This window comes from Hibiscus syriacus, unplaced genomic scaffold, assembly GCF_006381635.1.
Source record: "Hibiscus syriacus cultivar Baekdansim isolate YM2019G1 unplaced genomic scaffold, ASM638163v2 tig00110462_pilon, whole genome shotgun sequence".
Taxonomy (NCBI): Eukaryota; Viridiplantae; Streptophyta; class Magnoliopsida; order Malvales; family Malvaceae; genus Hibiscus; species Hibiscus syriacus.
This window is the reverse complement of record NW_024062747.1, coordinates 1,075,770-1,147,858: the sequence shown is the minus strand read 5'-3', so window position 1 is coordinate 1,147,858 and position 72,089 is coordinate 1,075,770. Positions and strand designations below refer to the sequence as shown.

The following is a 72,089-nucleotide window of genomic DNA, read 5'->3' as shown; positions in this document are numbered from 1 at the left end:
ATGATATGTATGTCTTTCCAAAAGATGCTCCGATAGCTCCTTACTGATCGTACTTATCCTTACTAGAACCTACGCATGAAAATCATGCGCTAAGTATAACTTAGTGATGCAATAATACTAAAGGTGAGAATAATTAAATAAAATATCAAAATATATAAAATCATTAAAATAAAACAGACTGAAATTCTTCAGAACATTCAAACCAGATATCTCATGTTGAACTTTATCATAAACCTGAAAATAATCATCTGATAATTTTCACAAGATCATAAATAATTAGATCAGACAGAATAATCAGTTCATAAATTCTTTGTAGTCAGACACTTTTCAGAACTTTCTTATTTCATTTTTATAGCCCAAAGTATATTTTAAGAGAATATAAGATACGTGAGTCAGACAAGTGTGCGCAATAAATATCTCAGATCATCAGAGTCGGAACAGATAAGCACACACAGTGCTATAACATCGGAAAAAACAATATGCACACCAAGTGCATTCAGACCATAATATATATACTAGTGTACACTTTGGTACACCACAGTATATCAAAATCAGAACATATAATCACTCCACCTAATGGCATATCAATTGTACCTATGACTCTCCATATAACATACAGTGGGCTTTTTAGTCATTTCGTAATCATTTGATAAAAAAATCATATCATAATCAGAAATATATTTAATTCACATTCGTAAAGTATGACATGGGCAGTTCATACCCAAAATCATTCATAAAACTTATTAACAATATTACGGATATACTTCCATAGTCAAAACATAATTCATATATTTGAAATAACTAATGTGAGGTTGACTTATTGCAAGTCATCCTCGATCAAATAATTAAATAAATAAAATGCACTCACCTTTGCCTCACTACAGAACTTGTATACGATAATACTAGTCACAAGCTTTGTCATTTCCTTTCAGATTGTTCGGATTGCTAGTTTTATTGTAATATGACAATACCAAATTATAACACAAAATATTTAAACTACATATTAGTATCATTCTAACATAAACTCATTTTTTTGACATTTGAAAATCTATAGAATAAAATCGATAACTAAATCGATATCAACCTAACTCATAACTCTTTTATAACTTCAAACCACATATTTTGAATTCTTTCTAAAATCAACTCAGTTTTTCCTTTAATTCACAATGATCCTTTGCCATTATGGTAATTGTACATTAATTACTAAAATTCCAGCACTTGAATAAAATACCCAAATAATACTTCTTCATTTAAGAACTTGTAAACAAGTCCCCAAAGTTTTTGGAACCTTTCGAATTCCACCATCTAACCATTAAAATGAATTCTTTTAGAATTCTTCTCAACATTTCCAATTTATTCAAAATGGTATCTTTCCATTTAACTTCAATTCCAAGCATCCAAAAATATACTCAACATTTAAACATTATTCTTCATCTTCTAATCCATTTCAACTTAAATTCTAAAAATTTCCATATTCAGACAACTTGTATTGTCTTTAAAGAATCAATATTCTGTACTGATATACACACTATAATTTAATTATGTTTCTTCCATTGAAAAATAGACTCGAATACGAATCTATCCATATAAATAACTCCTTCTAATTCATTCTTTACAATTTATGGTGAATTTTCAAAGTTGACTGAAAAAACCTGTTTTGTGCAGAATCTGCTGCCCGTTTTCTGACCTTTCCTCGGTTAAAAAACCATATCGTTTTTTATACACCTTTAAATTGATCACCGTTTGTTTTAAACAAAACTAGATTGATATAAGAACATATAATATAAAATTCACCTCCAAATAATTTTTATAGAATTTCTAGTGAATTTTCAAACTCACTGCCAAATTCAAAATCTAAACTGTTTTCATTAATTCCATCCTTAAATTTTTTATCAATTCTTACAACCAATTCTTTAAAATCACTTAACTCTTCATAATCTCTAAAACACAAGAACTAAAAATCCTCTTCATCAACTCAAGATGAATTTAAACATAAATCATAACAATATTTATGTCAAATGAAAGAGAATTTCATGTAGGTTATTTATCCTTAATAACCTAACATAAAATTCTAATAAAAATAGACCAAAAATAAAACTAGAGTTCTTACCTTTTTGAACTTGAAGTTTCGGTCTCTCTGGAGAAGAAGAAGCTGAGATGTTCTTCTATTTACTAAACATTATCCCTTAATACACTTGTCACTACATAATATAAATGAATTTAAAATTCATTTAATCCACTTTACCATTTTGCCCTTAATCAAACTTAATAATTTCATCCATGCCACTTATGGCATCATCACTTACATCATCAAATTCAGAAAATATCTTAATTCTAATTTTTCATGTTTGTCCTTGCAATTTTTGAAATTTGCAATTTAGTCACCTATTTCCAAAATTTTGGCTTAACATGGAAAATCGACCTTAATTCCATTGATCCATGTTAAATTTCAGTTTTCTAAAATATATAAATAATATTTACAACCTTTATCTAGCATCCTTAACATTTTTGTGAAAATTTGATTCGATCTGATTATCCGATTTAATACCGAACTTTATCGCTTTATAGCCTTTAACACAAATCTCGTACCGAAAATATGATTCCCACTAAAATCCTTGTTTTCGGCCAAACTGTTTATTTACGGGCTAAAATATATATAACTTTTAAAAAGTACAAATTTCAGTCCCTACACTTTTAAAAGTTTATACTTTAGCCACTAAACTTTCAAAACTTACATTTTAGTCACTGGTCAAATTTTGGGGTATTACATAAGATTACCGGGAATGACATTCCCAGCTAACCAAACGGGGGAATGTGGATTACATTCTCATGGGAATCTCACCCCTTAGGGGCGTTTGGATGGGGGAATTTGGGATTCCTCGGGATTGGGATTCCCCGGGAATGGAATCCACATTCCCCCGTTTGGTTTGGCCGGGAATTTCATTCCCTGTAATATTTTATTGTTAATAGTAGATTTTTTGGGGTATATTATCGGGAATATCATTATCTCCTTTTCCTTAGGTATTGTAACATTACCGGCTTTTTGAACTAAAATGCCCTTAAATTTTTATTTTTTTTCAAAAATATCCTTCTTCTGTCATTGAATAATAAAAATTATACGAAGGTTAAATTATAAATTTATCCTTAAATTATTTTAGATTTCTAAAAAAAAAATCTATAATTAAAATTTTATATGAAGTTCAGGGGTTAAAATAAAATTTTACCCTTTTATTAAACCTTTTTTATATTTTTAATTTTTTAAAAAAAATATATAAATATTATGAATTTATTTTTTAAAGAAAATATATAAATATTTTACAACTTGTAATATTATACAAATATATAATAAGGACAATTTGGTCAAATATAACCTCAGTGACCAAAAATGCCTTATAATATACGAATTTAACAACTTTTTTTGGATTTGCCAAAATCACCAACAAATTCGCAACGCGAATTCCAATTTCGCAACCCAATTTCCAATTTCGCAACGCGAATATGTAAATCGCATTGCGATTTTCCAAATTCGCAACGCGATAGTCAAATTCTCAACGCGAAAGTCAAATTCGCAACGCGAATTTAATTTCGCAACAGGTTTTAGTTTCGCAACACAAATGTTTTGGGTATATAACAACGCAGAAGCAACAACTTATAACATAAATCCCTAAATCGCAACTCATTCCATCTCCATCTATCACTCTCTCCGGCGACATCTATTCCTATATCCAACGACATCCTTTCCCATCTCTATTTTTTTACATAATTTTATTTATATATAATTTTTTAATGATTTCTCTCCTAAATTATCAACTTTCAACTTAATAAAGGTATGTTTTTCTCTAAGTTAGTGATGATATCTAGTTTATAGCTCGTTTGTTTAGTAAATTAATTTACAATTTTTAGAATGAAATCATCTAATGTTGATCATGTTTGGATAGATTTGTGTTTTGGAGGGTCATGGGAGAATGTTCATGGTGTTTTACAATATGTGCCTTTACCCATGAATCTTCAACTAAAACTGTCATTAAAAAAGTTAACTTATAAAACTATAATGTTACGTGTTGCAAAGAAATTGAATTTAGAGCCTCTAAGTGGATTTAGGCTATATTATCTAAGAAAAGGTAAAGTTTATTTGTTAACCGACAATGAAGATGTTGAACGATTCATTGCTTATATTAGTGTTTCGCAAGAAGATGATGTTACATTATATGTTATTGAACCTAGAAGTAGTGAAGTTGGGTCAGTAGCGGGTAGTAATCAACTAAGTTCTTCAACCCAAAATTTAATGGTTCCACCACAATTTCATCACCAAGCAAATTTTGTTTCACCACATTTCCAATACCAAACACAATATCAAACACAATCTCAAAACCCACAACCTTTTCCTAATCCAAATCCCAATCAACTTTCAGCACCAAATTACGATTTTCGAATTGACCAGTTAGACGATTATGAGCCAACAGAAAAAATTGTGAGTACTAGTCAGTATTCTAAATTTGATCTTGGTCAATACCCGGACTTTGATCTTGATCAATACTCGGATTTTGATGATGTGATGGAAGAAGAAACAGACCTTGCATGTAATGATTTTGATATTGGTCAAAATCTGAATTTTAATGATGAAACAGCCGCTGCCGAGGAAGATGTTGTTGATGATAATGAGGAGGAAGTTACGGTTGTGAATGAACATGTTGAACATCCATTCTGTAATTCATATAACCCTGAAGAAGAAAAAGAAGAATAATAAGTCCCCGAAGAAAGGAAAAAGAAGAAAATGCCATGAGAGTATAATTGGAATATGCTAGAATTACTTCAGATACCGGAAAATGAGTTGGTAAAGATATCAGTTGATTGTTACACAAAAGTTATTTGTATCAAGAAAGATGATTGTTTTGATATAAAGGAAGACTTGAAGATAGCTTTGTATACGAAATGTGTGGAAGATGGCTATCAACTAAGAGTTAACAAATCAAGCAAAAATCGTTTCGAAACAAGGTGTATGATTGACAAAAACTGTATGTGGCGTATGATTGCTAAGAGGATAAAAGATTGCGAAATGTTTCAAGTTAGGAATTTTATTGATAAACATACATGTTCAAGAACCCAAGTTTCTCCTCACCATAGACAGGCAAACAAAAAGGTGTTGGGTGGTTTTCTGGCTGAGTTAATGTTTTTTAATGGAATGGTATATCGGGTACATGAAATTATAACTGACATGAATGCTCGGTTCAAGATTAGTATCTCATATTCTCAAGCTTAGAGAGCCAAATGTTATGCCTTGGAATTGTTGAGGGGGTTGCCAGAAGCATCGTTTGCCCAACTGCCAGCTTATTGTCACAATTTAAAGCTGAAAAATCCTGGGTCGGTAACTCATATCAAAACATATAGACATGGATGCTTTGAGTTGCTGTTTATCGCCATTGGTGATGCGGTTAGTAAATAATTATAATTTTGTTGACTCATTTTTGTTAGTTGCATGCATTTCACATTTAAATGATTTTATTTCTTGTGTATATAATTTTGTAGATTCGTTTGTTTATTACTTGCATGCGCCTAGTTATTATAGTTGATGGAGCACATTTGAAAGGTCGATACCTTAGAGTAAACTTATTAGCAGTAGCCATGGATGCTAACAATGGGATACTGCCAATAGCTTACGGGGTTGGCAAATCTGAAACCTCTGATTCATGGACATGGTTTATGGGGCATCTTAGGGATTGCATAGGTCCTATTAACAATCTGAAAATCATATTTGATAGGGTAAACTCAATTGACAATGTTGTTAGAAGGTGTTTCCCATATGCTTTTTATGGACTTTGTGGTGTTCGTTTGTATAGAAATCTAAAATCAAGGTCTGCTGGTATAAAAAATCACAAATGGACGTACTGGAATGCTGTAAAAGCTTATCGGGAAGTGGATTTTAATAAGCATATAAATTGTTTAAGACGTGTTTTGCCTCAATGTGCTCAAACACTAGAAGATGTCGGGTTTGAAAGATGGTCAAGAGTACATCAACTTGGAGCAAGATATGGTTTCATGACATCTAATAGTGCAGAATCAATCAACGCTCTAAGTTGTCATTCTCGAAAATTACTCATTACTATGTTAATGGAGTTTTTTCGAGCCTCTATTCAAAAGTGGTACTACAAGAAAAGAAACCATGCATGTATTATTTCTTTAAATTCGTAACTTATCATATATTTTACTAAGTATTATTTATTTAAATTTACAGGAACATTAGAACGTCGTGTTACACCATGGACTGAAAAAAAGATAACGAAACGTGTTGTGAAGTCAACGTCGTGGAGAGTTGAACCATGTTCAAACACTTTGTTTGATGTATTGGATAATAATTTAAATGGGCTTGTCGATCTAAATGCAAAGACGTGTAGTTGTAAGAAATGACAAACATCTGGTTATTCGTGTGGTCATGTTATAAAAGTTGCTCTTCATCTAAACCAAGATGATTCAAGCGCATAAGCTATGGATTACTACACTACAGAAGTATATCGACAGACTTATGTCGAGATTGTCTACCCATGTCCACATCCTTCTGAGTGGGACATACCAGATGACTTACAAACAGTTTTGCCACCAGTCATGGACAACAGGCTACCTGGCCGACCAAAACATCACGATTGTATACCGTCTAAGGGTGAAGAGAAGAGGATATCGACATGTAGTCGGTGCAAGGAGAGTGGTCATACAAGGTTGACCTGTGGATCACCAGTGCCATCACAATCATCTTTTCCTCTACCAAAAAATGGATCATCATCAAAATTCAAAGCTCATATGGTGCCAAGTAAAAGGAAATCAAAATCGTAATCAAAATCAAAATCCCAATCACAACCGGTTTCACCTTTTTGGACTTATTAACTTAGGTGATTTTAAAATGTAAACGTTGTATTATGTGTATTTTATGTGTGAATGCATACATTTTCAGTTAGACATTCATTTGTAACTTGAGTTTGAACATTGATATGATCTGTTCAGTTGTTATCATGTTGGGATTTTCTCATGTTTGATTGCTTGGATAGTTGTTCACTTGCTTCTTCAAGTGTCCTTAGCTTGTATTTATAGCTTCGAATGTGTTTGATGTTGTATATACCTTGATGTTGTATGTTGCGATCAACGCGAAAGTCAAATTCACAACGCGAAATAAGCGTTGCGAATTTGACTTTCGCGTTGCGAATTTGACTATCGCAACGCTTATTTCGCATTACGAATTTGACTATCGCAATGCTTATTTTGCGTTGCGAATTTACCTTTCGCGTTGCGAATTTACCTTCAACAGGTCTTTTTTACCTTCAACATAATTCAGATTGAAAATTAAACAACAAATCAATTAAACATTGTTGTGGGTACATTATTTGAACATTGTTATGGGTATATTATTTGGAAAAATAATGTTCCGGACTTCGTTAGAAATAACCCTTTTTCATCGGATTAATTTTGTTTTTATGGGAACATTATTTGAACATTGTTATGTATAAATTTGTTGTGTATGTATGTTTTGGTTTGATTATATTGTATGTATATTTTCATTCAGATGAGATGGGTTGTGTATAACAAAACAATCTATCTCTTTCATGTGAGTACTTTATTCCAACCATATGACAAGTGTGACAACCCCATCAACTCACAACTCATCTTTGAACTCAATCAATATTGTCTTTTAGCTTGATGGGTCATAAAGCATGTTACTTGAACAATATGAATCAATTATGGAATTTTCATATTCAATTTAACACTGCATTTCAAATTCATATCATATGTAATTGGAGTTTGAATTTAAATTTCAATTTGAGTTTGAATTTCAATATAAATTTCGGCTCCACTATAAATATTAGCCCAAGCCAATATGCATGTTATCATTGATTATTCCTAATTTCCATTGTTTTTTTTCAACTTTAAACGCGAGGGAAATCCTGACCATCGTATTTTTTGGTCAACTTTAAAGCGTCAAAAACGTTTCGGGCGTATGATATGGGTGGTATACGAGAAATGCAACAAATGGCAACTAAAATCATAAGTCCGAAATGTTTCTGAGTACCACCCAAATCATAAGTCTGAAATGCTTCTGATGCTCATCAAAATCCAAAGCTCATATGGTGCCAAGCAAAAGGAAATCAAAATCCAAATCTCATATGGTGCCAAGCAAAAGGAAATCAAAATCTACAACTTGAGTTTGAACATTGATATGATATGTTCAGTTGTTATCATGTTGGGATTTTCTCGTTTTTGATTGCTTGGATAGTTGTTCTCTTGCTTCCTCAAGTGTCCTTAGCTTGTAATTTATAGCTTGGAATGTGTTTGATGTTGTATATACCTTGATGTTGTATGTTGCGATCAACGTGAAAGTCAAATTCGCAAACTGAAAATCGCGTTGCGAATTTGACTATCGCAAAGCTTATTTCGCGTTGCGAATTTGTACCTTCAACATGTCTTTTTTGCCTTCAAACATAATGCATATTGAATTTTTTAGAAACAACAAATCAACTTTTACAAATCAATTAAACAAGCAAAAAAATAATTCTTATTTACAAATCAAATTTTACAAATCAATTAATAAAAAATAAATCTTATTTCCTCATCAATTGTAACAAATCAACTTTCAATGTAAAATTCAATTAAACAAAGAAAAAAAGTATACCCCAGACTGTTGTTTATACACAAATACATTTCACGCAGCTCACTTCAAGATTAACCTGCAGAAACCAAACATTTACTCAAACAACACTTTCTACACATCTAAAACCAACAAACAACAAATTACTGAATTCTAGGTACTTAACCAAATATTTTCAAACCAATTAAAGAGTATATATGTTAACAACACTTGCTCAAACTTACCAATTGTTTATGTACAACTTTCAGTACGCGGATGCAGGTAGGCAGCGTCTCGAATATATCGATCTGGCCATATAATGTCGAAACCACAAGCATACTGCAGCTCTATCTCTATCTGTGGGAGGTAGATATTGTATACTTCCTGTCGTTAAATGTTCCAAGCACAAGCATACGAGAGGACCACAATCCTCTCTGGCTCCCTGCGTTTGTTGTGGCGCAGTCTCGTCTCTGATCATTGTAATTTTGAACTTCTTTGGCTTTTTGTTTCCAGATTTTGTCCAATAATCAATCGCATTCAAGAATTTAGCCAAATGATCGCTCCATCTCTTTGTAATAATATCTCTCAAATAAGACAATAGTATGTAATTCAACATGCTGTCATATACCACTATCTTCAGGGATGGGAGCTGAAGCTCGACGAGAAGCCAATGACGCTTTTCCAAAACAAGGATAAACACCTGCAATCATAAATAATTGCGCACATCAAATAAAATTTATGAAAACCTTTAAAATATTCAAAAAATAAATACTAACCTTATCGACCTCCCACCACGCAGGATAAAGTTTAGCTTTTCCATTAGCCAACTTATATGAAGCATCTCTCTGATCCTTCAAGTGAGCTGCGTGAAAAGACGTCGGTATAATAATCCATCGAATACCTCTTTTCTTCAATTTCCTTATTATTAGAAGACGTGACACCCATGCATCAATATGTTGTTTTATAAAAAAATATATTAGTTAATTTATTAATAATTAAAAAAAAAATCAAAATGCAATATAAGAAGAATATAATATTTAACCCCCTTCGAGGTAGTCATTATCTTCAACCCCTAATAAAATACCCCACCAAAACCGATCAAGAAACAAATGAATAGCATCGTCGATTTGGCATGGGTTAGAATAACACCCCTTGCTCCGCTCATGTAGATAAAAATCAACTACGGTCTTAGCCCAAATGATATTATCCGTAATTGTGTCTGGTAGCGTTTCCATCTCCTGCTGAGGAATGGTACTGGCTGGTAACTCATACGAAAGCCAACACGCATCCATCATATTGGACACGGGAGGTGGTTTATCAATATGTCGACATATGACGCAAAATGAATCGGGCTCTTGAATGACGGGCGGGACCACTTGAACGATGACAGTGGCCTCTTGAACTGTAGGAGGGGCTTCTTCGATGATGATAGTGGCCTCTTGAACGATAGGAGACACCTCTTGAATGATGATAGGTGCATCAGGCTTATTCTTACGGAGTCTTGGCACTAGTGGGGTGAACGGAGACGTAATGGCACGTGCACGACGTCTGATGCGTAGAGTATTTTTAGTATAGTATTAAATAAATTTACCTCATTGCGTAGAGTATTAACCTCATTCTGCAACAATGAAACAATCTCGCGTAGTATATATAAATAAGTAAATAAATAAATAATGCCGAAAAAAAGTTATTTGCATTTTTAGTATAGTATTAAACAAATTTACCTCATTGCGTAAAGTATTAACCTCATTCTGCAACAATGAAACAATCTCGCGTAGAGCGGCAACCTCATCACGTAAGGTAGATATCTCACCGCGTAGCGCACCATTGTCATCGCATAAAAAATCCACCTCACCACGTAAAGATCGAACCTCATCACGTCATATACCATTATCTTCACGTAAAGTACCGACCTCATGACGCAAAGCACCGACCTCATCACGTAATTCCCCTAACTCATCCTGTGGAGGTGGAGAATAAGGAGATGGAGATAGACGAAGCCTCTTTGTCGGTCGCCTATCATGAGGTGATGGTGGAGAAGAGGCTCGATGATGTGATGGAATAGGTGATGGTGGAGGTGGAGATGAGGCTCGACCAGGTGATGGCTCCGGGTGTCGAGCTATAGAATCGGCCCGATGGGGTGATGGCTCATCATCTGTCCCATCAAAAAACCGCTTACTAGCTTGCCACCAATCAGTGGCAAGCTCAGCATCTGAGGGTGTCAGCCTCTATAATGGGTAGTTGGCCTCTTAACAATATAAAAGCTCAAACAAAGTTAAACGTGTACTAGTAATAACTTGTTTATATATGGTAGTATTTGTGTGTTAACTTACATCATTAATCGTCGTATATGGGAGTAAGTCTTCCCAATCCAACATGCGTTTCCTCTTCCAGGTAATAGCCCTAGGAATATCATTTGATCTTTTTATCGCATATGTCCGCATGCTGGGGAAAGCCTCAAATATCCAAATCTACAAACAATATAATACACAAACATTAATAATTGTTAAATAATTAATTATAATTTTGGAAACATTATATAGAAATTCTTACCTTAAAGGCCCAAGTAAAGCCTGTCAAAGTGTATTTAGAACCATCGCCCCGCAAACTTTTTCGGTCCTCGAAGGCAAACGACAACTTCTTATAGGTAGCTTTCCATATATATGAACCCCACGTAAACATGTTCCATGCATTTAGGTCATCTACCAATAATATTAGGTCCTCAGAGATTGGTTGTCTGCCCTCTTTGCCTAAAAAGCCGGCATACAAAAGTAGTAAATGGCATACTCGGACAACATCAAGGTAATACATCCAAGTAAAACCATCTTTATCAAATAATCTCTTCAAGTCGTCGACATGTATACTCGGCTTCGACTTTGCCAGCTCAGGAAAAACCCGATATAACCATGATGGGCGGGCGATATGACTAGTGTACCGACCTACATCATTGTGTACGAAGCATAGACCGGTGATTAAGCAAAACTTCTCCAGCCCAAAACAAGTATACGCCGGTGCCGGAGGAAAATGAAACCATATCTCTTCATCACCACGTTGTACCCCCTCGGGTAGATCATTAGTCATGGACTGAAGAAACAAATGTGTCAACATAGCATCTCCACCCGGATGTTGTACTTTCAGCCATGGCCCGAAGCAAGTATCCTCAAATAATTTTCTTTGTAGAGGTATAAGCGTCGACGCAATTTTAGTGGCTATGCTTAATTTATTCCTTAAGGTCAATTGAGCCGAAATTTTTTTCTACAAAAACAATAAACATACCAAGTTAGATATACCAGAAACTACAAATTATACACTACAAACAGACATAATATTAAACAGTGAAAACAAAGCCAAATATGTTTCAAACTAGCACGGTATTCACCCAAGTCATTATTCCATCATAGTTCACAAAATGCATCAGATAACATTCCAGAAGTAAACACTTATATAAACATTTAAAAAGACAACATATAGGTTTAGTGCAGGTTCAATGACAACATAAAGAGTAGTAGTTTATTCTTCAAACTTAAATTAGCAACACTGTGAAGTTAGTATTTGTCTTTGTTTTTTGGTTGAAGTAATACAATTCATTCAAGTTTCAATTTGGCGAATAAAAGAAGTTTCTGAAACTTAAATTCGCAACGCGAAAATGAAAATCGCAACGCGATTTTAGTTTCGTGTTGTGAATTTGGTGTTGCGATTTAGGGTTTCTTCAACAAAAAGACAAAACAAAGACAAATACTAATTTCACAGGATTAAAGACTAAACAGTTTAGCAGTATTGGCAGCAACCGAATGAATTTAGCAATCTCAGTGAAATGGTTAATCTAATAATAATACAAAAATTTTAAAATAAAAATAAGAGATTAAAAAAACTAACGCTCGGTGGTTGATTTTCCATTTCTGACCGTGAATGGTTGTGAGGGTTGATCTGAGAGATGGAGATAGACGGATTTTGTCGGAGATAGGGACGGATTTTGTCGGAGATGGGGACGGATGTCGTTGTAGAGAGTGAGAGATGGAGATGAGACTGAGTTGTGCTTTAGGGTTTTAGCCTTTTAGGTTAGAGATGATTTGCGACAATACTGTTTACATTTGTATTACGAAATTAATATTGTGTTTCGCGTAAAAACATTTGACTTTCGCGTTGAGAATTTGACTATCGCGTTGCGAAATTGGAAACTGAGTTGCGAAATTGGAATTCGCGTTGCGAATTTGTTGGTCATTTTGGCAAATCCAACAAAAGTTGGTTAAATTCGTATATTATAAGGCATTTTTGGTCACTGAGGTTATTTTCTCTTCCAATAATCTTTATTCCTTTAACCAAACACGGTAATCTTACATTCCTGCTAAATCAACCAAACACAAAATACAACATTCCCAGTAATCCTATTTCCTGGTAATCTTTTATTCCCACTGGTAATCTTTTATTCCCACTGGTAATCTTACATTCCGTGAACCAAACACACCCTTAAAGTGTCTATATAAGTTAAAAAATATGTTTAGATTCAAACAAACCCTCTACACTTAAATGAATGCAAAAGCGTAAACATCAATGAAAATTTTATAACCACCAAAAGAAGCGACAAGAACAAAAAAGAAAAACAAAGTAACAAGAAAGAACTTAGAGTAAAATACTCAATTTATAAACCAATCAAATTATTTATTTTTTATTTTCACAAATATTTTATCGATTTAAATATTTAAAAATATTTCTACGTAAATTTCATTACCATTTAATTTAATTCAATTTTATTTTATAATAACATAACACCATTCTAATCTTATTCATTTATCAAATTCTTTAATAATAATTAATTATACTGTTCAAATTTATAAATTTGAAAGGGTGTTGTAGTCACATCTTCAACCTCGGAAGGATTAGGAGCTATTGTGGCTCTGGTTTTAGTAGTAAAGCCTAGCAAATTTCTGTTTTAGTATCGCGTTTGGGTTTAAATATGTATTTAATAATCAATCAAAGTTGATTTTATTGTTTAAAATAATTGTATATTTTAAAATTAAAATGAAATCCACATAATCAACTTTTAAAAAATAATTTTAAATCAAAATCCATTAAATCAATCAAATTAAATCGATTTGGTCGTTTTCCATCTAATTTTACTCGGCCCATATGTAGCCTTTGTAGTTCTACAACCCAGTGGTTTATCTCATCGCTCCTGGATATTGCCTTCAGCCCAAGATAATCGCATTGCTTGTCATGGAGCAAATGGAGACGCATACATTCAGATATGAATCGAGAAGATTGGTGGGGCGGTCATCATTCTTTGAAAATTTTAACTTCGTATTTATTTTTAATAGAAGTTGTTAGTTTTATTAAAAAATTAAATTAAATTATAATGAAAGTTACAATTATAAACTAAACATATAATAAAGACATTTTACTATAATCATTAACACAATAAAACTAGTCATTTAATATTACAAAAGGACAATATGAAGAAAACGTTAAAAACCTAACTAAATAATCTTAAACAAAAGGTAGATACAAATAGATCTAACCGCATCAACAAAGGAACAACAAAATAGGATCAAGATATTGAGATACCACCGACAGATCGCATATCAGAGTCAAACGACATTAAAAAGCTACCCATGAACGCAAATCACGTATCCAATCCAATCTGATGGTTCAAAGCAGGGAAGACCATCATTATAACAATTAAGAATCTTCTTGATCAGTCGTGGCGATGTTAAATCCAACCCTAAGAAAAAAGATAAACGAAAACAACGACTAAACAATCGAAAATGTGCAAAGTTATTAAAATTTAAAAAAATAAGAAAAACAAAGATACATTATAATAAAATAAAGAAAAATGAATACCGGCGGTTGACGACCAATATCAAAACTGATGATGTCGTCGATCACAAAAAAAAAAACTAACGATGGCCAAAGAAAAGAGAAAAAAACAGGGTAAAATTCAGAAGAACCATAAATTCTTATATATTTTAATTATCCTTTTATATTTTTTTATTAATAATATGTATTTTCTCTTAAAAAATTTATAAATTCATCCTCTTAAAATATTATAAAGTTATTTCACTAATGTATATCTATACACGTCTACTATTGTTATTATGTAAATATCAGACAAATAAGATTAGAGCAACAAATTCCCAAATAAAAAAGATTTTTTTTTATGAAGAAAACACTATTAATAAGCAATCATGTACCGTATGTATAAACCTCATCAAGTTAACCTCTCTATGTCACAAACTCCGCAAAATAATATGTACAAGGGACAGGCAATCTCCCATCAAGGCATCAACGTCCACCTTTGTAAAAAAAAATAATAATAATCACCTCTATGTATTTGTCTCCCTACTTAAATCTAATATCTTGCTTCCTATAACACTCATAAATGCCAACCTTCATGAATGCATATGTCCTTCACAATTTCCTCAACCAGATCCCCAATAATGTGCCATTCCACCTCTCTTCCCAAACCGTTAGTTTCCTCGTCCACCAAGCCAGTCCAGGGGACGGATCCTAGATCTCCGGCCACCATATTCTCGAGTGTGTAGTTGTATCTATCGTTTGGAGGATATAAATTAATGTGGACAATCTCCCACACAGATTTCAATAGTTTCCTTCCCTCCGGAGGTGTTGATATGGTGGAACCTAGAATCTTTCTCCTGAACCTCGACATGGTCACCGGTGACCCGAGTATGGTCGAAAGTGCTTCATTAGACAAATCGAGTAACAGTTTGTGATCCACTTTCTTATCATTCTCCTTCGCTGTTTTTCTATGATATTCTTCCACTTGTTCAAAGACGGATTTGCCGATAGGCTTCGCTAATGGATCCCACCTTGATAAGAAGGTTTTGTCACACAAACCATCATACAAACCGGAAGCAATGAGCAAATCTCTTACGTATCCTCGAGCATGGTCCTCTGGATTCACTGTTTCATATTCGGTAGCCTCCTGATTGACGGTTATGCGGTTTTCCTCATCGGACTCTAGTTCATTCAGTTGCCTTCTCAGCTCTGATCGATGATCGATAAATAAAAAAGATTGTCATGTAAGGATTTGAAAGCTAGGTTTGAAATAAGAACAAGTACGTTTCATGTACATTATGCAGGAAAGGGGAAGTTGCATACCATTCAAATTAGAACTGATCTCTCTGAAAGCCAGAGGCACGGTATTATCTTCTCCCAAAGTCACATCCGGTGTTGATATCGGGCTGAGATAATCGACCTCCGTCCAAAATTCATGAGGACTGCCGCAAAAGGATGCCGGACTAGGAGGTACCTCTGTAGGATTCTCCTAAGACCACAAAGAAAACAATCAGAAATGGAAAGTTGATGGAAAACATTCTCAGTTTATAAACAAGAAAGAGTTCTTACATGGCTCTTGCCAAAGTTCATAATAACTGTTGGTCCACTCAAGATATCTTTTGTAAGATCATTATCGGCACCGTATGACTCCGCCATGGATTGAATCTTCTTGCCGAATAGCCTCGGCCTAAGCGTCAAACCGTATTTAATATTGGAAACTTTTTCTTTCAAGTTGAACTTCCCTTTCTTCCTTCTTCTAATGTCTACTGATGTAGTTTCAATGCCCTCATGCTTCGTCCTGATCTGTGCACCAGTTACAACATGGCGGTCCTCTAAAAGCAGCTTCCCGAATGATGTTCCAGAGACGGGGGCGGACAAGGACCTGATGAGATTTCTAGGGGAAGGTTCACTGTTTAACGGCCAAATATCATCTCCATGCCTGAAAGATCTGGTTTGCATTTCTTGTTCATGTTTAACAATTTCCCAGTCACTCTGCTCATTCCCGGACTTTGACAAGTATTGCATTCCTTTAATCCTCTCCCTTCCATTATCAAACACAGATGATCTAGAGCTGCAAGTGGAAACTATTGGTACATCAAACTGTGTTTCTTCCTTTAGCACATTCCTTAGTCTTTCTGATAAGAATCTTCTTGTATCTCGATCGATGAACTCAGGGGAACCTGGTTCATTGAACGGAATGTCACTTCTATATGATCTGGTTGATTCCGATCGAACTAAATTCATTCTGAAATCCCTACTGCCATTTTCTCTGGCCTGATTCGCTATATACTTAGCAATTTGTCTTGGATCAGATGATGGCTTTTCACTGAAAGGGGTCTCAATTCCACTTCCTCTGACCACAAAACTCTTTTTTCCATTAAGAGCTTTACCTTGCAGTTCCGATTTTAGTCGTTCCCTTACCTCCTCGAGAAAATCCTCCATACTAGCTCTCCCTTGGAAAGTGCTAGGTGAAGAGGTCCACGATTCTCCATGATCATAAATCCCATCAGGACCAGGCTTCAAGATCACTATTCTTGTGGGAGCAGCATTCAGTTTCTCATTATAATCCATAGTCGAAGGTACACGAAAATCTTTATTTATGCTTTGTCGTCTATATTCATTTTTCCGGGATGTAAAGTCTTCTGATTTATACATCTGATGTTGCAAGCCCTTTTCTTGTACTGCAAGCCTCTTGGATTGCAAAGGCTTCCCATGCATCGCTTGTACTGAATCCACATAATGTGCCTTCCTTTCCTTGTTCTGTTTCTCTTGAGTGAATTGATGTGCAGAAATGCTTCCAACATCAACAACCTTTGTACATTCCCTAAACCTGGCCACTTGCCATGCCTCAAATTCTTTCTTAAACCTTTGCAATTCTTCCTCCTGAGGATGTTCCCGACGCCTAGGCTTTCCGAACTTTTGCTCGGTGTTCCATCTCTCAGCATCTCTGTCTCTTGTACTGTAAATAGAGTCAACTTCCATTTGCTTCAAGAAGTGTAAGTTAGAGCCCTTGACATTTTTTTCCCTTCCAGAAAGCTCGACTTGCCGGTTATCACTCTTTTTCGTAACCGATTGAACTACAGATTTTGTATCAGATGGCAACGGATCCATCCCCATCAATCTGGCAACAATACTAGGTGAATTGTGTCTGGTGTTATACTGTTTGGACATCTCCTCACTTAGCAATTTCTTCATTGAAGCCTTGGTTTGATAATAGTTCCTCCCCGACAATTCTTCCTCCACTTGGTAAGAGCTCTGAAATTTTATGTGAATTAGAGGGAGAGATACATAAGAAATATTTACATGATAATTTTATTTCAATAAATTTAATTAGACTGAATCATTAGATGACGGTCCTGCAACACAAAGAACATAGTCTCAAATGTTAAAAAAGGAATCAGAAGGTAGAAAAAAAATTACTGGCAGATCTCCTGCAGCATAGTAGATCTGAGAAGGGTCTAACTGCAGCTCCAAGCTATTTCGCGGAGCTTCCAGGACTGCATAGCAGCAAAACAACAGCATTATTGCATTGGATCATAGAATTCGAGAGCGACTTTTTCCCGACGCGTAAAGAAGATAATAACGCTTACCGTCGACATGTTTCTTCTTTGCAAGTACTTTTCTGGCCATGCTGCCTTGATGGAAGTCAAAAAGATGAAATATGCCTCCCATGCAGCCACTGGATCTACCAAATCATTTTGTTCACACAAAATCTACTTCTTATCACTCCTAAAAGTCACACTTGATTTGTGTACTGTAAATCCAAGAATGAAACAACACATTGATTATCATTCCTCATCAGATGCGGAATAATTTCACTGAACAAAAACCGTAGCAACTACGGGATGAATCGACTGCAGGCTGCAGCGTGGGCATGCATTGAAAGGTTTTCTGTTCTTCACTGAATTCTAGTCTATTTAAACCAACATAATCCCCTAAGAATTCAGTATCAAGATACCTTCAAATAAAGATATCAGACATGAATTTTGCAGAACAAATGACATATGCACAGGTAAACAAATAAAGCTATGTTCTGAAAGATAAGAGATGCAAACAGGCAGCATTATTGACCTCATGGAAAGGCAATCAATGGAAGGGTCATAAAGTGCTTCAAAGTTCAAAGTTCCAACTGGGAAAACTCTAGGCTCCTAAGCTGCATATCAAGGTTGCTAGAGTATTTCCATTCTAATCAAACTTTGCAATCAACCAAGCAAATGTACACATCCAACAACAACATTTGCTTCATGAGCTCCCTAAAACCTTATCCGAACACCTAAAGTAGAAGTAACAAGCTTCCTCGATTATGTTAGAAATTCGGTTAAAATTAACCCTTGTTAAAAGTCTCATCCATTTTTTTTCATTATGGTGATTCCACAAATACATGCAATATATAGAGGGAGGGGGGCTGGCTGAGTGAATGAATTGCAAAAGAATTCTGCAGCCATCAAAATCATAGGCAACTCTCAAATCCATGTTGAGTATATAAGAAAACTAAAAGCAAAAGGATGAAAAGGAACAAAATCAAAATGGGAGAGAGGAAGAAGTACAATTTATCTGAAATTGTGATGACAGCGCCTAGCCTAGCACAAGCATCACACCGGGAAACTTCCTTGATTCTCTGCAAAGTTTTAAATGAAATTCAGAGTTTTCAAGCCAATTAACGTCCATCTTGCAATAAAGTCTAGACCGACATCAAAGATCATGATGATCTAAGCAACAACAGCACCTAAATTCAATAAAGCCTAGACAAAATGCTCTGTCAAAAGAACAGCTTAACACCAAGTAAACCCCAGAAAGCTAAAAGTGAAACAGGGCTTTCAATTCAGCATCTGAAGCAAAACAAAGAGAAACAATAACAAGATGAAAGCATGCCCTTCGTTTTAGAGGGAAAACTGAAGAAACGAGGAGCCATTGCTGACTGTTAAGGAGGAAAAGGAGAAGAATGAAACTGTTAAGGAGGAAAAGGAGAAGAATGAAAAGACATTATCATGGAAATGGTATCGGTTTAAAGATGCATATGATGATTAACAAGAAAGCTAGACAGACTGATAATTGAATAAAAGTGGGAACTCAAAAGCTAAGATTTGAATGATGAGAGGCGCAGGGATTATTAATGATAATATATTAATTATGAATAGTTATGATGATGCATAAGAAAAGTCGTGCTCTTTTCGTTACCAATGGTGGGGAAGTCTTTAAAGTTTTAACTCAAATGAATAGATAAATTGAATTTGGTAAGAGTAAACGGTGAGCTATAAGTTTTCATGCAGGTGTGTAGGTTGAAGAAGAAGAGGGACCAGTGGACCACCCCCAATCACATCATTCATTTATTTATTCATAAAATCATAATCATTCCCACCAAAACGAAATGATATTCCATATGGCTTCACTATACCAAACCTCTCCTCTCAAGCAGATGGGTGTGTACAGGATTCAGACAAGACAGTAGGCTTACCTTATATATGTCATGTTGTTATGTTCTCCCTCCAATTGGCGCCATCTTACAAGGGTCTCACTAACTCGTTCACTGCCATTGCAATGTCCGTCAAACATAAATCTTGTCCAATTCTCGTTTTCGTGCATCTATTATGCTTAAATTTTGGAATTAAAGGCCTATGGAGTTTCAAGAAGTTTTCGAAGTATGATATTATTCGGACGGCTACAATCCCTTGACATGATCACTGATTAGCTCATGTGATCTGTTAAAGTTAAATTTGCTATCTGATAGTCATATCTATTAGTTTTATCCATATACGAATAGTCATCGCGACCCTAAGTTTGACACTAGTAAATATTAGTGTATAAGTCAACCTACATAGCTGAAGAAAGGATATTGAATTCTCTTTCTTTCCTTCAATCTTTCTCTACACGGTATATCATCTTCTTCATCTCACCGAAATCATTACCTATAATTCTTTGTTCAAATAAAAAGAGATGAACTGTCAACAAACAATATAATTACCGTTTTACCTTCAACAGAACTATACCATTTGAGTATATTAAAAGGACCAAAAGCAAAATTTGGCTTCAAGATTTTATACTATTTGTTTGGTTGTCGTATTCAATTACGTAGCTTACAGCCTGTCAGAATGAGGGAATATTGTTTATATCCATCGTCATGTGAGGAGTATACTTTAGAGCTCTCTCTTTCTGACTTTAACCATTACTTGTGATCCTATTCAATCCTTGATTTCGTATAACATATAACAAATTAAGTAATTAATCAATTCATACATTCTTTTCAAATAAGCTGTCCTTGGACAAAAGCTTCATTTATAATTTAATCAAGTTGATGACCCCAACTCATTCTCAATCAAATCCACACTATTAAGATATTAAATGTGATTTTTTAACATGAATCTTTGACATGAAGGAATGCATGGGATATGATTTTGTTTGTGTGAGGAAATGTACCTCCAACATTTATACGAAGAATACGAATTTTAAAAAGTTATATTAAAAATTTAAAGATGTAAAATTATAAAATTTCAATAGATATAAAATTAAATTATTAATAAATTATAAAAAGAATAATTTTTTTTTAAAAAAAGTCAATCACTTCCTACCGCCGGTGGATCCATCTTTGTGCAAGTGAAAAAAGCGTCCACAAAAAAGGTAGGAATAGGATAAAGGTACAAGGAAGGAAGGAAGATGATGTGCGTGGTGGAATCTTTTGTAGTGAAAAAGCAAATGCGATCCTTATCTAATCACTCTCTCTGTTACTATATAGGCTTTGATGGGGAGCAACTTGCAAGTTGGTGGACCAAAGCCATCGGCCTAACACTAAACATCAGTTTGCACATGCACTGGGACAAGTGTTTTCGGCCGGAAAAGGTTACTATTATTAATTCTTTAACTTTTCTTTTAATATTTTCGTATTCGTTTTAAGTATAGGATTCATAATTATTATTTTTAATTAAATCTATAATGTTATGATATTTTTATTATATATGTGTAGAGCACAAGGTTCTTAATCTTGAGGTCGTGGGATCGAGTCCCACTGAGGGCATTTCATAATTCGGAGGTCTTCTACGGAAGATGCTCTCAACCTGGTGTTGGAGGCAGCCTACTATCTTATCTCCCCCTTACCCCATTACATATGAGAACAAGGGACAATCATTTTAAAAATGACCATCCAGCTCAATTGGTAGAGCACAATGTTCTTAACCTTGAGGTCGTGGGATCGAGTCCCACGGAGGGCATTTCATAATTCAGAGGTCTCTTACGGAAGCTACTCTCAACCTGGTGTTGGGAGTAGCCTACTATCTTACCTCCCCTTACCCCATACATATGGGAAAAAGGGACGATCATTTTTCAGATTAATAAATAATAATAATAATACTTTGAAAATTTATTTTTAAAAAAAAATTATATAACATAAAAATGAAGTTAAGAAAAGTTGGTAAAATTGCCTAATAATATTGTGGGAAAAGAAAATTCACATAAGATCTCTAGTGAATTATTTCTTAAAGTAGGATGGTTACTACAATATCACTTGACAACGGGAATATAGTGTCTTCAATTTTTTTCAGGATTATAGACCGCGTGTGTCTATCCCATGGCTGATCATTTTTCATTTGCTTGGCATTTTCATGTGTCTTGTTTGAGAAAAACTAAAGACGCATTGCAACCCATGCATATTTCACGGACAAACTGAAGACGCATAATACTTTATGCGTATTTCCCATTTCAATGCACTATTCACCCTAGTCCAAAATATAATTCTCGAGAGACATTATGTGAGAAGTTCTTTTTTTCCAACACATTATCTCAGTCATTTTACCCAAAAAAAAAATCTTTAATTCCTCGCTTTCTACGTGTTTTAATTTTTAACCTTTTTTTTAGTTTGAAGAATACTTTTATTTATTTATAAATTTGAAGAATAATGTTCACATGCATTGCATGTGCCTGTAACATTAAGATTTATACTATATTGAATTTTTTAATTGAGTTGATATTATCAATTAATTGAATATTAATTAAATCAAAACATATATATATATATATATATATATATAACTTGTTTAAAGAATAGTTAATATTATAAGAAAAATATTATTAAGCAAACTTTTGAAAATATATTTTTACATAAAATATTTTTTTCTAATTCAAATCTTGTTGTTTCACTGACACAAGGCCACAAAAGGTACGTCCATGGTTCAGCTGCATAGGCTTCAAAGTACTCTTTGATATTAGTAGTACATTAATTTGAAAATTTTCATGTAAGATACTCGAAGTTGTCCCTCCTAACAATGACATCTCCAAAGTTTAAACACGGATTCTCTCCTTAACAGCGTAATTTTCCTGCCTCATTCTGTTCTCAAAAAAATTGAACAATTATGTTCAAGGTTTTTTTGGAAAGGAGCTGATCAAAAAGCTTCTGGAGCTCGAGTTTGCTGGCACAATATTTGTTTTCTTAAATCCGAGGGAGGCCTTGGAATAAAGCATGCATGCTCCTACTCATTAAAAATATTCTTGCAGGTGAAGGTTCACTTTGGGTAGTATGGATTAAATGCTATGTTCTTAAGGATAAGGATTTCTGGAATGTTTACATTCAACCATCACAAAGCTGGAGCTTAAGGAAACTCCTCAAACTGAGACCAGAAGCTCGTCCTATTCTGTCTGCAGGAGCTACGACAATGACAGCTGTTTGGGTTGCTATTAGAGACAAGAGAATTCGTGTTCCCTGGCAGAATATAGTTTGGTTTCCTATGCATATTCCTAACCATAGTTTAATCTCTTGGATGACAATACTTGATAGGCTTCCTACAAAGAAAAATACTCCAACGTATGGGGCTGATCACTGACTGCATTTGTGTTTTTTGTGATGATCTTTTGGAAACAAGGGACCATTTATTCCTTCTATGTCCTATGGCTGACTTCATTTGGAAATCTATTTTCTCTCTTTCCGCAAGGCCTTCAGTTTTATCCTTGTTCATGGAAAACTTTTTGTGCAAGGGCAATCACAACTTGGAAAGGAAAATCAATGCTCACTTTGATCCTGAAGATATCCTTTAACGCCACTATCTACTTGTTGTGGGATGAAAGAAACAAGAGAATGTTTCAAGGTCGATCCAAGAATGCTCAAGAACTGTTCCATGCCATCAGAGATATAGTTGGTCTGCACTTAAGTAATAGGAAATTCAATAGTAACGATAATGTTAATATTACTCTTTCTAGGAATTGAAATATAGTGTGATCTTCGATTTTTGTAGTAGGTTGATCACTATATTCAAACTCTGATTCTTTTGTATCATGTTGCTGTAGCAGGTTTTCTATTTGGGTAATAAAAAAGAAATTATCCAAAAAAAATTGTCTAAATAATATTATTTAATAAAATAATATTAAAGAATTACTTAAATAATATTTCCCATCTTTTATGGTTAAACCAAGTAGGAATTCCTCATTAGAAAAAAATAACAATTTTATGGAGTGGTTTAGTGTGAATACTACATGTATTAATTATGCGAAACCTGTTGTTTTTGTTAAAGATGCTTTAACGTTACGATACTCTAATGTTTTACTTTGAAAATCATGTTAAACGGAAAAAATATTCCCTCTCCCTCTTTCAGGTAAGAATTGTTAAAAGAACGAAAAATAATGTCTATAGCATTTAACCAATGATTTTTTTAATTACCGGATGCTTGTAAAATATAGGTTATTCAATTGCACTAATTATTTATATTTTTATTTTAATATATTTTTTTTAACATATTGAATGATTTTATTAGTCTAAGAAAATGTTATTCAATTGCCCTAATTATTTATTTATTTTATTTTAATATCTTTTTTTAACATATTGAATGAATATATTAGTCTAAGAGAATGTTATTCTATTTAAAGAATCTAAATTTAAATAGTTATATCTATATGATATTTGTAAGTCGTCAATAAAATAAGATAAAAAATCGTTTGAGTATAAAAATATGTCGATATTAAAAATTAAGAAAAAAAACATGAAGTTTGTAACAATCATTTAAGTAGATGGTTATCTCCTGGGCCACAAAACGATACATGTTTTTCTTAAACCTTTTGAATATCACTTTTAAGCTTTAATCAAGGTAACCAAGCTTGGACCCTGGTTAAGGTTCCTTCAAGGTATCAACTTGAGCATGACCTGCGCCCACATTTTTCTTAAATAAACGATGTATGCAATTTGCAGCAAGCAACTAGGAACCTTCCATGGCATATACATGTGTTGAAGCATTTCCCATTATTAATTATTTTCCCTCTGGAAAGTCAAATATCAATTCGGTCAGTCCATAGTCCAAACCAGCCAGCCAGCCAACAATTTCAGACATTGTTAAAAGAAACCCAGTTCTCGTACATGAATGTCCGGATATTGTCGGATTCTTAAAATTAAATAAATAAATAAATAAGGTAGTTGGGAGATTAAGAATCATGGAAACTTTACAGCTCCCACTGTTTTTCAATGGATGAATATTGAACGTGCATTAATTTCATACTGTTAAAGGTATCTAATAACATTTAACTGTTTTCACAGTGGATAGCTATCTAATAACTATTACACCTACCTCAAGCTTGCCAACACCAATTTTGCAACTGCTACTTCTTTTTTTACAAAGACCGTACTCCCAACCCTTTTTTTCTCTCTTTTCTTTTATCTGTTTCCAGATTCCAATGGCCATTTGGCCATTTCCATATATGGAGTTCACAATAAAATCCTTCATCAACCTCTTTACTTTCTCATCTTGATATTTCCCTCTAGTTTTTTTAACAGATCAGTCTCTTTCATCTCTGGTTGCTTCATCAATTGCACAAAGCAAATTGATACTTTTGAATGCTTATCAGCATCTTGTTCATGGTGTTTGAGACTAATGTCTCCTGTACTCAGTGAAATCCTCCTTTGTGGTTTTATGATCAACTCTACACTTGGGCGCAGGACCCATCTTGTTCAATCTTTCTCCGTTGTCTTCCTTTACTGGTTCTACGTGTTTTCATGAACTATCTATCTCTTTCTGATCGAAATCCCATAACCATCCCTTGTTTTCTTTAGTTTTTGCGTAACCATTTTTCATAAACAATCCCAAATCTAAGTTCTAATAAAATTTCTGGGTCCTAAAGCCAGTTATTGTTTCTTTTGTTTCTGTTATATTTGTTGTTATGGCTAGTTCAAGCAATGGAGCATCCTCAGCTTCAAGCACGCAGGGAAGCTTGAGTTCATCGGAGGATTTTCAGCAGAATTTAGATGAAAGGAAGCGCAAGAGAATGGAATCCAACAGGGAATCTGCCCGCAGGTCTCGGATGCGTAAACAGAAGCACCTGGATGAACTAAAGGGCCAAGTTTCTGAGCTCACAAAGAATAACAACCAGATCCTGACAAGCATCAATGTCACCTCGCAGCTTTACTTGGACGTTGAGGCTGAGAACTCCGTTCTTAGAGCTCAGATGAGTGAGCTCAGCACTAGGTTGCAATCTCTCACTGAAATCATTGATTTCATAAACTCGAGCAGTGGGATTATAAAAAGTGACAACTTTGACCAAGCTGCTTATTATCATCCTCATCGTCAGATCAATGATGATACTTCGATGAATCCATGGAATTCATTCTCTGTCAATCAATCATTCATGTCTTCTGCTGACATTGTTTTGTATTGATTAATCAGTATTTTGCTGTGTACCCTGGCTTTCTGGTTTACTGGTGTCTTTAGATGCCCATAGTTTTTTTTATTGTTTTTACTTGTATTATTAATGTTGTAATCATGGATTTAAATTGCAATTTTCAGGTATATTGCGTTTATTAGCTATTATGTATATAATAAACACTTCTGCAATCAATTAAGATGAATATTAAATTACCAAAAGAAAAATTGAAACCAAAAAGCACAATAGATTTCACAAAATCATTGGTAAAACGTTTACTGAGCTTAAACAGTTACATTGTCCACCCCCATTCTAAAGCCAATCCTGCATAACATAAATCATACAAACTCTGAGAACTACGCGCCTAAGAATCTTCTCTTCGAATTCCAGTATGTTAGAACTTGTATCAGGGTGATTTCCCTGTCTCTATAAAACGAACATTCTTTCTCACCGAGGACCAGGTGAAGCACGAGGTTTACCCTTCATTGAGTTCAAGTGTTGGGTGACAAAGATTACTCCCATCACAAGTAAAAGGTAACCCACCAGTGTGCTGAAGAAGAGGGCACCGGGTTGTCTTGCCTGGACGAAACCATATACTCCACTCGAGGTCACAAGAATGATATGAGTGAGCCCGTCATTCGAGAAGTCCTCAGTGATCAGGGCATGAGTGGGTGGAGCAGGAAGATCGATTGATGTTAATGAACTTCCTCCAGGGGAAATAATTATGCCCGTTTGATCTCCAGCAGCAAGGATCATTTGCTGATTGTCATGCACACGCAATGAGATCGGCTTGAATGTTGGAACCACTGTACCACCTTATATCATCCCTGCAGGTGAAGGAAGGTTTGACCATGTAGCATCTGTCAAGAGCTGCCATTGCCATTCAGCCCCATGTCCATGCAAGCCAGGAGAGTACGCGGTAACCTGACAGGATCAACGGTTCTAAGTTCCCAAGTCTTCAGCATAGACAAAATTTAACATGCACAATTCAGCCAAGGACTAGAAAATGAAAACAATACATGCATGACCAAGCACAGTAGTTGAGAAAATGCAACAATACCAGCCAAGGAGATGCGCAAACGTTAGACACAGAATAACAGCGTACCTCTCCTCGATTGGTTAAGAAAATAACATCACCATGGCTTCCCTTACGATGCCTATGTCCGTCACTTTTAGGGATAAGAATAGGTGTAGCCGCTTCTAAAGAAGCAACATTTGCTGTTCGACCATAACCTCTATAGAACTCTCCATGCTGGAATAAATGGAAATAGGAGTGATGACATATTGAAGCGTTAAAAAGTTGTTCTCGAACTGGTACTCCAGAGGTTGCCACAGCCCAACAAGGTCGCAATACCTCCATTGATCCACTAACAACAGTCTGCTCGGCACCATTACCTCCAACAGCCTGAGGAGAACAGAAATAACTGGTCACTTAAGCCGTAGTTAGCACATTGGTACTAATGCGGTTTTTGTTGTTAAATATGATATGCACAATAAAAACAATTTGGTACAAGGTAATATAAGAAACAAAAAGAAGTCTGCACCTGAACATGATCCAGGACTCCATCTCCATTGATATCAGCATGAAGGCCGCCTTCTTGGAGATGAAGCTGATGTAATCAATAAATATTACCCCGTCAAATCAGTAAGGAATATATAATCCTGATATATAACACGAATACTTTGTATTTAAAAACTAACAGTAGATCAATTTTGACAATTGCAACACATATCTCATGAGGGGAGAGAAAAAGCAGAACAAAAGCAATAAGATCACATGTTCAAAAACTAGCATTTCATATTAAAAGCCGGTGAAAAAAATTAATTCAGCAGATTTCACAACCATTATATCTAAAAGCATAGTGTGTTGGTCTCAGGTCACCTTGCATACAGTTCGACCAGATGCCAAATGAACAGCTTCTATCCCTTCCTTTTGATGGGCCACAACAACATTAGGAACCCACCAGAGTTGCGTGTAGTTTGTTATGGTTGGGATATAAGCCATCGGCTGCAACAAATTGTAAAGAAAATTATAAGCATTTATAAGATAAATTGCATGAATGGACTTTATACTTTGTGGATCAAGATAAAGAAACTAATCACTAAAAACATACATGATAAACATATCGTACATGGAAAAATTCAGTTTGGAATATATATGGCAAACAAAAAAGTGAAACTGACACTATAACAAAATTGAGAGGTCATACAATGAAAGCAATATCTTCCTCTCAATAAGTATATCACAGGGTCAGGTCTCCTAGTGTACAAGACTAAGTGCAGCATCAAAAAGTTGCACTTAGATGCAGCAAAGCCATAGAAAAAGTCTATGCAACAAAGGAGAATATAGAGATAAAACAACAGTGGTGCATAAGGGGTGTCATTCCCAATGATCTACAAGTTACATAGCATCACAGCTAAAATGAAACCTATCAAATAACTGAAAAACCTTCATGTCCACAGTCCTTTTAAACTTCAGAATGAATGCGTTTACAGAAGTATGCACGTCCAATTGAAAAACTTACCTTCTTAGATTTTGCTGAGCCAGCAATCTTAGCGGCTTTCCCAATCAAGTGCGAAATTTATTTGGAATCATCCTTCCCTGGAGGATGGTGTTCTTCAGGCTTGTGAAAAGGATATGTTGTCAACTTTCCAGGTACCTTTTTCAATGTTTTCCTCTTATGTCGCTTGAAATGTGATAACTCCAACGATGTATCTTCTCTCCTATCCTAGAGAAAAAAAATATAAATGCAAAATGAATCCCTTACATTCTTGAGTATGCAAAGAACAGAGCAAAGTTCATAATTAACATGTACTGCTTGCTTACCCAATGATGTGGCATAACTCCAAGGATTGATTCTCTAAATTCCCTGCATTCAAACTACAGTTCAACATGTTTTAAGAGATTTTATAATAGGGAACGATTCAACTAGATTGGATAAAAAAAATTCAAAAGGTTATCACAACGGAAATCATATAGTCACAGGAAATGCTTTAAAAGAAATAAACATACAAACACAATCATACAAATATGAAACACCCACGACTTAGATCAGTAAAAAATGACACGAATGTACAAAAATGAGAGCAAAAGTGTGCTTTTATAGCAGATGAAATGAACTCATATTTGACAATTTGATGCACAGAACAAAGATAAAGAACCAGGAAAAGAGATGCGAAGAGAGGAAAAAATCAGATGCCTATGATTTTTACTTGAATAATGATGTCATTAATAAAAAAAGATTCAGTTGCCAGTGCATTTCCCCAAAAAAATCTTAAAGTTTATAACCTCCTACAGAGAAATATAATAATCAAAATGGCCTTAAAGCATACCTCACCAGGATGACGAGTGTTCAGAGCATGCACATCAAGCTTATAGTTATGTTGTGGAATTAGCTGTGATGAATCTGAAGAATGCTCTTCAATATTCTTAACCAAAAGAAAGAAAGAAAATGATCATTATCACCATGCAGTGAAGGAGAAGATAACTGATAAAAGCACCCAACTTGCAAAGAAGGTGACAACAATTATCAAGAGGCAAATACGTTCTCCAAAAAGCTTAACATATGGCGAAATATATGCCGAACTTCAAAAAGAACTACGGAAAATAATAATGAAAACTAAAACAGATTTTCCAAAAAAAATAAAAAACATACCTCATTCTTCCTAGACCATCGAAGTCCACCTTTTCGCCCATCGAATGCATAGAAAGCAAAATGGTGTAAATTCACAGTTCCAGAGTTTTCAGAAGCCTATATAGGATATAATTTATCAGTATTGGAACCATGAAACTAGAAGTAACATCCACTTACTTATAATGTTGCAGATTTTGTACATGGAAGTGCTGAGTAATCAAGGAGCTAAAATAGAGAGAATAATGGAAACCACATCCAACTTTGACAGCTTCAAATGGTTAATGGCAAATGACAACTTCTAGGTATTTGATAGACAAGTTTTAAAAAGAGTGAAGCAGCAAAAAGAAAAAGAAACATGAGAAGGAAGCCCCCAAAAAAGTTCAAGCAGACTTAACATGCCTGGTTTATATCAAATCTCTTTGCACAAACATGGAAATGCCAACATCAATCATATTAAGCAAGCAGATGTCTAAAATTTACATCAACAAACAATGATACATCCATACCTCCTTTTCATTTGCACTTCTTCTATGCTGCTCAGCACTTCGTTCTGCCATCCCAATTTCTTCAAAAGGATCTAGATATAACTGAAAACATTAAGGAACTTTTTAATCAATCAAAGAGAAGTAACACAAAAAAAAAACACCTTACAAATCATATATCCAGGTCTCGGTATATTAAACACTGCGACGCTAAAAAGTTACTAAAAACCAATTCCTATGTAATCAAAACATGATAGTTTTCATGTTTCAGAACCCAGACTTGGTGAACAGATATGTACAACTAGATTTTCAGAGTATAATCGAAAAGGATAATGGACACTGAAACAAAAGAGCTTTAGTTAACATACATGGGGCTGCATTTCCATCCTCCCACCAACAATGACTAAACCCGAATCGCCATGCTTCAAGGTGTAATTACTTATCGAAATTGCTATCTCTCTATGGTGTGCGTTATGTGGAAAATCCTCCTGTCCAACACCACATAAACCCAAGACTATCAGAAACAACACCACTTGATACCAAGTTACAGAAAGATCAAATACAAAACCTGGAAGTACACAAACCTGCAAATTATTCTCCCATAACTTCTTGAGATTATGGTCGAAACACATGACAGACCAACCAGAAGTAACAACAATCAAAACCTGTTTCTGAGGTTGTCCAGACTAATAAATTCGATCTATAACACCGGTGGCCATAGCCACAGGACGTCTACCGCTCGCAACCCTGATCTTATCAGGCAACAAGGACACCTCTGTCAACACACGCGCTTCACTGAATCCTTCATCAACACGCCTTGCGTGTGGCTCCAATACCTAATAAATTCCAAATTCAATCAAATATACTATTAAAAATAATAAATGGTTATCCCTTATTCCCATATGAAATAGAGTAAGGGGAGATAAGATAGTAGGCTGCCCCAACACTAGGTTGAGAGTAACTTTCTAGTAGACCTCCAAATTATGAAATGCCCAACCAACCAACTGAGCTGGATGATCATTTCAATTAATAACGATTTAAGAATATTTAAATCAAAATATTTAATTTTTGAGAAGTTAAAAAAAAATATCTCTTTTTATAATAAACAGATAAAAGTATCGTTTTTTACTTTGCCTTCATAATAAATTGACTTAATTTTACAGAGAATTGAAAAACCTGCATTTTGGCATCGTGAGTAGCGACAAGGATTTCTTTCTTTCCATCACCATTCAGATCGACGACGAGAGGTGGGGGGAGACGTTCAGCTTCGTATTTGATCGGATATTCGTCGGACAAATGATACCACGCTTCTCTAAACGATAAATCCCCTTCGTGCTATACAAAACAAAGAAGTAAAATTCGAGTGAAATCACGCATGGAATTAAAAAGCCAATATGATCCTAGGGTTTATGGTTCAAGTGAAGAGGAACAAAATTGGGGAAAAACAAACCTGAAGAAAGAAGAATATGGCGAAAGCGGAAAGCATAAGAATAGCCAAATCTCGTTTTCTCATGGCAGCTCCAAGTGTTGGAATCGGTGCTCGGTTGAAGGATCAATGGCTGATCAGGGTCAGCTCAAGCAGATGTAAAGACTGGAAAGTAGAAAAACGTCGAGGCGGTGCCAGTTTCAACTGAACTTGGTAAGGCAGAGCATGGACCGGACCGAAATGGATTATAGATGGGTGATCGGACCGAAATGAAAACATGCCGGGGAAAGAAATGGGATTTAAGCCCATCAAAAGTAGAATCGATGAGGCCCAAATCATCGGTTTACGTGTCGCTGCCCTTAAAATCTCAAAAATGATTTTTAAAAAATCATTTATTTTATTTTTTCGTTCTTTTATTGTGATTTTTTAATATTTTATTGTGAAGTTGCTCTTAATAAATGATATATGAACTTTCATCTATAGGGTCATTAGGATGGTTATTGGGTTAAAGTATTTTAGAAGTTTATATCTTAGATTTAAAATTTTATTTTAATTTTTATTATAAAAATATTTTTTTATTATATTTAAAGTTTACTTTTATCTGTTTATTATAAAAAGAGATATTTTATTTTTAAGTTATCAAAAATTAAATATTTTGATTTAAATATTCTTAAATCGTTATTAATTTTAAAATAAAATAAATATCTCTCTAGAAAAAATATGGTATTTTATCTAATGGATGATTGTTACCTCTGTAGTTAAAAGGATGATTGTTATATTTAGATGTCTCAAATTCGAGCACCAGAGACTGCAATGGTGTTTGAACCTTCATTGTTCAATGGTTGAAAACCTTTTGAACAAACACAAACTTGTAATCACCCTAAATTAAAAAAAAAAATAAGTCATATTGATTTCACTGCTTTAGTATGATATGGACCCTGTCGTTTTACCGCTTTATGAAATTAGATATGGTCGTGGACGGAACCTTTCACGTCTGTTGAAATTAGATATTGGCTAGATAAGCCATTTTCAATATTCAGATGTGGTTGTCCTTGAACAACATGGTTTGTTTAATGCCGGAATGCATGCAAAGCAGAACATATGCGAGTCCACGTCTGGGTTTGGTTTTTATCCGAAAGCTCTGAAAGGGTACAGTTGCAGAGAAGAGCATTCAAGTAGCAAGACTTGAATATGCTTAATCATTGATGTGGAGAATGTCAAAAGATTCTTTAAATGAATGAAAACACTAGGCATGTAAATGAATTAACGTTCAGCGAACCGTTCATGAACCGTGCGACGGGAAGTTCGTTTATGTTTGTTTATTTATTAAATGAATAAACATGAACAAGATTTTACGTTCGTTTAATTAAATGAACGAACACGAACAAAGAGCTCGTTCGTTCATTTACGTTCGTGAACGTTCGATTATATGTTCGTTCATTTATGTTTATTTATGATGGTTCATTTATGTTCGAACAAATGACAAGTTGAATATGTTACGAAGATTATTGAAGTTGTTTGAATTTCCAGAAAATTGTTTTGTTGAACAAATTAACTTTAATAATTTATTATGTTTATATAGTTTATTTATGATTTATGTATGTTTTGTCGTATTCGAACAAATTAACTCTAAAGTTGCAAGTTATATTAATGAATTTTAAGTTGTTATTCTTGTTGTTTACTTTTTTTTACATTCATTTGTTGTGTTCGAATAAGTTTGTTTTTTGTGTTTGTGTTGGTCGTTTATGTTCATTTATTATGTTCGTTTACGTTCGTTTATGTTCGGAACGAACATGAACAAATTATATTCCTTAATGAACGAACATGAATAAAAAAAATTATTCGTTTATGTTCATTTATTTATTAAATGAACGAACATGAACATACCTCCGTTCTTGTGCGTTCGATTCATTTACATGCCTAGAAAACACAGATCTGAGGAGTCAAAAGAAGGCAGCATATACCTACCGAAAGATTAAAAGTAAAAGATCCTCCCACTTGTTGTCGTCGGATAACAAGGAATTTCAGTATTACGATAAGAGTGAAGGTTTAATATACCAATTGGTCCTAAACTTATGATTTTTTTTTATCATTTTAATAAAATTGAATCGATATAATCTCTCTTCACATATTTAGAGGAAACACAGTTTTAAACCTATGTTTTAAAATATTATTATATTCTATATTTTATGTTTAAATTTTGTCTAATATAGTTGATTGATTGAGTGGATTTCATAAATTAAAATAGTTGAATCGATGATGAAAATTCTTATGCCGTTGCTTTTCCTTTTTAATATTAATTATACATTTAACTTTTATTTCCTTTCCCGCTAATCTTCGACAAAAAATTGCCATTGAAGTAGGACCCTTTGGCCACCAGTCCACTGCTCGTATCTTTTGGCATTGTCATGACTCATGCCCTGCAAAAAGCTTATCTGTGTGATAAAACATGAAATGACATTGATATTTTCCTAGCATAGGGTTGGTAATTTTATGGGAAAATATTTATTTTTAAATTAATTAGATAATTATTATTATATATATATATATATATATATAGAGAGAGAGAGAGAGAGAGAGAGAGAGAGAATATTTTTCAATCGCATACGATAAAACTGTGTTAGATTCTTCAATTTTATTGATTAAATTAATAAAGGATTTTCAATTAATCTGACTTAGTTATTAATATTAGAGTAAATTGTATTGGTAGTCACTAAATTTTTAAGATACTTTTACTTTGGTCGTTAAACTTCTAAAATTTATATTATAGTCATTAAATTTTTATTTCGCCTTCATTATAATAATTGTCGCTAGTTGTCATTATAAAATATTGACGTGACATGTTCAAATTTTATTTTTGGAAACCTATATTTTTCAAATTGGTAGTCACCGCAAAAGCTCAATTTTTTTATGAACATACTAGTCATCGATTAATCTCAACGGTGGTAAGACTCCATTTGATCAGAAGATTAACATAGATTGTTTTCAAGTTGATCTGAAGATTAACAATGACATACCAATAACTTTTAACTTTTAGTTTCTATTAGATTGTCACCTCATTTCATCATCGTTTCTCTCTTTGTTCAATATTTTTTGTTTTCGATCAAAAATATCACCAAACTTGTACTTTATTTCCTTTGGTTCAAATTCGTTAGATAACATTATAATCTCCTAAATCCTAATCGAAACTAAAAAGCTAAAATTTTTCAATATGTTATTATCAATTGTCAGATCAGTTTTAGAACTAAACTATGTTAATCATTTGCTCAAACATATATTTTCGACTGTTGAAATTGGTCGATAATCACTTCGTTCATAAAAAAATTAAACTTTTTTGTTGGTTGTAAATTTAAAACCTTAATATTTTTAGAGGAAAAAAGAATTTAACGTATGTCATGTTAGTATTTCTTATTTGTTGCTAACGACGGTGACTATATGAAAGCAAAATTAGAAGTTTAGTGATTGTAATGTAAATTTTAAGAATTTAATGACCAAATTGAAATCATTCTGTAATTTAGCCATAGATTTGGTCTCGAATTAAGACTATCCATCCCTTTCTGGTTGTCAATGATATTTCTAGAAAAACAAATAAAAAATTTGTGAGGTCATATATAAAAGAAACGGCGTCGTATGATCAGCCGTAGAAACAATAGACCGGAGGACTTTTTGTCAAAAGAAAAACTACTTAACAAATATAAGCCATGGATTCAAAGGAGAGAGAAAGAGATAACGGTGGGGAACACAAAGAGGGGGCCAAATGCTCCCCTCATAAATCATCGCTCTCTGGCTTTCCCATTATCGAAAAACTATCTTCTATTTCTTTTCCATTCATTGTTGATTTATATTTTATTTTCTCTTTGATTTCAGAACACTCTCAAATACAAAAACAGAGGGCCCAAACTACCATATCCCCATAAACACCATATAAGCATGAGCACCTCATCCGCTTCCTCTCGCAAGGCTCGGTTCCTCCTCCCTCTCACTTCACTCCTTTGATTCCTTTTCAATTTGGGTTTTGTTTTGTTTTCATATTGATCTGATTTTTTTTTTGTTTTGTTTAGGCTCTTAGTAAGATTGCTTGTAATCGCCTGCAAAAAGAGCTGGTAGAGTGGCAGGTCAACCCTCCCTCCGGTTTCAAGCACAAAGTCACCGATAATCTTCAAAGGTTTTATATTGATTATCATATTTTCTTCTTTAGATTTAAAAAAATTGATGCTTTTTAATCTATTTTTGTCTTTAAAAAGGTGGGTAATTGAAGTCAATGGAGCTGCGGGAACTCTGTACGCCAATGAAACTTATCAGCTTCAGGTGGATTTCCCTGAACATTACCCTATGGAAGCCCCCCAGGTTTGATTTTTATTCGAAGCCCCCTTTTTCAGTATTTTTATTTTATTTTTCAATTCCTTTTAATAATTATGCTCTTATGGGTTATTATTGGCAGGTGATATTTCTTCAACCAGCACCTCTCCATCCACATATTTACAGCAATGGTCATATTTGTTTAGGTTCGAAATTTTGATATTTGGTTTTCCATTAATATGCTCTCAAGTTTTGCATGTATTTTTTTTATCTTTTATATAAATATATATGTATTGCAGTAGACGTGTCATGTTCTGATTTCACCTTTTGCTTTCAGTTTAATTTTTATCCATTTATCCATTGAAAATGATTGGGTTTTGGGGATACCCTTGCCTCGGTGCTAATTTGTTGTTACCTTCAAAAATGTTTTCCTTTACATTGCTAAAAGGATCGTTGATGCTTCTGTGAAATTGGATATTATTGTATCATGTATCTATCATCCTATCCTTTTCACCAAATATATACTATATGGAAAATAAAAAGTAGAATTCCAATTTCTAAGTATTCATTTTGTCTCAAATACTGTATAGGGAAAGAAAATGGATAGGCTTGTAAATGAACTGAACGTTCAACGAACCGTTCATGAACCGTGCGGCGGGAAGTTCGTTTATGTGCGTTTATTTATTAAATGAACGAACATGAACAAGATTTTTTGTTCGTTTAATTAAATGAGCAAACATGAACATAGGTCTCGTTCGTTCATTTACGTTCGTGAACGTTCGGTTATGTTCGTTTGGTTATGTTCGTTTATGTTCGTTCGATTATGTTCGTTTATGTTCATTCATTTATGTTTAACACAATCTTCTTAAATCAATTTTGGTGACCAATTTGTAAGTATCTTAAAAATATTAATCTGATATTTTGATGACCAACTCCATAATTAACCCAATTTTATTTGGAGATTAAATCCAATATGTTAACCTGTGAGGCACCTCGCACTTATATTCATTTTCCCCTTTTTTTCCCAAACCTTATTATTCACTGGAGAGTGGAGACGATCTCTGAAAGATTCAAAACAAGTTATATTATAGTGCAATATGAAGTTTTACATGTCTGTTTTCATCTCTTTCTCTGTTTTATTTGACTTAATAGTTGATATGTAAAGTTATTGTGGGTATCTTCACATCTAAAACTCAAGAAAACATAATACTTCTTTCTAGAAATAGATGGGAAGATAAAGGTAAAAATCGGATGTATATGAGCATCAGTAAAAAGAAAAATATATAGAATTTGCCAGAAAACAAAACAAAGGTTTCTATGCAATTTCTGAAAAAGAGTGTAATAGCGGAAAATGATTGTTCATATGTAATCATGGAACACTAAGATAAATGTTATAGCGTTAAATTAAAGTCGTGTGAATCATTTAATATCTTTAAAAGATAGATCGAAATATTTGATATCTTCAAACATTTCATCACTGCTAATAAGCTCTTACGCTATTTATCACTGTAGATTTGGTTGATTTGCATTGTCGACTATTTTTCATGAAAGAACAATGGAAGGTAGGGTCTCCAACGTTTATGTTCGTGTTCATTTATGTTCGTGTTCGTTTATGTTCGTGTTCGTTTATGTTCGTTTATTTATTAAATGAACGAACATGAACAAGTTATATTCCTTAATAAACGAACATGAACAAAAAAAATTTTGTTCGTTTATGTTCGTGTTCGTTTATGTTCGTTTATTTTTTAAATGAACGAACATGAACATACCTTCGTTCGTGTGCGTTCGGTTCGTTTACAGGCCTAAAAATGGAAAAATAACGTTAGAGACGTTGCTTTAAGGGGGATAGATTTGTTCTATAACTATAGGGAAAAGAAAGAGGGGAAAAAGTTACGATGGTTGCTTCGAGCGGTATAGATGTTCCTTCCTGTGCGCATCAACTTTGCAAGACTTCAACGGAAATTGATTTCTTTTATGGGGAGTTCTCTGTATTATGATGTTTGAGAACTATAGTCTAGCCTTTTCTTCTCCTTGTTCACGGCCATGGGTTGATTCTATTGTCTGTTACCGTAATGGGTGATCTTAGGCTATCTGTGCTGCATTCTCTTGATGCACATAGCTCCATTCACAAGGTCTTGGCTTCATTTTTTTTTGTGCTTTTTTTAATTGGACAATTTGGGGGATAGAATAGCTTGGGAAATGAGCTAAGGATAATATTTTTTATACACTTGCTATGCCTTTACCGCATAGTTGATTTTGTTAATGTAACAAATATATAAAATCCAGATGCTCTCTCTCACACAAACACGCATGCACATATAGTAATTTTGCTCAATTCCACATGTGTGCGCTATCTTTATTGCTTAACTATTGACATGGAAGGTTCAGTACATGATTGTTCCGTTTCATTTTTGTAGATATCTTATATGATTCATGGTCCCCAGCCATGACTGTTAGTTCTATCTGCATCAGCATTCTCTCCATGCTATCAAGCGCAACTGCGAAGGTTTGATTACACATTCAATTGATTTTCTGAATGCCTTCTTATTCCACCGAATCCTTATCTCATTCTTGTTCAGCATCCATTTGTCATGCATAAGGCGTACCACTGATTTTTTATTCCAGTCTAAAATTTTCCAAACCCCTATTAAAACTGTCTTGCAGCAATGTCCTGAAGACAATGATCGCTATGTAAGGAACTGTAGAAACGGTAGATCTCCGAAGCAGACCAGGTGGTGGTTCCATGATGACAAAGTTTAATGGCATTAGCATCTTCGTGCAGCAACTAAGTCTAATAATAATTATATATTAGACAAACAGATCCCACTTTTAAGGAGAATGCATTCTTCGAACCTTTGTTAACTCCTGTAAATGATTATATTCTGGTATTTCTTAAGAGAAAGATAAAAGATGAGATTTCCATTAGCAACTTGTAAGGAACAAAGCTCTCTCAATTAATGGTGTTTAACCCATGTGAAAGATGTTTGGTGCACTGTAAGCACTAAGAACATGAATGAGAAACCGTATCTTTCCGAAGAACTTTTCTGAATTTTATGTTCGAGCCCTTGTTATATGTTTTTAGGAACAAATAAATTTATCGAATCTTAATCTTATACTTTATACTCTGAACACTTTTGGGCCTGTTTGTTTTAATAATTTTCTTTGTATTTTCTCTGAAGTACTGAAAAAATAGCATCATTTGAATCAAGCCTGTAGTTTCCACCCTGTTTCTTAATGTAGTAGCCAAGCTGCTTTGAAACCCACTTCAGCTTCTCATATCTCTTGCAATTGAATCTCTTCCGGGATGAAAAATGTCTTCTCTGTTGGAATAGCCATGTCTACGATACTTGCTCCCTAGGCTTCCCTCTCAGCAATTACAATGTTACCCCATATGAGACTGAACGAAATGATCCCGGAACCGATGCAAAATTCATCCACTTGAAATTCTCTGATCTTATATCCAACTAGTCTAACTTCACCTTCACCATCAAATAACAAGGACGGTTTCGTGCTGTCGAGGTCTACTTCATGACCCGAATTTCATCGGCTCCAATGACAATAATAACCCAAAATCACCGCCGAAACGAAAAAATCCTTCGGATAGCAAGATCATCAATGAATTCAAAGGTATGACTATGGAGTGGACGTTGCACGTTAATAAGGAATATAACTATAGAAGTATTACCTCCCTGATTAGAGAAAAACTTACACTCGACGTGCAAGAAAAGAGTTAGGGAACTTGTTGAACAAAGGTATTTTCCCCGTACAGCAAAAGACGGCTCAAACAAAACCGAGAAAGCGAGAAAAGCTCAGCATCTACACCTATAACCAAGACTCGAAGACCGTTCGTGGTGGGATTCAGCTGTTTTCAGGAACCCTGCAAGGTTCGAGAATCTTGCCATGAAGTTAGAGCTGAAGCAGTTCGTAAAGGACGATCTCGACTCGTTTGCAGCACGCAAGGATTTATATGAAACATTGGCAGGGCATGGAAACGCGGTTACCTTTGGTTTGGTCTTCCGGTGACTGGTAAATCTTCTTTGGTTGCAGCCATTGCAAATTACCCGAACTAGAACCTGTATGATCTCCAATTCCAAAGTGTTTGAAACGATGCCGATGTAATATTGTCGTTATCAGCTTAATTCACCATGAAGTATGTGTTATTCTTTTGTAGGTGACATTTTGGGGAATATTGAATTTCGTTGATGGACTGTGATCGAGATGCGGGAACGAAGGGATCATCATTTCCGCGACCAATCACAAAGAGAAGTTAGACCTTGTGTTGTTTGTCCGGGGCGAATGGATAAGCATATTAATATGCAGGACGGTTTTGATGATTTTATGTTAGATGAACTTTTAAAATTTTAGAAATAAAAAACGGATTATCAATAGAAAACACAAAAACATCTAACATATATGATAATTTAAAATTTTCAGATACGACGATTACCTCTTGTCATCTCTTAATCTGTCCCTATTCATATGGAATGTTTTATTCCAATAGGATTTCAAAAACCTTGCCACGACATATATGTGATCAAAGATGATAAATTGTTCAACATCATTGAAGTTATGATGAAGATCATTGAGGTACTCTTACATTAGTGGCACAACAATCTATGATCAAAAGTGATGAATAAATCAATTTAAACTATCGAGATTATTTAATAAATTCATATAATATTATTCTTTAAATTAATTAAATGTAGTTGTTTAAATTTAAATCTTCTAAGAAAAATAATATTTTGTTTTATCATTGAAATCACTCAATAAAATTTAAAATAATTACTATTTTAAAATTAAAATGAAAAGTATTTTAAATAAAAAAATCAGAACAAAACAAAATTGAATATATCTAAAGAAAAAAAAGGCCTATCTAGTCTCACTCCCTAACCGTTAACAACCCTATTATTGAACCTGATTAACTTTAAAAATAGTTGTAAATCAAATAAAATATATATTGGTTGTAGTTAATAAGAGACAAGAGTTGTACCAATTAAAAGAGATCTTGTTTCTATGAGCATAGAAGTGTAAACGAGTCGAGTCGAGTCGAGTTTGAGATTGTTGAGCTTGATTCGACTTAAAAAGTATAAAATTGAATTTGATTCGATTTAAAAATTAACGAATTTAAAATTATCAAGCTCGATTCAAACTCGAAATGAAAAATTGAAGCTCGACTCGAAAACTCACGAGCTTAAAACTTTTCAAGCTTGACTCGAAATAAAAAACTGAAGCTCAACTCAAACTCAGAAAATTTTGAAATAAAAAATCTGAACCTTAAGTATATAAAAGCATTATATTTTATTTCTTTTAAAAAAAGAACAACATGTAAATATTATAAATTAATATTTTTTTGAGTTATTCGCGAGTGTTTCAAGTTAGGTGTCAAATAACTTGTTTTGACTTATTAAAAATTCAAATCAAATTTAAGCTTGAATTAAATTTATTTTATTCAAAAATTAACTAAACTTTAACTAAATCAAACTTAAATAACTTACAATCTAATCAAATTTGAACTCGAATTAAATCTATTTTAATCAAAGTAGTTGTCTAACATTTTTAACGTTGTCATTTAAGTATCAAATCTGTCACAACAGTTAAAAAAATCTCTTAAAAATCAATCAAACAATCACTATTTTTACAAGTGACCTAATTTTTAATTTTTGTTATATTAAAAATTATAAATTTTCAAAATAACATAATTTTTCCTATTTTTCAAAAATTATTCTAAAATTCATAAAACTCTAAGAATATCCCTAATCTCAAAATCAATCTCGTCGTCAACTACAATCATCGTCGACGATCACCTACTCACCCATCGATCGTCATCTATAGTCACCAATATGATTGGGATTTAAGGATTTGGATATTGAGATTCAAAAATTTAGGGATTGAGACTACGACAAGGGAATTATCTGGTAGTGATGAGTGGATAGACGGTCGATGGAGACGACAACTGTGGTTGCTAACCGACGGCGAAGTTGATGCTTTAGGATTAATTATGAAAATGCAAGTAAAAAATAGCAAAGATAAAATAATAAAATATTTTTTCGTGTAGTTAAAAAATAAATTAAAGGAATACTATTTTATGATTTCATATTTTTTTAATTGAGTTGTCGTATCATTGCATGTGTATGTTGTTAATTGAATGTGTATGTTGTTAATGATTAAGAAAAACTATAAACATATAAAATATTGTAATTTTCGAGATTATTCAATAAAAATTAAAAAAAGAATAATTATTATTTTTAAATCTACCTATAAGTAAACCAAATTTACAAATAATTTAAAAGTTTACATAATTCTAAAATTTATTCTTTGTATTATAGTCTTAAAACAATGTTTCATCACCTTTTAATAATCCTATTTTTTTATTAAAAAAACTTTTGTAGTTTTTGATGTTCAAATCTATTACCTCTAGGAATAATAATAATATCTTTAACTATTAAAATAACTCAGTTCATGCAATAATCCTCAAAATCAAATCATATGTAATATTTAATTGGAAAAAATAAATTATGCATAATTTAAAATCATATTGATTAAAAAATAACGTTTTATACACAGAATGTAATTAATATGAACTCCAATTTAAACTAAAGCTTGTACATAATTCATTTAATTAATATGAACTTCAGGTTAAAATAATTTCAATTTTATTTTCCTTAAAATATTATATTTTGAACCATCTAACAAATATAACACCCGAGTGTCGTGGTTAATCAAAAGTTATTTTAAATAGGGATAATGTCACGTTTGGTATATTTACCTTGATAATATATCAACTGTGGTATTTATATATTTTTTATCAGGTATTAACTTTAATATTTCATTTCAAGTTAAAAAATATTCATCCATAAGATAAAAATTATTTATTAACTAATAATTAATGCATTAAGATATATAATAAACATGCGTAGCATTACATATTGACGTAATAAAATTATATATAAAAGGACTAAAATATTAAAAATAATAAAAATTAAAATGATTATTTAGCATTATGCCCTTATAGTATTTGCACCCCTGAAAATGCAAGTTTATACACTATTTTATAATCTTTTATTACAGATAAAATTTAAACTTTTAAGACTTATTATTTTATATGCAGTAATAAAATAAAATGTTATTTTTATTTAATAGTATGCCACACCCTGAAATGCCCTTATAGCATTATGTGGGTGCGTTTGATTCACGAAATGTAAGATTACCGGCGGAAATAAGATTACTGAGAATGTTGCATTATTGTGTTTGGTTCGTTTAACAGGATATAAGATTATAGTGTTTGGTTAAAGGAATAAAATATTATTGGAATGTATATTTTACCAAAGTGTCCTTATTATATATTTGTTTTTTTAACAAGTTGAATTCTACTATAATTTTACTATACTTAATTTATATATTTTCTTTAAAAATATTAAATTCATAAAATATATATATATATATTACAAAATTGAAAAGATAAATAAGTTTAATAAAAGGGTAAAATTTTATTTTAACCCCTAAACTTCATATAAAATTTTAATTATGATTTTTTTTGTAAATCTAAAATAATTTAAAGATAAATTTGTAATTTAACATTTGTAGAATTGTTTTTATTCAACGACAGAAGAAACATATTTTTGAAAGAAAAAAATTTAAGGGTATTTTAGTCCATAACGTCGGGAATGTAACAATACCTAAGGGAATGGAGATAATCATATTCCCGGTAATATAGCCCCAAAATATCACTGTTAGGAATAACTTATTATCGGGGATTGAGAATGTTTGTCAACCAAACGGGAGAATGACATTTCATTTCCCACAATAATCCAATATGACCTGAACCAAACGCCCCTTATAGTATGCTCATGAAAACACCAAATTTCGTCCACTAAAATTATATTATATAATATATTGTTTTCATTTACAATTTATATTATATATATATATATATATATATATATTTGGGTTTAATTACATGTGACAGGTCCCAAGACCATTTACAAGATCCATTACACGTGGCCCAGTAGTGACCCGGTTTGGATTAGAGTTTCCCACCTCAGCATCCCATCTTTCCCTAAGCAAGTTTCCTCGAGCGCCGCATCATCACCCCAGCTTCTTCACGCCTCCCACGCGACCGATTTTTATGGCAACAACCACCAAATCAACAAGACAAAAGCAAGTTAGTCCCATGGCACAGTACGGGGGGGAGGATGGACACAAGAAATATTCAGTTCGATACGAGAGAAAAAAGGGGAGAATAGGATACAATAGGGAAGAAGAATACCACTGTATTTTCGACAAATAAAAAATCAATAAAGCATTTTTTTCCAATCTCTTTCTTCTGGTACAATTTTGGTTTGCATATTTTTTATAATAGTGAAGATCAACATGTAAAAGCAATAGCTTAGTGAGGGAGAGAAGAACAGAACGTGAAACAAAGAGAAGGGAATGAGTCTTCCCGTTTGGCCGACGACGGCAATCAGTGGATGGCGGTGACGGATGTCGACAATGAGCGGCGGACCAAGACCAACATCGATCATCGTGGTAGCTCCAGCCCCAGCTTCCGAAAATCGGACCAGTGTAGAGAAAGCTCTCTCTCTTTCTCACACGATTTGAGAAAGAGAAGGAATGGACCAATTTTTCTTAATTTTGGTTCTCACACTCAACTGAACGTGCCAAACCATTCCAGGGTGTAACCCACTTAATTTGAAGAAGTCTGCGAAAATCATTCTCTCGGTCCTCTAATTTTTTCCATTAATTTGATTTGGTCAATTTTACCATTTTCGTTTATTTAACTTAATTATTCAATTTTATTTTAGACTGGTATTTTTCTATATTTATCTTAATTTATATTATTTAAAAATTTTAATTTATGTTTAGCCTTTAATCTAACATTTTTCCTTTTATTTATTCTCAGGTTTCTTTCGAGCAATATATAAACTTCTCACTTCTCAATCATATTTAATTGGTTTTCGATTTTATTTAGAGGCTACTTATTTATTTATCGTATTATCTTTAATATTTGTTTAAGTTGTTGTATTGCTTCATCTTTTAATTCTTTTATCATTGTTTATTATTATATTATCTTTACTTAATATCTTACCTAATTTCTTTGTTTGTTTGCTATTTTTAGGCCCCATATGATATTTCCAACCAATTCAGAGAACAAAATCTCAAAGATAAGACAAATGAATAGGAAAACCATTATTTTGGTTTCCTGTTGCGTGAGATTAAATAAAATCTCAAGTGGTTGTAAACTTTTGGTAAAATCTCGCCATGGTCCCTCAATTATTATGAGTTTCTTCTTTTTTTCATTTCATTTATCTTACTACTTTTAAAATTTTAAATTATTTTATTTTCTCTTTGATTTATTTAATGTTTTATTATTTATTATTTTTACTTTTAGGGATTTTTTTAATCAACCACATGTAAATAATTCGAATAGAATGCTTTTAAATTTTAATTTAAATTATAGTTTTCGTAAATAAAGACAACCGACAAATTAATTGGTACCGAAAGAGCGGTTCAAGGGTGCTAATCCTTCCTTGACCGTAACTGACTCCCGAACCTGACACATTTCTGGTAAAAACGCAGATCAGGTAAGATGGTGTCCGACCCACCTAAATTCACTTTAAAATGGTCGGTGGGTCGGTGGCGACTCCTAATCCAATTCATTTAATCCAAGTCGAAGCCCAATTTCGGATCCAACCGAAAGACGGTTGCGACACCTCACAGTTTTAATATGTTAACATGTGTGTTTAATTAATATTTTCTTTAACATATTAAATAACTATACTGTAAAATAAAATATTATAATTTTTAATCATTTTATTTTTAAATAATTACGTTGTATTATAATTGAATAAAAAAATATAAATATATATTATTTTATAATCACCTAAACTGTTAAAAAATTAATAATTTTTATTAATATGTAATATAATAATTATTTAAAATATATTTAATCATTTAAATATCAATTAAAAACACAAAGTAATAATTAAAATTCTTGTTAAAACTGAAAGCATAAATACTAATGCAACCCGAAAAAGGAAAAGTAGCGGACTTTACGGAAACAAAGCTGGTTGGACGACACGTGGAGAGAATTTGACCGTTAGATTATACTTTTTTTGAGATAACATCCCTAAGCCAAACGAAAAAACATCCTCAATTTAGTGAAATGAAAAAAAAGGAGAAAAACGGCAACTGCAAATGTTTAAGTCAAATTTCCCATTCTTTTTCACTTTCTGGGTTTTGATTTGTTCATCAGATACAAAGAGAAAATAGATTAATAAAAAAAGGGAAGAGTGAAGGATTGAAAGAGATTTAGAGAAGTATTGGAGATTTTGAAGCAAATCCAACAGAACCAGCTTTACCGACAAGAAACAATACAAAAAAATTGGTATTAGACACTTTCAGTGGGTTTTAGACTAATAGTTAGGTAATAACATACAGTGTAAACACGTTCAAGAAAGAGAGAATTGGCGGTTGCTCGGAGGAAAACTAGGACTGCAGTGTGCACCTATTTGGAAATGTTGGGTTGTAAAAACATCAAAACAGAGAGGTGAGTTTCTGATATGGCTATTTGGAAATGTTGGGTTGTAAAAACATCAAAACAGAGAGGTGAGTTTCTGATATGGATTATCGCTTCGAGGAGCTACAACCTATGTTGCACTGATACGGATACGGGGACGGATACGGGGATGGATACGGGAACGGAAACGAAAACGAGAAACAATAATTTTTAAAATTACAGGGTACGGGGACGACGAGGGTACGTCATATAAAATAATTTTAAAATTATAAATATATATAAAAAATGATAAATAAAGTCAAATATCAAGACTCAAACTACATTATTAAATTTAGAATAGTAAATTCTATGACGATAATACTTTATAGAAAAATTGGTATGAAAATAAAAATATGTGAAGAGCCAAAATCCCTATTAAGCCTTTATATGTGAAGAAACATGTGTGGAAATAAAACATATATGCCTTCATTTTGACATAAAAGAAGTCATAAAATGTCAATTTGTACCCATATATATCCATCGCCCAAGATTTATTTTCTTTGTTATTTTTTATTTGTTTGTAGAACAGCAAGTGGACATTAGAGTTTAATTAAAAATTCAATTAATTAATTAATTTTTAAGAAACAATCTGTTTATTACATACATTTTTTAAATATCAATTTATTATATATCTATAAACACAAGTTGATCATTTTTTATTTAAATAATTGTAGTATTAAAATATAACAATAAAAGGAATTAAAAAAAAGACAACAATGGCTTTTTATGTCAAGAAATCTGAAACATTTTCCAGAAAAGGGAAAAAGAAAAATTGAAGGGTGTAGGATATTATATAATAAGAGATTTGGAGGGAGGTGGAATCTAACGGCTCTGATCTCTGCTCATTTTAAAGATGAATATAATTAAAGGTCAAAAAACAGAGCAAGGGAAACAAATCAGCATACTTCAGAGCAGAAACTAAGACTTCTTCTCATCCTCTTCAATCCAAAACCAGCGCCGCCACCGCCTTCGCTTTCAGTACTACTCAAAGAATCCGAGCTAGCCACCGGTTTCTTCATCGAGAAAGAAGAACCTCCTGACCACGGTACCACCTGATTCTCTGCATCTTCTTCTTCCTCCTCCTCCTCCTCTTACTTCTCCTCTTCCTCTTCTCCGCCCGAGCAATTCTTGTCGTTGGTAATTACTCCGGGACGTCCCCGAAACGTCCCCAGGTAAGCTTTGACCGTCCCTGAATTCGGTCAGCCGTACCTGCCACCGTGGCACGTCCCCGGTACGTATCCCGGCCGTCCCCGTACCCGAAACGTATCGGGTACTTGAAACGGGACTCTTTTGCCGTCCCCGTGCAACATAGGCTACAACTATGGCCGGGTTTTTCTCACTAGGAGGAAGAGGAAGTAAAAGCCGAGAAAATCATCAAAGCAACCCACCAACTGAAATTCAACCCGAGAGCTGTTTCTGGTACACAAAAATGAGGACATTTCTTACAAGGGTTTGGATCTATGGCAGCAGCAGCAGCTGGTTTAGGTGTTGGACCGAGCAGGAGCTCGATCAACGTCTCCGATGATTCTTCAAGCTCGAGATCGGGCTTCAGGACGGGGAGAAGTAGTAATTGCCACGATTGTGGGAATCAAGCCAAAAAAGATTGCCTTCACATGAGGTGTAGAACTTGTTGTAATAGCCGAGGATTCGATTGCCAGACCCATGTTAATAGTACTTGGGTTCCTGCTTTTAAGCGCCGTGGAAGGCAACAAAATTTTCCTGCTTTGCATCAGCAGCAGCTTCGTGGAGAGAATCCCAAAAGACATGGAGAGAATCGAACACCTTCTTCCCTTGCCTGTACTCGTTTACGAACACACATGTCAGGTGCAGTGCCGTTATTGGTGATATATATATATATATATATATATATATTTGAAGTAAATTATATATAGTATACTCTCTCAGTGAATCACTTACAGTCTTAAAGATTGATTATTTTTCATACATTGAGAAGGAAAATTTTCTACAAAGAGATAAGAAACTTGTGTCCAGGAAAAAGAAAAAGAAAACACATATCAATTCAATTGCGTGTTGTAATATACATCCACAGCTTTTCATTTTTTACTTTTACGTTTAGTAGTGATTGACGGGGAAGAAACTATTTTTTCGCCTCTTCCCTTTGTTTCCACTAAATTTAAGCTAACCCTCAAAATAAAGAAAACTTTTTTTTTTTGCTTCGCTTATTCAATCTAACAAAGGGTTTGAGTTTGTTGTTGGCCATTTTTTTTTTGTATTTTAGGGTTTGATCAACTGGAGAATTTTCTGCCAGAAGTGAGCTCTCACGCAGTGTTTCGATGCGTGACAGTGAGTAGCATCGACGATGCCGACGAACAGTACGCTTATCAGACGGCAGTGAGCATCGGAGGGCATATTTTCAAGGGAATTCTTTACGATCAAGGCCCTGATACCGATAGCGACTACAACAACAACATGGCGGCAACAACAACAGCAGCAGCTGGTGAGAGTTGTGCCACCACCAACGCGGCTACCTTCGGAGCTAATGCCAGCGCCGGTAGCGCAACAGCTGCTCCTTCTTCATCAGCCACCGCAGTTTTAGAGCCTTCATCTCTATATCAACTCCACTCAACATTTTCATGGCTGGTAAGCAGATTTTCCCAAATCCAAGATCTTTAAAAAAAAACGAGAGACGGTGGAAATGTTTTCATTTATTTCTGGAGGAAAATTGAAAGTTTTTGTTTCAAATCATCAATATAAATTATTCTTTCCCTGTTTTCCCGTATAGTTTCTGGTTTACAAAACGAAGACAAATACCGGTTTCTTCTTTGGTTGGACAAACTGCAATGACTACCTATTTTTCATCTGTCACGGTATGGGCGTTCCAGCCATGCATGACTCTTGAGTGAACTTAGCTTTCATGTTCAAAAAGTGAAACATCAAACTAACCCATCTCCCCTCTATTTATATATATATATATATATATATTATTTATACAGATTGATGTGATCATCGTAACGCATTGCATTGATGTGACTTAATTTATTTGATATAGTGGGAAATATTTCTTATCATTTGTTCCTTGTTTTACTGCCTTTTTCCTGCAACAAACCTGTTATTATTAGGGCATATTGCAGTGTTTTATATTCATTCCCTGGCATTGTTCTTATTGATAGAACTGCTTCCGTTTCTCTATATCTTCACTGAATCTTAGTTAAACATACATTATTTTTTTAATAGTCTGATCATAAACAATACATATTCCTAAGACGTAACTTCTCAAATATAAGACCTCTCTTTAAGAAAAACTACACTACCTTCAGCCACTTAAGTGACTTAATAGATTCTAAGCATACATTATATTTAGGTTCAAAGTTTCGAGAATTTAGATATTATAGACATTATGTATTAAAAAGGCATTTCTCTACTGGAATATTATATTGAATTCATGTTTCAATTAATGCTAGTACCTAATGCCAGCTGCATTGTTTTATTGTTTAGTTCAAGGTCTGTCAAAACTTAGATTGCACTTGTGTTATGTTATAGAGTTATTTTTGATTGTTTTCCATGAATTCAGAAACCAAGTGGTTAATCCTGGCTTATTTTGGTCATTTTAATGCTTGTTGTTTTCTTATAGCACAAATATATTCTTTGTTCCATGTTTTAAGAATAAATTGGATTGAAAATATAGTATAATATTCAGAAACATACTGACAGTTGATGAAAATCAGCAACGAAAAGAATATGTTTTATGTAGAATCAAACTCCCCAAGTGAGGGAGGAATTATATATAAATATATATTAGGCACAATGCCAAAATAAGCCCCAAGTGAGGGAGAAATTCTTTGGTGTACCTGGACACATGAGAGAATCCCAGAAAAAAACTTAAGGGTACTTCTTTTTGCATTGGGAGAGAGAGATGATTTCCACATTTTCGTTTTCTTTGTTAAGTCTTTTCAGGGAAGAAGATGTGATATAGAACATCCGTGTTTCTTGGTTTTACAGTAGGGAGATTCCCTTGAATCAATCCAAACATGATAGAACATGGAAACTGTAGTCTGTAATTTGTAAACCATTCGATCAAAAACATGTTTTATTGTGGTTTAGAAATTCAGAGAGTGTTAAAAAAACATGCATGTGATATGTCCTTGACAAGCTCCAAGTTCCAACTGTGCTTGACCCGACTTCCGCCATGCATGTGAATCAAATGTACTGAAAACACAGTATTTTCGCAAATATACACGAAGTAACAACAAGCAGAGAAAGAACAACAATGATTAAGCACAACAGTTGTTTGCTTGAACCGAAAAATCAAAAAAAAAATGTCATTTAGGACCAGTGGGATTTATTATGGCATTAGTGGAAGCATGTGTCTGTATGGGTACATAGTACCTAGGGTGCGTCCACTGTGCTGTGACTGAGGCAGCAGAAAACAGAGATAAATCTTGTGTAGGAAACAACAGTGGAGAGATTTGGCTCTGTAGGGCATCAATGGCTGTGGTTCCAAAAACTGGTTTTTCTGTTATTGAGTGTCTCAGCTCTGCTCATCCAAAAGCTTTGGTACTTTGCTTTAATTTACTCAACTTGCTGTTTGGGGGGAAAAAAGGAAGAAAACCCTACTGTGCTTATGAAGGAGGCAGTCATTGGTATTGGGACAGTCTTCTTCTTCACCAAAGGGAAAATGAAAGAGAAAAATGAATGTTGTTAATACTCCAAATTGGTTGTAAACCATTAATAAAAAGCTGACAATAACTTTGTTTCCAGCAGTAAATACATCCAAAAAAAAAATTCTCTGTATGGATGTTTCTTGCAAGTGGAGTTGCAGGTCAATAAATAGTTGGGTTTTTCACGTATTCAAGCTAGAATGTGTAGGTTTCGTCCTCCGTTAAAGGAATAAGTTATAGGATTTAATGACTATATTATTACTAAAAAAAATTAAAAAGAAATTGGGACCCAAAAATGTAAGATACTTTTATTTCATGGGGTTGACCTGCAATTAAACTTGGATTACCTTTTAATCAAAAGCTTGTCTCCCATTTGAAAGAACAGACATTTAGTGGAAGTGTCCTATCCTATCATCTTTGCTTTAGGGTCCCCATTTTTTCTCTAGAATATTGGCTTCGTAATGGAACAGGTTTGGTGGATGTTTGCTAAAGCTTTTTTTATATAGAGGGTGGGGGCTGTGGAAAGCTTAAGGATAAAGTACACATGAGGTGATTGAATTATATTGAAATAAACATACTGATCATTAAAATTTTAAATTATTATAAAATGACCCCTATAATATTATAATAAATTATAATTTTTTTATAAGCCAAATGATTATGTAGTTAATTTTAAAAGTTTAATCATCAAAATATGATCATTTTAAACGTAATTAAATGATTTTTAATATACTACATCTAAAACTTAAAAAGTTTGTCACGAGGGCATAATTCATAAACACTATGCCCTAAGATCTGCCTCAGGGTATTGGAAACGACATACATTTTTAAATGGCATTATATTTGCTTCTTCATCTGCCAACTTGTTTGAATATAAAAAAAGTTGGGTCTAAAATTGACTTGCATTCTAAGTCATGATGGAAATTGATTCAATTAATAAAATTTGATTTTTTAAGTTTAAATCGAGTCTGAATTTTATAATTTTAAAAAGTTATTTTTAAAATGATATTATTTTATTTAGTTAAGTAATTTAAATGTTTTGTGATAAAGTCTCCGAATTTCATATTTATTTAATTCCTCTTTTATTTTAAATCGATCTTGATCTAGTTTGTACCACATGCTCTTAAAATACTAGATAGTATCTATGCAGCTTCAATTCAATTTTTTTGGAAATCAAATTTATTTTTTGGGCAATTTAGTCCCTTAGCTTTATATTATTTTCTCATTTATTCAATTCTTCATTCGTTTTAAGTTCAATTTTTCACTAAATTTGAACTGCATATTCTTCTACTACTATAAAACACATATGTAAGTTCATTTCTTATCTTTTTTAATAACATATTTCTTATTTTTCAATCTAGTCTATTAACTTTATATATATTTGATTCTTTAACTACATTATAAATATATTTTATAATTTTATTTGATATTTGATTTACTAAATAATATTGTAAATCTTACTCATGTGAAAAATAATATGAATATATATATTATATAATTAAAAGATTATTTGTTGACTATTCAAAAAATACTGAATTATTATTATGAAACAATAGAGAAAACCGTACATGTAAAAGCAGCTACCCTAGCTATATAATCTTGCAATAATGCAACCACCATGCAATTATGTAGCCGCCTAACTACTCTCCAGCTGTACACATCCAGCTGTACAACACAATACCTTCTAGAATATCTTCTAATATAGACTTACTGTATTTTCAAAAAAAATATATAGAAATCGATGCGGATAACCCGATCCGATCTAGAGTGTCACATTAGGGCCACCGGAGTGACCCACTGTAAAAATAGCGGAAAATTTAAAACTTTTACGAAAACATGTAACTCATAAAATAATTTATCAGTATGCAGAAAAAAATAGATTTTCAGACTCGTATATAAAACAAAATACAATTACATGCTCCCTAATCACATGTATCATACTCTGTAACCAACGCTGAAATAACTCCCTTACTGATGTCGATAGATGCACTGATACGATTCTTTTAACTTGAAAATCTTAGTAACAGAGTGAGCTTTGGAAAACTCAGTAATACATAACTACCAAATAATGCTTAAGAGCGTGCATATACAAATAATCATATATTTCCTTATTGCTTACGAACATTTACAGAATTTTATGCTGAGCTGAGATCCTACTGAAATTTCAGGTGGTAACGGACAATGAGTTTTCAGTTCAGAAAAATATTTCGAATGACTGAGTTCAAGAGATCAGAATACGTTATATAGTATGTTCCCATAAAACCAGTGAAAAGATACATAGCTTTTTAAAACGGTAGTAGTTTAAAACATATTTTTAATCAAAAAACATAGTAACCCCTCCAATCGAACACACCAGAATGTGTAGGTTCCCCAAAACCATACACCCACCAGCACACCAAGTAAGACCCTGAGCACAAAGCATAGGAGCATGCAGTAACAATAACGGTAACTTCCTCCAACAACACCCTCCCATAAAATATCTATAAAAAACCATAGTAATCCCTCCAACCGAACACACTAGAATGTGTAGGTTCCCCAGAACCATACACCCACCAGCACACCAAGTATGGTCCTGAGCACAAGCTGAGGAGCCTATAGATATACTTCATCCAACAATACCCCAAATAAAATATGTTCCGTCCGTAAACGGATATATCAAAAATCAAAACATAATTCAGGTCAAGTATCAGATCAGAATCCATGTCAAGTAACAGATCAAAATCCAGGTCAAATATCAGATCAGAATCCAGGTCAAGTATCATAACATAATTCAAATCGAAAATAAGATAAAATATTCATGTGATTAGGGAACACACCAGAGTTTACATATATTATTCAGAGGTACTGGATAATCTTATCATGCAGAGAAACACATATTTTTAGTATACCAATAGAATGTCGAAATTTAGAATCACTATTGGAATAGTTCAATAACTGACGAAATCATCAGTTATTCAGAATGAGGCATGAGCTGATAAGGAAGAAATGAAGGTCCAAGACATTTACAGTCTGTGTCGATCTATCGGATTATCGAAATAACTCAAGTTGAACAACTCCCAGAACTAATGCATGTTGACCAGTCCATTCGTTGTCATTCCAGGTATTCACTCTTTAATACCAATAATTATTGTCCATAAACCATCTTTTGAGTCATCGCTGAATGGATCTTCCAATGGTCTTTAATTTATTTCCACGCTTCAACGATATCAGGAAATGTTGATGTACTTGATTTTTGGCTCATAACCCATAGTAATGGTACACTATGCAAACTCATCAGAGTTTACAGACTTATCCAAACCACTTACTTAATCCTTAATCATTGGGTTACTTAATACATTTAGCAGTCAAGTCTATTCCAATTATTTTGGGGGGTTTTTATAGTAATTCGAATATTTCTGAATGTCGGGTACATATTGTATTTCTGTTCAATTCAATTCGATATTTGTGGTTGATTTGTCTAACGAATATCCATTTTTTAGTACCGAATGTGCTTTAGAGTTGAGTTGAGATGAGTACTTTAGAATTAATATCAATCCAAGCTTGAGGAGACGAACAATGATTCAAGTGGTATCTATGTCATTCAGATATTGACATAGCGTTAGGGTTGATCGACTCGCTTAAGCTGTGTTCCATAACTTTTAAGGATAGTATAACACCTATGTCCATTTGAATTTCCTTAATTAATCCAAGACATTTACTTAATCTAGACCATAAGGGTATTTTGGTCATTTGGTGTTTAGTTTTATTCCATTCATTTTAGAGATCGTGGATATCCAATCATTCCTGAGCTTGGTGATATTCTTGGATCATTTCCATTCCAGGGGTATTCTGGTCATTTTATAAATTCAGTGTATTACAATCATTTCCTTCCATCTGATCTTATTATCGAATTCAAACTTATCCTTTATTTTATTCATTTCGAACAATTCTGTCAAAAGAGCACCATCGATAAATTATTCTTCATGTATTTACTCATAACTCGAAGATTTACGGATTATTCAGAATTTTCTGTATAAACGTATAACTTAACGATGAAACTAGTAATTTATTGATTTAGGCATGTCTTCTTGAGTTCTTTTCCATTCAGGGTCAATTTGGGTTACTTTTCCTTCTTAAGGACAATTTCTTAATTTCTTAACCATATAATTTTACTATAAAAACTTCTAGTATCTTGTGTAAGTCATCTTGCGTTTAGAAATCGGTTATCCAGATTTTCTAAGCAAAGCTAGTATTTTCTATACACATCAATAGTTTGATCAGATCAATGTATTTACAACTTCTTATCCAACTTCCATGGTCAATTCTTGTCTTTTTACGATATAAGGGTATTTTTGTAATTTTACCTAATTAAATTATTCTCATGATTTATCGCTTAAACCGTATTCGGTTCGAGTCCATCCATAAACAAACAGGCATAATAGTTCAATCATATACATCCATGTATTTTCCATTTTCAACATGTTCTATAAAGCATAAAGTGGTAGTAATGTATTACCTCGATTTTTCGTGTCATACTGATCATCCATTTAAAATTCATTCGAACGCCCTCGATCTTGAAATAAACTTCCAATAATTCATTGGATACATATTAACATAAATTTCATTAAAAACAGAGCTTAATTGCAAAAAAACGTATAGAATCGGGTGATTAATCAGTCAAAAATAGCTTACCGGGTTCGAATTTGACGAAACGGACATCAGATTCGGATTCATGACATCAAAAAATATAAAATATGACTTTTTGAAAATTTTGACTTTTTGGTCAAAGTCAACGGGTTTGACAATTTCGAGGCTTTCGGGTTCGAATTTTGAAAAAATGACTTCGGAATCGAACTCAGGACGTTAAAAAACATAATATATGACTTTTTGAAAAAATTGACTTTTTGGTCAAAGTCAACGGTCAACGAGTTGGGTCAACGAGTCGGGTCGGGTCAAACGGGTCGGGTCAAATTTCCCAAACAGTTTGCGAAGCTCCCCTATTCGCAGGGGCGGCACGTGGGGGCGCATGAACAGTGCCACGGTGTCTGAAAAATTTCTAAAAATTATTTTAAGGCATTTTGAGACACTTACCAAGCTCGACTCACAATTTTGAAAGGTGGAGAGCTCGATTCCAGAACATCGAAAACTTTGACTTCCTCACCCCTTCACGCACTGGCGACGACGGAGACACGGAGGACATCGGTGGACTCAGAACGATGCAAGGAACATGATGGTGTGGGAGGTGTCGAAAACGGATGGTCAGATCAACGTGAATCGACGAAAAACCAACGGAAATTAAGTTAAAACTAACGATACTTCCGACTGAAATTAATGACACTGATTCACGATGAGAGGTTTGAGGGGTTTTGTTCATTGATCGATAACGAATACGATGGTGGTTTCGGCTCGTCAAACGATGGCCGGACGGTGCATAGATCAAATCTCAAAGAAGGGTTGAAGGGAAAGAAAAATGGAAATAATTCAGTAGAAACTTACGGGGAAGGGGGTTTATAATTCATCATATAAAAAATGGATAAACTATGAGTTTGGTCATTGAATTTCCTATACTTCTTAAAATGGTATGTCAACTTTGAAATTTTACAATTTAATCATCAATTTCTTCCAAAATACCAATTAAAATCCATACTTTATAATTTCTTAATTTTTAGCTCCTAAATTAGGGTGTGACAATTTTCCACTCCTTAAAAGATTTTCGTCATCGAAATTCATTCATGTCACAGAATTGCAGAAATGAAAACTCTATCAATTCTTCCATATCTTCAAATAGCTTTTATAGAAATACAGATCCTCCACAAATCCTTAACCGGTTGAGCATACATTCTTATAAGAACTTTTCCTCATTTTAATAAAAGAATCCGAACGAAAATTTCCCAGAGGAATCAATTCAGTCTTGGTCACGAGAATAGACTCATAGAGCGATAACATATCTCAATTTCATTTCTAGAGTTGGATCACAATTTCTCAGATGAGTAACTCTCACATGGCTCGTAAGAACCTTTACAGAGTTTAAACAGACATTACTAGTATTCTTTTATACAAAGGTAGAGCCTTAACGGATAAAAACTTCGGTTTGCTCTTTACAGATAGGGACTCAACCTAGGAGTTTCGGCTCGGAGAAGTACGATTGTAGTTTAGGGGCATGTATTGATCAAACATCTTTTGAAATTCGACCGACCGGTCCATCTTGAAAAATTTGACTCAATCATAGCTCTAATACCACTATATATAACCCCCTCAGACTGATGCAGGTAATCCGATAGCGACTACAACAACAACATGGCGGCAACAACAACAACAGCAGCTGGTGAGAGTTGTGCCACCACAGCGCCGGTAGCGTAACAGCCGCTCCTTCTTCATCAACCACCGCAGTTTTAGAGCCTTCATCTCTATATGCAACTCCACTCAACATTTTCATGGTTGGTACGCAGATTTTCCCAAATCCAAGATCTTAAAAAAAAAACGAGAGACGGTGGAAATGTTTTCATTTATTTCTGGAGGAAAATTGAAAGTTTTTGTTTCAAATCATCAATATAAATTATTCTTTCCCAGTTTTCCCGTATAGTTTATGGTTTACAAAACGAAGACAAATACCGGTTTCTTCTTTGGTTGGACAGATTGCAATGACTACCTATTTTTCATCTGTCACGGTATGGGCGTTCCAGCCATGCATGACTCTTGAGTGAACTTAGCTTTCATGTTCAAAAAGTGAAACATCAAACTAACCCATCTCCCCTCTATTTATATATATATATATTATTTATACAGATTGATGTGATCATCGTAACGCATTGCATTGATGTGACTTAATTTATTTGATATAGTGGGAAATATTTCTTATCATTTGTTCCTTGTTTTACTGCCTTTTTCCTGCAACAAACCTGTTATTATTAGGGCATATTGCAGTGTTTTATATTCATTCCCTGGCATTGTTCTTATTGATAGAACTGCTTCCGTTTCTCTATATCTTCACTGAATCTTAGTTAAACATACATTATTTTTTTAATAGTCTGATCATAAACAATACATATTCCTAAGACGTAACTTCTCAAACATAAGACCTCTCTTTAAGAAAAACTACACTACCTTCAACCACTTAAGTGACTTAATAGATTCTAAGCATACATTATATTTAGGTTCAAAGTTTCGAGAATTTAGATTTATAGACATTATGTATTAAAAAGGCATTTCTCTACTGGAATATTATATTGAATTCATGTTTCAATTAATGCTAGTACCTAATGCCAGCTGCATTGTTTTATTGCTTAGTTCAAGGTCTGTCAAAACTTAGATTGCACTTGTGTTATGTTATAGAGTTATTTTTGATTGTTTTCCATGAATTTAGAAACCAAGTGGTTAATCCTGGCTTATTTTGGTCATTTTAATGCTTGTTGTTTTCTTATAGCACAAATATATTCTTTGTTCCATGTTTAAAGAATAAATTGGATTGAAAATATAGTATAATATTCAGAAACATACTGACAGTTGATGAAAATCAGCAACGAAAAGAATATGTTTAATGTAGAATCAAACTCCCCAAGTGAGGGAGGAATTATATATAAATATATATTAGGCACAATGCCAAAATAAGCCCCAAGTGAGGGAGAAATTCTTTGGTGTACCTGGACACATGAGAGAATCCCAGAAAAAAACTTAAGGGTACTTCTTTTTGCATTGGGAGAGAGAGATGATTTCCACATTTTCGTTTTCTTTGTTAAGTCTTTTCAGGGAAGAAGATGTGATATAGAACATCCGTGTTTCTTGGTTTTACAGTAGGGAGATTCCCTTGAATTAATCCAAACATGATAGAACATGGAAACTGTAGTCTGTAATTTGTAAACCATTCGATCAAAAACATGTTTCATTGTGGTTTCGAAATTCAGAGTGTGTTAAAAAAAACATGCATGTGATATGTCCTTGACAAACTCAAAGTTCCAACTGTGCTTGACCCGACTCCCGCCATGCATGTGAATTAAATGTAGTGAAAACACAGTATGTTCGCAAATATACACGAAGTAACAACAAGGAGAGAAAGAACAACAATGATTAAGCATACAACAGTTGTTTGCTTGAACCGAAAAACCAAAAAAATGTCATTTAGGACCAGTGGGATTTATTATGGCATTAGTGGAAGCATGTTAAGAAAAAATAAACCGAGTACAAGTAATTTTCCTTATAACCAGATTTGTGCGAATGAGAAATAAAAGCGGAAAAATAATACCCGAAATTGATAACGGAGTTCAGCCAATTTTGTTTACGTCTCCGGATTGCTGCAGATCGTTTACTAAGAGATAAAATTTACAGGTGTTTACAAACACTCACTACTCACAAGAAAGCTCTCTAGTATTAGAAGGAAGAAATGATTTTGGGATGATTTTGAAGCTAAATGAGCTAGGGTATTTATAGTTGAAACTTAGGGACTAATCTTTGTAAATACCCTAAAGTTCAATGACTCAATTTTATAATTATCCCTATTACAAAATAATAAAAAATTTAGCCCCCTATTATTATTATTTTCAAGCAGCCGTCGGCTGCTAATAATTTTGCAGCCCATGTGCTGCTTTGACCAACAATCTCCCACTTGAAGACTTATTTCAATCTGTCTTCACACCTCGATCGATGCAGCAGTATTTCTGGTCTTTTATTCTAGCATGCCAACTGAAGCTGAACACAACTTCAGTTTGTCCGTAGTCACCGTCTTTGTTAACATGTCTGCTGATTTTGAGCTCCACTGATCTTTTCAAGTTTCAAAATCCCATCTTCTAGAAGAGACCGGATAAAATGATATCGCAATTGTATGTGCTTCATCCTGGAATGAAAAGGTGGATTCTTTGTTAGATGGATAGCACTTTGACTGTCGCAATACAAAATATTATTTTCTTGTTTCTTGCCTAACTCTTCCAAGAAACTTTGGAGCCAAACCATCTCCTTGATGGCTTCCGTAACAGCGACATATTCTGCTTCAGTTGTGGAGAGAGCAACTATCTTCTGTAGTTGAGAAACCCAACGCACTGCAGTTCCTCCTAGAGTATAGACATACCCTGTAGTGCTCCTTCTGATGTCAATATTTCCGGCTAAGTCAGCATCTACATAGCCTGTCAGTATTGTATCTCCACCTTTGAAACAAAGTGCTTTGTCTGTGGTACCCCGCAGATATATGAGGATCCATTTGACTGCTTCCTAGTGTACCTTGCCCGGATTATTCATGTACCTGCTAACAACTCCCACTGCATGAGCAATATCTGGTCTGGTACAAACCATGGCATACATCAGACTTCCAATTACTGAGGCATACGACACCTTCACCATGTGTGCACGTTCTTCCTCCGTCTTTGGTGATTGGTCTTTGGAGAGTCTGAAATGAACACCTAAAGGTGTACTTACTGGTTTAGCATCTTGCATGTTGAACCTGGAGAGTACTTTGTTGATGTACTCAGCCTGTGATAACATCAAAGTCCCCGACTTTGTGTCTCTCTTGATCCTCATCCTAAGAATCTGCTTTGCAGCACCCAGATCCTTCATAGCAAACTGCTTCGACAATTTTTGCTTCAAGTTTATAATCTCTTGCATGTCTGAACCTGCAACGAGCATGTCATCAACGTACAACAATAAAATAATGAAGCTGTTGTCGAACCTCTTGATGTAGCAACAATGATCTGCTTGGCATCTGGTAAAACCACTGCTACCCATGAAGCTATCGAACTTCTTGTACCACTGTCTGGGAGCTTGTTTTAAACCATACAAGCTCTTCTTCAACCTGCATACCAGGTCTTTCTTGCCCGCCTCTATGAAACCTTCTGGCTGCCTCATATAGATTTCTTCCTCCAAAGCACCATGAAGGAAAGCTGTCTTTACATCTAACTGCTCAAGATGTAAATTTTCTGCAGCTACAATTTTCAACACCAGTCTGATTGTAGACAGTTTCACGACTGGAGAGAAAATTTCATTGTAGTCAATACCTTCTTTTTGCTGAAAACCTTTGACTACCAATCTTGCTTTGTAGCATTTTCTCCCATCGTGCTCTTCTTTGATACTGTAAATCTACTTGTTATGGAGCGCTCTCTTGCCTGGTGGTAATTCAGCTAATTCCCACGTCTGATTTGACATAAGCGAGTTCATCTCATATTTCATGGAAGACTCCCACTTGACTGAATCATCCACCTGCATCGCTTCATCATAGCACTCTGGTTCACCATTGTCAGTCAGCAACAAGTAGTGCAAAGAAGGCGAATACCGTTGGGTAGGAATTCTGGTGGAGCGTCTCAGTTCTGGTGTGCCTGGTTCTTCCTCTTGAACTGCTTCAGGACTGATCTGAACATCATTTCCAGAAATCTCCTCGAACTCAGCAAATTCCTTTGTTTCAGCTTCGGTATTACTTGATTCTACGGTTGACCTGTCTTTGTACATCATATTTTCATTGAAAATGACGTCTCTGCTTCTGATGATCTTTCGATTTTCGTAGTCCCAAAATCGGTAACCGAATTCATCACCACCGTAACCAACAAAGACGCATTTGTTGGACTTGGCATCAAGTTTACTTCTTTCAGCAGAGTTTATGTGTACATAAGAAATACAACTAAACACTCTTAAGTGTGAAAGGTTTATTTCTTTCTTGCTCCAAGCTTCCTCTGGTATTCCGCCATCCAAAGGAACTGAGGGTCCACGGTTGATCAGGTAAGCTGCAGTGTTGATAGCTTCAGCCCATAGAAATTTGGGCAATCCGGCATGTATCCTCATGCTTCTGGCACGTTCATTCAGAGTTCTGTTTATGCGCTCTGCTACGCCATTCTGCTGCGGTGTTATGGGAACTGTTGTCTCCATCTTGATCCCATTATTTGCGCAAAAATCTCTGAATCTACTGTCTCTGTACTCTCCTCCATTGTCAGACCTCAACCGCTTGACTTTCAAATCAGTCTCATTTTCCACCATGGCCTTCCATTTTCTGAAGGTATCAAAGACTTCTGATCTCTTCTTCAGAAAATAAACCCACACCTTCCTAGTTGAATCATCGATGAAGGTGACATAATATAGTGAGCATGCAAGAGATGGAACTGAGGATGGTCCCCATACATCAGTATGAACCAACTCTAACCTTTCTGCCTTGGGTGTCTTGCCAATCTTTGCAAAACTGACTTTCTTTAGTTTGCCAAAGATGCAATCCTAGCATAGTCCGACATCTACATTCTTTAGATCCGACAACTTCCCTTTTGACAGAAGTATCTTCATTCCTTTCTCGCTCATATGGCCAAGCCTTTGGTGCCATAGGTTTGATTTTCCATCAGCATCTGCTACTGCAATGATATTCTCTAAATTTGAGGTTATATAGAGAGTACCAGTTTTCTTACCACGAGCAATGACGATTGCTCCTTTGGTAATCTTCCATTTACAACCTGAAAAGGTTGTACTATATCCTTCTCCATCAAGCTGTCCAACAGAAATCAGATTTCTTTTGAGGCCGGGAATATGTCTCACTCCTGTTAGCTTCCAGGTGGTCTGGTTTGGCAACTTTAGTCTGATGTCTCATTTTCCGACAATCTTCAAGGTTTCATCATCAGCTAGATGAACCTTCCCAAAATCACCACTGACATAGTTCTCCATGATTTCTTGGCACGGGGTGGAGTGGAAAGATGCTCCTGAATCCAAGATCCATGATTCAATCGGACTGTTGACGCTTAGAATCATGGCATCACCTGTCTCCTGTGTCACGTTGGCAGATTCCTGTGTGCCGGTATTTTTCTTCGGTGCTCGGCAATCTCTTTTGAAGTGACCCTTCTTGCCGCAATTATAACAGGTAAAATCTTTATTTCATGTTCTTGATTTGCCCCTTCTGGATTTTGATCTGCCATGATTTGAATTTCTTTATGAAGTTCTCCCTCTAGACTCCGTGTGCAAGGCTGAGGAGGTTGATGCTTCACCCGCTTCTCTCCGTCGAATTTCTTCACTCAATACCAGGTCCCGAACATCGTCGAATTTTAATTTGTTGTTTCCCGACGAGCTGCTGACTGCTGTAACAGTAGCATTCCAACTGTCTGGTAGAGATGATAAGAGAATTAAAGCTCGAACTTCATCATCGAATTCAATTTCCACTGAACTCAACTGGGTTGTGATTGTGTTGAGTTCATTTAGGTGTTGAGCCACTGATGCCCCTTCCGCCATCAGCAAATTGAATAATAGCATCATCAAATGAACTTTGTTTGAGGCCGATGGCTTCTCATACATACTGGAGAGAGCTGCCATAAGACCCGCCGTGGTCTTTTCCTTTGCTATGTTGAAAGCAACATTGCGGGATAACGTCAGTCGGATAACTCCGAGGGTTTGTCTGTCGGGAAGAGCCTAGTCTTCATTCTTCATGCCCTTTGGTTGGTTTCCCGAGAGAGGTTGATATAGATTTTTCTGGTACAAAAAATCTTCAATCTGCATCTTCCAAAAGCCAAAGTCCGCACCATCGAACTTTTCAATTTTCACATTCCCTTCGTCTGCAGCCATCGCTCCCACTCGAATCTGGCTTCTTTGGATCTTTTTTGACAATTTATGCGAACCGCCGTGTATTAGAACATCTCCGTCGACAAACTCGTATCGCCGACCGAAGTTCACTATTCACGAAATTTACTATTCACGTGAATAGTAATCTCGCAGAAAATTGACAAAATTCACAACCAAAAGCTCTTATACCAGTTGTTAAGAAAAAATAAACCGAGTACAAGTAATTTTCCTTATAACCAGATTTGTGCGAATGCGAAATAAAAGCGGAAAAATAATACCCGAAATTGATAACGGAGTTCAGCTAATTTTGCTTACGTCTCCGGACTGCTGCAGATCGTTTACTAAGAGAAAAAATTTACAGGTATTTACAAACACTCACTACTCACAAAAAAGCTCTCTAGTATTAGAAGGAATACATGATTTTGGGATGATTTTAAAGCTAAACGAGCTAGGGTATTTATAGTTGAAACTTAGGGACTAATCTTTGTAAATACCCTAAAGTTCAATGACTTAATTTTATAATTATCCCTATTACAAAATAATAAAAAATTTAGTCCCCTATTATTATTATTTTCAAGCAGCCGCCGGCTGCTAATAATTTTGCAGCCCATGTGCTGCTTTGACCAACAAAGCATGTGTCTGTATCTGCGGGTACATAGTACCTAGGGTGTGTCCACTGTGCTGTGACTGAGGCAGCAGAAAACAGAGATAAATCTTGTGTAGGAAACAACAGTGGAGAGATTTGGCTCTGTAGGGCATCAATGGCTGCGGTCCCAAAAACTGGCTTTTCTGTTATTGAGTGTCTCAGCTCTGCTCATCCAAAAGCTTTGGTACTTTGCTTTAATTTACTCAACTTGCTGTTAGGGGAAAAAAAGGAAGAAAACCCTACTGTGCTTATGAAGGAGGAAGCAGCCATTGGTTTTAGGACAGTCTTCTTCACCAAAGGGAAAATGAAAGAGAAAAATGAATGCTGTTAATACTGCAAATTGGTTCAAGCTCAGCTTGCTGTAAACCATTAATAAAAAGCTGACAAAAACTTTGTTTCCAGCAGTGAATACATCCAAAAAAAAATTCTCTGTATGGATGTTTCTTGCAAGTAGAGTGGCAGGTCAATAAATAGTTGGGTTTCTCAAGTATTCAAGCTATAATATATATATGTAGGTTTCGTCCTCTGTTAAAGGAATAAGTTATAGGATTTAATGACTATATTATTGCTAAAAAAAATTAAAAAGAAACTGGGACCCAAAAATGTAAGTTACTTTTATTTAATGGGATTGACCTGCAATTAAACTTGGATTACCTTTTAATCAAAAGCTTGTCTCCCATTTGAAATAACAGAGATTTAGTGGAAGTGTCCTATCCTATCATCTTTGCTTTAGGGTCCCCATTTTTTCTCTAGAATATTGGCTTCGTAATGGAACAGGTTTGGTGGATGTTTGCTAAAGCTTTTTTATATAGAGGGTGGGGGCTGTGGAAAGCTTAAGGATAAAGTGCACATGAGGTGATTGAATTATATTGAAATAAACATATTGATCATTAAAATTTTAATTTATTATAAAATGACCTCTATAATATTATAATAAATTATAATTTTTTTATAAGACAAATGATTATGTTATTAATTTTAAAAGTTTAATCATCAAAATATGATAATTTTAAACGTAATTCAATGATTTTTAATATGCTACATCTAAAACTTAAAAAGTTTGTCACGAGGGCATAAACACTATGCCCTAAGATCTGCCTCAGGGTATTGGAAACGACATACATTTTTAAATGGCATTATATTTGCTTCTTCATCTTCCAACTTGTCTGAATATAAAAAAAAGTTGGGTCTAAAATTGACTTGCATTCTAGGTCATTATGGAAATTGATTCAATTAATAAAATTTGATTTTTAAGTAAATAGAGTCTGAATTTTATAATTTTAAAAAGTTTATTTTTAAAATGATGTTAATTTATTTAGTTAAGTAATTTAAATGTTTTGTGATAAAGTCTCCGAATTTCATATTTCTTTAATTCCTCTTTTATTTTAAATTGATCTTGATCTAGTTTGTACCGCATGCTCTTAAAATACTAGATGGTATCTATGCAGTTTCAATTCAATTTTGTTGGAAATCAAATTCCTTTTTTTTGGCAATTTAGTCCCTTAGCTTTATATTATTTTCTCATTTCTTCAAATCTTCATTCGTTTTAAGTTTAATTTTTCACTAAATTTGAACCGTATGCTCTTCTACCACTATAAAACACATATGTAAGTTCATTTATTATCTTTTTTAATAACATATTTCTTATTTTTAATCTAGTCTATTAACTTTATATTTTATTTGATTCTTTAACTACATTATAAATATATTTTATAATTTTATTTGATATTTGATTTACTGAATAATATTGTAAATCTTACACATGTGAAAAATAATATGAATATATATATTATATAATTAAAAGATTATTTGTTGACTATTCAAAGAATACTGAAATATTATTATGAAATAATAGAGAAAACTGTACATGTAAAAGCATCAACCCTAGCTATATAACCTTGCAATAACGCAACCACCATGCAGTTATGTAATCGCCTAACGACTCTCCAGCTGTACAACACAATACCTTCTAGAATAGCTTCTAATATAGACTTACTACAATACTCTCGCTACTCTCTCAAGACTCAACGACTTCAATCTTTTCCCGAAACTTTAGAAAATAAGATTTAGGGGTTGGTTGTTTACTTCAGAATGATTAAGCGTTGAATAATTCAAATGCTGAATGATTCAGAGGCTCTGTATGAATTAGCTCTGAATGTGACATGCTGTTTGATAATGACTCTGAATGATTCAGAATGTATTTTGATGTTGAATTATTCAACACTGTTTTGCTGAATCAGTCATCATTGAATTATTCAGAGGTGAGAAACAAACATACTGAATGCTGAACGGTTCAACATTCAACTCTGAATGATTCTATTCAGAGCCAAACAAACATCCCTTTAGACAAAGGCTTTGTAAACCCATCTGCAATGTGATGTGTGGCTGGAATATAGTTGACCACAAAGCTCCCATCAGCAACCTTCTCCCTGATAAAATGAATATCAAGCTCCACATACTTTGAACGAGCATGAAACACAGGGTTGGTACACATGGAGACTGCACTTGTGTTGTCACTCCAAATGACGGGCGAACCTTTGAGAGACACCCACACGTCAGCGAGCAAAGCCTGTAACCAAACCACTTCAGCAGTCACATCTGTGACGCCACGATACTCAGCCTCTATTGTAGAAGAGACACAGACTGCTGCCGTTTGGAACCCCACGCAACCAAAAGTTACCACCAAAGAAGACGTAAAAACTAGAAATAGAACGCTAATCATCCACGTTGCTGGCCCAGTGAGCATCAGCAAAGGCTGTCAACACCCGTGGCTCCATAGACGGTTGAAAAAGAAGCCCAAGATCCATAGTAAAACTAAAATATCGAAGGATACGCTTCATCGCTGCCCAGTGAAACTCACAAGCTGGTGCATGTACTGCGCCAACCGATTAACACTAAACGCAATATCAGGTCGAGTACGGCTGAGGTATAAGAGTGCACCAATGATGTTTCTATATTGCTGAGCATCTATGACCGGTCGACCTGCATCCTGACTGAGCTTAGGAGTGTTGAGAGAATGATTGATGCGTCATACATGGCTCACGTTTAGTTTATGTATAGCTGTTGTAGAAGAGTTCTAGAAGTCCAGGCTGTTATGAATTTGTTAGTAACAGATTGTTAATTAGTTACGGGAGGTTGCTAAAAGATGGTATAAAACTATAGTGCTGCTTACTGTAAAATCAATTGATCTCAATCAAGGAATTATACATTCAAATACTTCTTGTGCTTTTCTGAAATATTTCAACATGGTATCATTCGCTTTCGGTCCTGGAGCTTTCTGCTGAGCTGCGATGGCTCTCTTTGGTGATTCATCCTCCTCGTCAGCCCGTACATTTACCAATAAGCGGGTAAATATGGTGCTCGATGAGATGAACTTCCTCCTATGGAAGCAACAGGTTCTGCTCACAGTTCGCAGCCACCACCTTGAATGATTGTTGAATGGCTTGTTAACACCTCCTCCGCAGACAATTATTGATGCAAACGGTGAGACTGTTGCTAATGAAGCCTATGAAGACTTCATAACTCAAGACAGTGCCCTTGCGTCCTGGCTCCTATCCACGATTAGAGCTCCGTTGCTGCCACAATTTGTTGGTGTCGAGTCAGCTTCAGCTGTGTGGAAGACGGTTCTGTAATTTTTTGCTAATCGCTCCACAACCACGGTCATGAATCCACACTACAAGCTTCAATCCATGAAGAAAGGTGAGGATTCTATGCGAGTTTATCTTACTCGAGTTAAAGAAATTTGTGATTTGCTTGCATCTTGTGGAAGTCCGGTGTCTTAAGTTGAACACGTCGTGAGCATCCTTAAAGGTCTGCCGTACGAATACCAGCCATTCATGGCAGTAATCACCACTACACGAGAAACTTTGTCTTTGGATCAGGTTTGCTCAATGCTTGTTGATGCGAAAACACAAATTGCTGGTTTTGATGCTCAGCCTGAGGATCTTCCGATGAGTGCTCATATTGCTCAAGGAAGAGTAGTGGCTGGCTCGTCTGAGGTGTCTCGTGGTGGTCGGTCCGGTGGGCGTGGTCGAGGTCGTCCACGGTTTTAGTGTCAGTTATGTGGTAAAAATGGTCATTCTGTCGATCGGTGCTGGTACCACTTCGATCGAGATTTCCCTGGGGTCAATGCAGTTTTTGGATCATTCCGAGCCAAAGATGATTTAAGTGCTGCTAATTATGCAACGTTCGACTCGTCAGGGTGCTCATGTTGCAATGCTAAGCAGTTGTCCTCTTCGAGTCAGTCTCAAGCGAACGTGGCAGCAGGTGAACATTAGGTCGTTGATTCAGGGGAAACTCACCATGTCACCCCAGACGCATCCAAGCTGATGCATTCCTCTGAATTTTCTGGTCCAAGTAATCTCCTAGTAGGTAATGGTGTGTCACTAGGGGTAAGCTCAATTGGTAATACTGTTTTGAATACTTCTTCTCGAGCTTTAATGTTAAGCGATCTGTTACATGTGCCCAAAATAACGAAACATCTGCTATTAGTTTCGAAGCTTGCTAGGGACAACAATGTTTTCATCAAGTTCTATGCTGATGAGTGCTTTGTTCGAGATAAAACAACCGGTGCAGTGGTTCTTCGAGGGCAGCAACATGAAGGGCTGTACACCTTTGCTGTGGAACCTAAAGTCTTCGTATGTAATAAGTCCAATGCTGTTGGTCCTAGTATATTTGACCTTTGGCATAGGCGATTAGGACACCCTACGTTTCAAACATTGCAAGATGTATGTCATTCCATCAATGTTAACATTTCAAAGAACTTAAATACTACTTGTGTTGCTTGCTGCATGGGAAAGAGTCAGAAGTCACCTTTTAATTCTTCTACTACTGTGTACAATGTTCCATTTGAACTTGTTTTTACCGATCTTTGGGGTACTTCCAATGTTTCATCCTGTGGCTATCAATATTATGTTTCCTTTGTAGATGCATGTACACGACATACATGAGTGTACATGCTAAAGAACAAAGCTCAGACACTTGATGCCTTTCGACTGTTCCAAACTATGGTCACCACTCAGTTTTCTTTGCTCATCAAGTCAGTTCAGAGTGATTGGGGAGACGAGTACAAGCGGTTGTCATATGAACTAACTCATGCTGGAATTTTACATCGAGTCACATGCCCTCACATATCAGAGCAAAACGACGTGGTTGAACGCAAACATCGTCACTTGGTTGAATTGGCACTCATGTTGCTAGCTCAGGCTGCTCTTCCGTTTCGGTTCTGGTCTTATGCTGTGGCTACTGTAACACATCTAATTAATTGTCTGCCTACCAAAGTATTAGGTAATATTTCACCTTTTGAAAAGCTGTTTGGCTCTAAACCAGATTACACCACGCTGCATGTGTTTGGGTGTCGTTGTTTCCCGTACTTGAGACTCTTTCAACAACATAAATTGGAGTTTAGGTTAGCCCCTTGTGTTTTCTTGGGTTACAGCTCGCAGCATCATGGCTTTCAATGCCTCGCTCAGGATGGTCGCGTTTATTTCTCGAGGCATGTTAAATTTGACGAGCATATGTTTCCATTTGCAGGTATGAAACAATCTGAGTTTGTGTCTCATACTCGTGCATGGAGGTCTGCTCCCTTGCAGGTTGTTCCTCATCATGCGAGAAAACGAGCAATGGCTGGTCCCTTTACATGTTCTAATGAGTCGACACATGCACATGTTGATGGTACTGACTTCAGTGGTGGTGACCCTACTCTTCAAAATACCACTTATTCAGCTATGGATAATGATGAGGCTGAATCGAGTGGTCCTGAGTCCACACAGTTATCCACTGCAGAACCTAAAGGTGTAGCAGATGATAACATGCAACCGACTGTTGAACAGAATGCAGCAGGTGATGACATGCAACCGACTGTTGAACAGAATGCAGCAGGTGATGACATGCAACCGACTGTTGAACAGAATGCAGTTTCTGTCAATCAACACCCTATGTTGACAAGAAGCAAATGCGGGGTCTTTAAACCCAAAGTTTTTACTAGTTCTTTAAGTGAGGTGATGCCAGCTTCGATTAATGAAGCCATACAATCCAAGGAGTGGAAAGAAGCAGTACAAGGCTAGGTTGGTTATTTAAGGTTAAACGCAACTCTGATGGAACGGTTCAACGATACAAGGCTAGGTTGGTTGCTAAGGGGTACTCTCAAGTGCCTGGGCAAGACTTCAAGGAGACCTTTAGCCCAGTAGTGCGGTTTGCTACGTTGAACGTTATACTTGCCCTTGCTGTCTCTGGAGGGTGACCACTGAGGCAAATCGATGTCAATAATGCATTTCTTCATGGTGAGTTGAGTGAAGATGTATTCATGAATCAACCACCTGGCTTTGAACAATACACAGCTAATGGTGTAAAGTTGGTGTGCAAACTGCAGAAATCCCTCTATGGTCTGCGCTAAGCTCCTCGGAATTGGCATGCTAAGCTAAAAAACAATATTGTGCATCTTGGGTTTAAGGAGTCCAAAGCTGATACTTCCCTTTTTGTTCTCACAACAGGTGGAGTGTCAACATATATCTTAGTATATGTTGATGACATAATAATAACCGGGCAGTCGTCGACTGCAATTGAGGAAGTGGTCAGGTTGTTAAAAGATCGTTTTTCGTTGAAGGATTTAGGGGAACTTCACTATTTTCTGGGCATTGAAGTCAGGAGAAGTGATCAACTTTTGGTGCTTAGTCAAAAGCAGTATATTTTAGAAATACTTGAGAAGGCAAAGATGACTAAGGGCTTATGTACCTCTACTCCTATGGTCACGTCCTCGAAATTGAAGGAAGGTGAAGGGTAGTTATTGACTGATGTGTGTGAATTTCGGAGTCTAGTAGGAGGGTTTCTCTATGTGTGTCACACAAGACCCGACATTGCCTTTAGCGTGAACAAAGTTGCCCAATATATGCATGCTCCAAGAGAGCAGCATATGGTTGCTGCTAAACGCATCCTACGTTATTTAGGTGGGACATTGGACTATGGTCTGGGATTTGTGCCAGGCAAGTTACATATATCAGCTTTTTCGGATGCCGATTAGGGAGGATGTGCAGATTATAGACGATCGATGTCTGGCTACTGTGTTTTTGTTGGAGGAAGTTTGGTGACTTGGAGTGCGAAGAAGCAGAATGTGGTGTCTCGATCAACCATGGAAGCTGAATACAGGAGCCTTGTTGACACATCAACTGAAGTAGCGTGGGTTGGTGCTTTGCTCACTGATTTGAAGATGTCACAATGCAATCACCCAACAATATGGTGTGATAACACCAGCGCGATTGTGTTAAGTGCTAATCCTGTGTATCACTCGCAGTCTAAGCATGTCGATTTAGATGTGCACTTTGTTAGGGAAAAGATAGCTGCAAATCAGCTATGTATAAGCTATGTTCCAGCAGCTCATCAAGTGGCTGATGGCTTGACTAAACCCTTAGCAAAAGTTGCATTTACTAGTTTTCGTGACAAGTTGAATGTGTGTTTGCTTGCTGAAGAAGGGAAGAAGCAGGGAGAATGTTGAGAGAATGATTGACGCGTCATACATGGATCACGTTTAGTTCATATATAGCTGATGTAGAAGAGTTCTAGAAGGAGAAGTTCTAGAAGTCCAGGCTGTTATGAATTTGTTAGTAACAGATTGTTAATTAGTTACTGGAGGTTACTAAAAGATGGTATAAAACTATAGTGTTGCTTACTGTAAAATCAATTGATCTCAATCAAGGAATTATACATTCAAATACTTCTTGTGCTTTTCTGAATTATTTCAACAAGGAGAGACCAGCATGGGCGTAGGAACACCCTTGGCACCGACCATATTCACACCCTCCAGCAGATCACAAATATACTTCTTCTGGCTCAACACTAAAGAGCCCTCACCACGTTTCACCTTCAAACCATGGAAAAAATCCAACTCACATAGATCTTTCAAAGAAAACTTTTCTCCAATTAATTGAACCACCCTTTCAACATTCTC

The 72,089-nt window shown here is 34.8% G+C and overlaps 3 protein-coding genes and 2 pseudogenes across 3 annotated transcripts; 3 read left to right on the top strand and 2 right to left on the bottom strand.

The window, feature by feature from the left end:
* Positions 1-14,788: 14,788 nt before the first annotated feature.
* Positions 14,789-19,352, bottom strand: LOC120127023. The gene is made up of 7 exons (XM_039145032.1): positions 19,273-19,352; positions 17,992-18,147; positions 17,822-17,898; positions 15,971-17,656; positions 15,725-15,890; positions 14,931-15,610; positions 14,789-14,882 (listed from the first exon to the last, which is right to left on the bottom strand). The coding sequence occupies exons 2-6, from the start codon at positions 18,071-18,073 to the stop codon at positions 14,979-14,981; spliced, it is 2,643 nt and encodes an 880-aa protein (XP_039000963.1). The 5' UTR covers positions 18,074-18,147; positions 19,273-19,352; the 3' UTR covers positions 14,789-14,882; positions 14,931-14,978.
* LOC120127024 (bZIP transcription factor 2-like) lies at positions 17,164-26,075 on the top strand. The gene is made up of 3 exons (XM_039145033.1): positions 17,164-17,174; positions 19,562-19,563; positions 25,148-26,075. Exon 3 carries the CDS (start codon positions 25,526-25,528, stop codon positions 26,018-26,020), a length of 495 nt encoding a protein of 164 aa, XP_039000964.1. The 5' UTR covers positions 17,164-17,174; positions 19,562-19,563; positions 25,148-25,525; the 3' UTR covers positions 26,021-26,075.
* Positions 26,076-26,268: 193 nt separating this feature from the next.
* On the bottom strand, positions 26,269-31,635 carry LOC120127161 (annotated as a pseudogene).
* Positions 31,636-35,283: 3,648 nt separating this feature from the next.
* Positions 35,284-38,879, top strand: LOC120126904 (probable ubiquitin-conjugating enzyme E2 16). The gene is made up of 6 exons (XM_039144945.1): positions 35,284-35,508; positions 35,610-35,713; positions 35,793-35,895; positions 35,990-36,053; positions 38,265-38,353; positions 38,512-38,879. Exons 1-6 carry the CDS (start codon positions 35,479-35,481, stop codon positions 38,605-38,607), a joined length of 486 nt encoding a protein of 161 aa, XP_039000876.1. The 5' UTR covers positions 35,284-35,478; the 3' UTR covers positions 38,608-38,879.
* An 8,382-nt stretch (positions 38,880-47,261) lies between these two features.
* Positions 47,262-49,767, top strand: LOC120126903 (annotated as a pseudogene).
* Positions 49,768-72,089: the final 22,322 nt, after the last annotated feature.

Bases quoted from the DNA above. Each gene is read 5' to 3' on its own strand.
- LOC120127023 (XM_039145032.1), bottom strand. From the start codon at position 18,073: ATGGGAGGCATATTTCATCTTTTTGACTTCCATCAAGGCAGCATGGCC. The intron at 15,891-15,970 runs GTAAGAACTCTT...TTGTGGTCTTAG, and splicing joins TGAACTTTGGCAAGAGCCAT to GAGAATCCTACAGAGGTACC. The intron at 15,611-15,724 runs GTATGCAACTTC...ATCATCGATCAG, and splicing joins GATCAGTTCTAATTTGAATG to AGCTGAGAAGGCAACTGAAT.
- LOC120126904 (XM_039144945.1), top strand. From the start codon at position 35,479: ATGAGCACCTCATCCGCTTCCTCTCGCAAG. The intron at 35,509-35,609 runs GCTCGGTTCCTC...TGTTTTGTTTAG, and splicing joins CATCCGCTTCCTCTCGCAAG to GCTCTTAGTAAGATTGCTTG. The intron at 35,896-35,989 runs GTTTGATTTTTA...TATTATTGGCAG, and splicing joins ACCCTATGGAAGCCCCCCAG to GTGATATTTCTTCAACCAGC.
- LOC120127024 (XM_039145033.1), top strand. From the start codon at position 25,526: ATGGCTAGTTCAAGCAATGGAGCATCCTCAGCTTCAAGCACGCAGGGA.